The sequence below is a fragment of the Alosa alosa genome, chromosome 1 (assembly GCF_017589495.1).
Source record: "Alosa alosa isolate M-15738 ecotype Scorff River chromosome 1, AALO_Geno_1.1, whole genome shotgun sequence".
NCBI lineage: Eukaryota > Metazoa > Chordata > Actinopteri > Clupeiformes > Clupeidae > Alosa > Alosa alosa.
In genome coordinates, this window is record NC_063189.1 from 21833650 (window position 1) to 21905738 (window position 72089).

Sequence of the window (72089 nt, forward strand, 5' to 3'; positions counted from 1 at the left end):
CGTGTGTGTGATGGATGGATATGACGGACAGATCTAAACCAGGCCACACACTCTCCCGCTCACCGCCCAAATGTGCCATTTGTCATGCGAGCTGACAGGCCTGACGAGGCGGCGTCCCCAAAAAGTCCATCCGTCACGCCACACTCAGCTCTCCTCACCAAACAACACTAATGTCGTTTAGATGCCCAGCGGAAGAGTGTTACCCCGGGCCACATCCATCTCGCCCAATCAGCACCTGGGCGAGGCGCGCACCCGTGCTGAATTAAGACCTGCTAAGTGGCTTTACCGGAGCAGTTAGCAGGTAATGAACTGCTGCAGGCTGCAGCGCAACAGCAGGAGGCCACACTGGACCACTCAGTGGACTTATGAGACGTCTCTCAGGGCACAGCCGGACCAGTGGGCTGCTCATGGGGTGGTAAATACAACGCTCTGGATTAAGGCTGCCCAAAGAGATCTATGTATTAATACTACAACAGTTTGGGATGAAACTCCACATGTATAGTAGGTACTGCATTGAAGATGCTACGCAGCAGCCACATTGGATTCGTATTAACTGCGACCTCTCGAAACACACTGGCAAGTTTCAGGAATAGGTTATATTTCACTGACTGTGGTTTTGATGTGGAGCTGGAATATGATTTGGCCAGCATTAGTAGTTGGATGACAGGTTTACAGTCTTATCTTGGAATCCTTTGTATACATCGCCTTGTTTTCGAGTTTGAGATGGAGAATTCCAAAACTTCACAGATGCTTGTGAAAAAATCTTCTGGAAATAGCCCCAAACATTTTTTGCTTTGTTCTTACTATAACTATAGGCTACTATATAAATAAGACATAATGTTAACTTAATGTCAAGCTTACATGTATCTATAGAAATAAAAAATACCCCAAAATGGGCCGCACTTGTTCCCATTCAGTTCTATATCTGACACGGGCCTGTTAATAATGATGGTTAATTAGCTCTAGTGTCTTCAATCATGGAGCATGGGACATTTCATTTTCTCTTTAATGTCTTTTTAAGTCCCCTCTCCAGTAACATTGACATTGCCTGTATCTATAACATCCTAATGTTCCCTGTCATACCTACCACACGTTCACAAATGATACAAATGATGGTGCTTTAAGCCATGAGAGAACTGTGCGCCGACTTCTTTTCTTAACTGGAGGTTAGAAAAATCACAAATCAGAGTCTGTCAAGTCTTTAGAGTCTGGGGAAAGGCTCTCTTAATCTTCCCCTGGGGGAGTTCTGGGCTCGGCACAAAGGTCTAATTTTTGAAGGATTTTAAAGTCTGACATACTTTTGTCATAAGGTCTGTGCAAATCCCACAGGGCCCTTTTCCAGCCCAGTCCCACTGATCTGCTGGAGAAAGTATGAGGGTCAGTGAAGGTGCAGCAAACACTCTCTCCCCCCTATTGACGCAGACCAACGCTCCGAAATTAAAACACCGGGAGGAAAAACAAGCAATGCTGCATTTTTAAAGCCAGCCCTACTCATATAAAGAGAATAAAAGGCACTGTATGAATGGCAATAAACTTGGGATAATGACCTCGAGATGCCAAAGCAATATTTTTTTCTCCCAACTTTTAATTGCGGTTGCATTTCGCCTCTCACCGTTTCATGTTATGGGGGCTGTGTTTAAGAGTCGGCACAGCTGCGAGGAGGGAAGGGACAGTATCCTCGGGCGCTTTCGTGGCCCAGCACGGGGGAGAGTGAGTCGCCGTGCCAACGCAGAGGACTTGGATTCATTAGGCGCTTTAGCAGCGCAAACATTACCTTACATGGCGACGCTGTGTTCTGGCTCGGACCCCCTGACGCCTTGCTTCAATTACCGGGGGAATCAAACATTGCAGGTATGCAATGCACAGCGTCTTTATTGAGGGAGACAAAGGGAGAGGGAGACAGACAGACAGAAAGAGAGAGAAAGATAGAGGGGTGGGGAGAGAGGGGGAGAAAAGGAACAATAAGCAGAGATGACGAAACTGAGAGAAGCAGGAGAGGCAGAGAATGAGAGAAGAGGAAAGAGTGGAAAAGAGAGATCGAATGAACAAGTGAAAGACCTTTTATGACAGGCCAAAGACTGTGACTATGCAATTCAGCCATTGTAAAACAAAAGAAAGTGACATTTTGGCAAATAATAGCATTCAGGGTAAATCATGTGGTTTTTACCAAGCGTTACGCACATTGTTCTTTTTTATAGAACGTTCCTGACTTTCATTTTATGTGACGTGTCAGTCTTGTTAAAATGTCAAGTAAGATTAGAGAGAATTGCATGTGTCACATTAGGGGGCTGGAACCCACTCCTGATTCAGCTACAGTAACAGTGATAGGTTCACAGGCCAACACTACAGTTAAAGACACAAATAAAGACAGCAGATAATGAGGATGGGGGGGGGGGCAATATACCCGCCACAGAGAGAGCATGAGAGAGCGCATGAGAGGTTGAGAGAATAAACACAGACGTGCAAAAGTAGCAGAAAATGAGCAGAAAAGGGAGGTGGTAAGCCACCTACCATTATAGACTTTCCTCTAAAATGGTGTCTTCTTGATGTCATATATCTCTTAGATGACACAGTGCTCAGATGACATAGTGAGTAGATTAAGTAATACTGCTGTGCGTTCAGTTCAGCTTGGCAGAAAATAGCAATAGCTGTACTAGTATAGATAGATAGATAGATAGATACTTTATTGATCCCCAAGGGGAAATTCAAGACTCCATGTATTATGCTCCATCACATAAAATAGCAATAGCTGTACTAGTATGCTACATGACATCACTGTTCTGTCTCATTCTTTTTTGCTATTTGCTCATATGCAGTCAAGAGCAGTGATGTCATAGCAAGCTAAGTCTTGTAATAAATACTAGTTAATTCAGTTTGCTTTTGTTTTGGGTATACTGTTTCAATGGAGAAATAATTAAATATTTTGTGTGTGTGTTCAACATTCTCACAGCAACAAGCCAAACACGCATGACATTGACAGCAACCCAACCGTGACAATGGTCACTTTTCCTGCTTGAGAAAAACAACTTATCTGCACAGCATAAATGAATTAAAAACAGCTGGAAGTTCTTCTTGTTCTTTATTATGACCTTCAGCAACAATACCAATGCTGAAGCATGTCCTAGGTGTTGGATTAATAATGAAATGAGATTTTGTCTTCCAAAAGTTATACCCATTGATCTTGTGCATTTTTGGAACCTAATTAATTCCATTCAATGTATTGACTTTTATTCTTCATTAAAAATGAGCCCATAAGGCATGTTTGCACAACTCAAACTATTATCTACATCGGGATCCATTTTACAGTATGTAAGTTGTATGCAAAAGTTTGTGCACTTCTGTGCAAATCACATCATATTTTATTTTTTTAACATCCTTTTTATAGACATAAACATCCATAAACATAAACATATTTTATATAAAAAGTTTTCTGGATGTTAATGTAATCTATTAATTAAAAAAAAATAGAATGCTTTAAAAGTAATTGTGTCCATGGGTGCCCAAACTGCATACAACAGTAGAATGGAAACAAGGCTCTGGGTCCTACAGGACGAAGGGCCGGAATCCGAGTGGCTCTGACATGATGTTTGAATACCATGTTAATGCTGCTGCCCCCGGTGCTGAGGTGAAGACTAGAGTGTGCCCATCTCCCCTGGACAGAACATCATCATAACCACACCACTCATGGACCGAGCGCTCAGTCCTCTGCACTCCTCACATAATATTCCACTGTGTTAATTTTATGCCTGCAAAGTGCAGCTTTGACACAGTATTATAAAAGTTTATAGAGTGTCCCGTCAGCTCTTTAGCAACATCACTTATACCAGCCAGCATCCAAAATCAATACAATATTTTTCTCCCAATAAATAATGTAGGCCTGAAAAGGGTCCAAATGTGCGCATCGACAGTTGGCTGCAATTAGGCCTGTGGCCGGTAACAGATGACAGTCCCCCCCTCTCTTACAGATCAGCAGAAAATGAAGACGTGGAAGACCACTTTGTCACCGGCCGAGGGAGGACCTGGAAATGGCTCCTAATGGAAAAAGGGCCTCGGCGTGTGCTTGCTCCAGCACTTTCTGAGAGAAAGACAGCCAGGAGCTGCCCAGTGTGAATGGGGCTCACCATCACCACCACCACCACCACCCCACCCCCCCTTTAATATCCTTTGGGCAGCCATGGACGGAGGGGGGAGAGGGGAGGGCAGCACACCACAGATTGGAGGCAGTAGAAAATTGTATTGATCCTGGATGAGTTTTGAGGAAGTGATAAAGGCATGGTTGTGATGTGAACACTAAACCGAAGGAAAAAAAAAAACAAAAACAAAAAAAACCAGACTAAAGTCTGTCCATGCCGTAATAGACACAATGGGGCCTGCTGTCCCATTAGGGGTCTGGGATTTCAACCCACACCAGGTCTTAATACCCGGACCCAGCCGAAGAGTTCTCATAAGAAGCCACATATGCGCTGAGCAGACAAGCCCATACCAAATCATTCTTCATTACTTGCTCCAAGAGTCTTTGCATTATGTCATTGGCTATATGCTAGAACAACATTAATGCCTGTAAACAAGCACTTGTTGGCACCGGCAAATGCTGGGCGGTGGGGTGATGTCGGTCCTTAGCTGGGCAGTTGTCAGGAGCACATGATGGAGCGGACTGGGGGAAGCATTTATATCGCAGATTCACTGTATCGACCTACCCCAGAGGGTGTCAGGGGAAGAAGAGTGGCTCTCTTAACGTTCCTGTGCACAGACACACACACACACAATCACACACACATACACAAACACACACACACACACACACACACACACACACAACCACACAGGCACACAAACTGGCATGGTGTGTATTGGTCAAGAGTCTGGGTTCTTTATGATGATTGTTTTATCAGCAGCCCTGTTCCTGTGCAGCTGTCTCTCCTACATCCCCGCGGGGGTTAGTCTACGAGGATGACCCTCATTTTCCCAAAGCAAAGTGTTCAGTATTGATCAGGTGCAATGGGCAGCTCGTGACATGGGTTAATTTACTGGACCTGGGAAGGTTCATTATTTCCTGTCACTCTTGAACTCATCGCAGTGACCTTTCCAGCCTGTCTGGCCCTACTCAAAATGTTTCCAACCACAGCATGTGAATTATCAAACACGCTCGGGCTAGACAGCAATGCCGTTCGAAATGTTGCTGTCCTCAACTGTTTAGAGTGTTCCAGTTACGCCATTGTTAGTGTTGGTAGGGAGCCATGAAGTGCAATACACAATGTGATTACATGGAACCGTGCGCGTTGGATCCCATTCTGCACTGAGGGCTTTGCTGACATCTCATACATACGGCACTCGGCAGCCGCTAACAGACTGATGGCCTCACAGTCATTCGATACAATGGAGACCTTATCATAACAAAGACAGATTCAGCCTGGTGTCACTAGGCGCTCCGTCAGAGCTGCGGATGATTGAATGGAACTCAATATCTGCTCTCCGTCTGAACAGGATGAGATCAATGCTGAGCCGGTCACCTGTGCGCCGACTGGTGAAGATGACAAGGTCAGAGGTGTACGTCTGCGGGTGAAAGGCCAGTACACTGAACAGCGAAAGGTCAAAGCCATCATGGGCAACATTTGTGAGGTTCAATTATCGGACTTTAGTCAGGGCACACAGGCCAGCTCAGCTCAAGTCCCTGTTTATGCTCCAGTTATGGAGAGCACCATTTATAACGCACAAAACAAACACAATAAAAGTGAAACTTAATCCTAGAGGGAAAATGTGCATTCATAAATCATTTGATAGAGAGAGCAAGCAAAGAACTCACATCATTTCACATATTTGGCAAACTTCAGAACAAAGCCGAGGTGTTGTTAATCTCAATTTTGGCAAGTGTTGTTACATGACTTTGTGTCCCTCTGGTATTTTCAGGTTGTTTCCCTCCCCAACAATGTCTTTTATTTTATTTGTTTTCTTTCATGTTTTCCCCTTCTCTTTTTTCACCATTCCTGCTGCAGCTGAGCAGGAAGGCTCGGCCGGCGGATTCAGAGGTAATAAATCTGTGAGGTGTCATCTCTGCCTCTCCTCCCCTCTCTCTCGTGGCTGGCATCGTGAGCTACGCCACTTCTGATTAGCGCTACCCGCCCCGCACCCAGAACCAGTAGACAGGAACAAACTGATTACTGCCGATCTTCAGGGGATTGAAGACACCAAACAGGAGGATTAGATTAATATATTAACTGTTCCCCTCACTCGCATCCCTCCCGCTATCAATTGCATGTACCAAGACTCTGTCTTTTTTTCAGGAATGGGTGGTGGGCTGAGAGAAGGAGGTGGTAAGGAATGAGTGTGGCATATTTTATCTTCAGATAAAGTGAAATAAATAAATAAAGGATCTATGCCCCCCTCCGCTCCTCATGTCTCTCCCAAGGTGCGGGATCTGTCACTGATGATAGGTGCGGAGAAGATGGGGAACCCTTTGAAGTTTTTCGACATAAAAGCGCAAATAACGCAAACGGATCCCTTTCAGCCTCTCATATGAAATTAGGACTCGGGCGCAGGAGAAAGGGGGAAGGAAGTTGGCCTCCGCAGCCACACCTAATCACTCTGACGGCAGCAAAGGATTCGGTGTCGGCTCCACTGGGAGAGCAAGGATTAAGAGGGGTGGGCCACAACTTCATTCCACACACACACACACACACACACACACACACACACACACACACACACACACAAAATAGAAAACAAAAACACTTTTTGAAAATAAAACAACAAGAAAAGTTTGCCATGCTCAAATCAATGCAACAGCAGTGTACTGTACACTCATCCCAAGTAAGGATGCAGAAACGTGGCTTGACACGCAACAGTGGTCAGAATTTTGTCTTATAAAAATCAACAGATGACAGCCAGAAATCAATTCCTCTGACCACATGAACTGGCCCTCATATACATCTGCTCTGCTGGCAGGTCGGAGGCGCACACTGATAGCCAACACAAGCAGGAGCCTCCTCAGCACCCCAGTCTTGACTGAAGCTCTACTTCTCACTATCCGTGTTAACTGCCAGCTAGGATAAAGGGATTTAGGGATTCAAAAGAAGCAAGGTTTAAAAATTAATGAATGACATGACATGAGCTGTCTTTATGTTGAACAAGATCCGAAACCCTGACTTATTAGGTGTTCAAGACGCGTCTAATCACATTTTAAAGCAAATCAAGGAGAGACTGTGATGAAAGGAGTGAGAAAACAGTGTTAATGTTTCATGATGGCCACAGTCTCACAAACAAATCGATATGATAATGCAGCGAAGCTGAGGTGGCATTTGACTGTGTGGCAAATCTGGTCTGGGGAGGGAGAGTGGGGCATGTGTGTGTGTGTGTGTGTGTGGAGGGGGTGGTCGGCACGCAGCCGTCCTGTCTCGGCAGGTCAGGTACACTCTGACATTTGTGAAGGTTAGGGATTGTAACTGTCTGTCCGTGTCAATCACTCCGTTCAAAGGTCATATGCAGCCCCTTTTTTATTAATTAACCACTCAAATGTCTGCACTGAGTGTGTGTGTGTGTGTGTGTGTGTGTGTGTGTGTGTGTGTGTGTGTGTGTGTGTGTGTGTGTTGGGGGGCGGGGGTGTTTGTCTGGTGAGTGGGAGTGTGTCTGCTATGGGTGTATGAGTTTATCTGAATGCCACCATGGCAGAAGCAGCTGATTCTGTCCTGAGAGTAAAAAGTACACTCATCAAATCTCAGCACTGCACTGATGCAGACATCCATTTGCTTTACCCCCTCAACGCCACAGAGGAGCAGAAAGATTGCTCATGGAACACTCCCAACATGAGTTGTTTGTTGTCATTTTGAAGGTACACACCTTGAGAAACCATGTCAGGTAAATGATTTATCTCTCCTCTTTGTTGTTACAATAGCCCCAACGGCGACCTGTGACCTAAGTGTGTTTATTTTTTTTATTTCCCTGTGCACTCCCTGAGCCTCAGAGTGTCCAAAAAAACAACAGCAGCACGCTCTCTTCCTCCGCTGGGAGCAGCAACAATGGCCCTGAAAGGAACAATGCGGCTGCACTCAGCGCACCTCTTAAGCACTCCCTGGGCCAAGGGCGGCTGTGCGCAGGGCCACCGAGGCCTCTGAGTGAGCGCTGGCCTCCTCGGCCGCCATGAAATAATAATGAGCCTCCACTTCCTCCTTCACAGGCAGAGGAGCGCAGAACCCTCTCATGGCCTCTCCATCTCCCATTGTCGCCAAGCACAGGAGAGATGCTGCTAGACCCTGAGAGTTTAATGGGGGTCGGCACAATAGGCTCGGGCCTAAAAAGGCTGCGGCATGAAAATTTAATCGACTTTTTGTCTTCCCTCCTTCGTTTCCCCCACCCCTCTTTGCGACGGTGAGCGCGCTAAATGACAAGAGGGACAGGTGCTCTCTCAACACCCCCCCGCCTCATCCTGGTCCCTCTGGCCGGGTTCATCTCTCTCTCTCTCTCTCTCTCTATTTCCGGATCTTAGGGAGCGAGTCCTCCAGGTGTGTCACAGAATCGCTTCGCAGGCTGTGGGCACTCAAATTGGATTACCAGCCGAAGACCCAAAGTCCTGTGCACTTAACAAAGAGAGATGCACTTAAGGGAGCCCACAGGCTGATTCAGGCCCAGGCAGAGAATGGGAATGGGAAAGACTGGCCAAGACCACAGGGGCGGTGTAAGATGTCGTATACCGGAAGAGCCATCAGCCCAAGTTAGCGTACTGGAAGAGGCGTGAACTCAGAGAGCTCTGCAGTGTTTTTTTGAAGTGTCGTGAAGTGCTCGGTCTACCCTCTGTGGCTGCCAGGGAAAATGGCTTTAGCAGCAGACTGGTGGAGCTTTTAGCGTATGTGGTCATCGATAAACAACCCCCACCACCACCCACCTACACACACACACACATACACACACACACAAGAATCTTTGTGGCATTTAGACATTACACTTAACAGGGTTTGCACACAGGTCAGGAATAATGGTGACACTACAAGCAGTTTAGAGAAACATGTTTCTGTCTGGGAACAGACATTTTCTATTGCTGCAACTTATCTGTGCCACAAAGTGACGGTTCATATTAGAATGAGGTTAAAGTAGGGTCTTGACCCCAATATAGCCCTCATAAATTCTATAATTATGAAGCTGTATGCCTATACAGTTCAGATGCAGTGAAGGTCATTATGGAAGGGTGTGTGTGTGTGTGTGTGTGTGTGTGTGTGTATTTTCTTTTATGCAAATACTTCAGTAACACGTTATGCAAACAAATAATGTTTCCTGAGTCTTTACTCTGAAAAGATCAAAAGCCATCACATAAAGGTGGGTGAAAGTTTCCTACAGTCCGAAAGGTCCTTCTCTAACAGAGAGCCATTCTCTGCGCTGCATAATGCTGTAATAATTGGGCTCTACTGTATTTGCTAAGTGTAACATTTTGAACTTGCCCTTCTGCTCTTTTCCTTCTTTTTATGAAGCTTTTACTGCCCTGTTACTCGCTATTTCACAGGACTTTATAACTACCCATAAACCAAGCTATACCATTTTCATCTAGTGACATTTTATTGTAGCGTTTTAATGACATCACATCAGTTATTTAAGTGTATTTTTCCTTTGTTCAAGCTTCTTTAGAACAATATTGTGAATTCACCGGAATAACCCTTTGTTTCACAGTTTACCACTTCATTCTTGTGCAATAATAAATTAGCATTTCTGTGGCCTGAATATAGAAAATGAAATCTGGTGAACAACAAGGAAAATGCAGACACCGAATTTGAAGCAATGCTCGTGCCAGCACAGAAATGGTTCACAAGGGTGTTGCAACAGAAATTCCACAAATGACACAAGAGGCGAATGTGGAGCTTCTCTACATAGAGAGCGCACACTGGAGCAGGAGGGGGCGGACGGCAGCGGCTATCTCCAGTCGGCTGTCAGACAGGGGGCCACACTGAGAGCAGGCCTGGGAGACAGTGCTCCCAGAAGCCTCCTTTCTGACGGTCTGGGGTGGAAGCACACTGTTCCATAGGAATGGGTTTATGGAAATGGGGGTTAACCGGAGCCCCGGCAAGCCTCTGATAGGGAATCTGCGATGCGCTGACACATGCTGCCCCAAACCCGTGTTACATGAGAGGGAGGTCACCGCCCGGCCTAATCACAGCCGTGACATGACACGCTGTAGGTTACCCCCTCCATGTTAAATATTTATGTCAGCTCCACTGCGTGGCTCTGTGAGTGCTGTCAGGCCCACTTTTGACACCTTTCCTTTCTCTCTCTCTCTCTCTGTCTCTCTCTCTCTCTCTCTCTCTCTCTGTCTGTCTTTCTCCCCACACAAATGCTGATTTAATTTGCGTCTAAAGTGAGCGTCATGAAAATTCATCAAAAAGGGTCATTTTTGACACCACAATTAATAGTGGACATTCATTCAAGACTTAATGTTTAGGACGAAATATTTTCTGCAGGCTTTATTTTTTTTTATGTTTGCATCTGTTGAGATCAAAGTCAAATATATTGTCTGATATATTGCCCTATAGTGTTCTGCAGTGTCAGAAATTACTAGTTTATCTGTTTGACACCTTGTTGACCAACATTTTACCTTATTCACAGGATCATGTTCAGATTCCATCAATGATTCTGATGAAATTGGCCAAACTGCATAATAGAAGATATACAGTATTCATCTGAAAAATATCTAATGGCAGCATCATAAAAAAAAGTCAATTCCTGCACACCCACTTAGACTAAATCAATCACATTAATACAACTTAGCACTTAAATCTACATCAAATGACCAGTCAGATCTGAGCCCACCATCTTTACACCCAGTACACAGAGAGAGGAGAGGGGCAATCACCATGACTAGCGGAACGACGGGTGTCAGGGTATTCTAATGAGCACACGAATACATGTCTTAAGGCACGAGCCACTGGACTGGTCCCTGCCGCACATCTGCCCAAACCGGGACCGACCTCAACTCCCCCCCCCCCACACCACCACACCACCCTCGCCCCCTCGCCCTGTCTCTGCCATGTACAAAGGGTTAAGAAGATTAATCAATGTCAATGTCTGCAGCTTTGAAGCCAATAAGGTGCAGACAGCCAGGGCCATGCCCAACAGAACACCACTTTGTTCAGTCACAGGGCTGGCCCTGGGCCCCCACGTCTGTCAAGCCTGGCTTGCCGGAGCCTGTCTGCCCTTCCCCAGCCAGCTCACCGCTCCTCCCTGCTTGACCTATTATTTGATATTTGACCACTCGGTTGCAAGACACTTGCTCTTTGGAGCTGAAATGTCACTGGGGCATCTTGTCAGCGTGGAGACACCTCGGCCTGACAAGCGGTTTTACTTTGGTGTGCTACAAGGCAGAAAATGCACAGGGCCATGGCTGCGGCGCTCGGTGGAGAAGGAGGCAGCAGGGGCAGCCATCGCCTGGGCGCTGCTGGAGACCAGAGGCTGCGACTCACTGCCCTGCTGGGGGCATGAGAGCGGCGTCTGACCGCACCTCACCTGAGACGCCGCACTACAACGGCCAGTCGCTTGATGGCATCATAAAAACCCTCCCCTGCTCATCTGTATGCAAGAGTAGAAATGAGATGGTAGGAGGAACTTAAGAAGTCAACAAGCAAAAAGCTATGAGCCAACACAGTAGAGGACAGTAAAGGAAATAGACTGCGCCACACACACAGCATCCAAACAAAGCAGAAGCGCGGAGCTTGATTTGGTGAACCAGGTCACCAATCCTTTCCTCCAGGATGTCTCCGAGCCTCCCCCACTAACAGGGTGACTTAAACAGTAAATGACTGAAGTCTCATCTGTGTGGGAGTGATAGGAGTCCCTAGAGTCTTGTTCGACTCCATGTGACATCGCAGTGTGCCAGGGGAGGCTGTGGAAGAGGTGGGGGGAATGGGTTGGGGCTATTATAGAGGTGTGTGTGGATGTTTTGTGTGTGTGTGTGTGTGTGTGTGTGTGTGTGTGTGTGTGTGTGTGTGTGTGTGTGTGTGTGTGTGTGTGTGTGTGTGCAGGCGCGTGCATGGGGAGGGGGTAAAGTAGCAGTCACATCATTTCTGGTTTGCGCAACCTGCTCAAAGTTTGCAACTAAATGCTTGTCTTCCGTCGGGCTGACAAGGGAGAAGTGGGCGCTCACTGAACCATGGCCTGGCTGCCATGAAATGACAGGAATCATTGGCATACATTTCAAACAGCTCACACGATCCTATTAAAGTGCCACATCCAGCGCTTTAAAACAGACAAGGAGGAATCCACTTTGATAGATAGAGACTAAAATGGCTTATTGATTTTTTTTTTCCCCCTTAACCTCTTCCTTTGTTAAGAACTTTGGGAAATTACACCAAACTTAAGCCCAAGGTTTTTAAAACTGTTATAGCAGTTATGAAATGTAAATTGCTGCAAGTCATCAAATCCATCGTCCGTCATTTTTTCAAAAAATATGATTCCTGGCGTAGTCTGTATAAGAATTCACCCCGGCGGTGGCAATGTCAAGCAGAGCCAAGCAGTTATTTTTATATCCTTCAGGAAAAAAAGGAAAACCTACATTCCTTCAAGTAAGAATGTAAATAAACAATGTTTCACTGTTTCTGAAACTAATTACTGCCTATAGTGCTGTACAGTAATTGGGTGTAGGTCAAGCTGGAGTGCAAAGAACATATTGACAGTTCCACATATCGACAGTATGCTTCCTTAATGATCTAATGCAGTAGCTGCAGCTCCTTTTCCATAAACATGACCCTCCGTGAACCATGCCATTATTCTAAGAAAAATATTACAGTAAAGAGTTATGCCATTCTTTTCCAAACAAGTGTCCTCCTGATTGCTTCCTCAAAATAGGAAATACATACCCTTGCCTTCCACCTATACAGGATGTGAGGTAATGGCTTCATAAGCGGGTTACAGAGTTATTATTGCTCAGGAGGAACGGCTGTAGAAAGGCTGGGCAGGAAGCATTTGGACAATGTGAGAAATGCATTCTGGAAGATCTGATATCCTTCTGAGCGGGGCTAACTGGATTAAAGTAAGAGAGGAGATGTGATGATGATGATGATGAGGGGGCGTTTGAGAGTGGCCGTAAGACGCTGGCCACAGGTATGCAGCCCTTCTCGGTCAAGCCCTCAGCTTCAAGCCCTCATTAGTTAGTCAGACACAGAACTCTTTGAGAAAACGCAGATAATTATTTACCCAATCCATACATGCATAACATAGTGAAGCATTGGGTTTTCTGTATCCTGAGCCTTATTTTCTGGAGACAATCTCAATGTCCAAAACACTTCCTGTGAACACTTAAAAAAGACATAAAAAAGAACCATGAAATAAATGGAAACTGTGATGTAAAAGCAACAAGGTCTTAATAATCTTGTCAAAAGACTATGGATGCACATAGGACTGAGCTGAATAGAGACCATGTTCTGGCCCATCAGTTTCATGGAGCCTCTTCCATACAGGTCTGAGGGTGGGAGAGCTCCAGCTAGTGTTTGTGCTGGGCTGGAGGCACTGGAGACCAGAGACAAATGTGCATTAAAACACAATGATGCTCTCGAGCGCGTGTCCTCTCATCTATCATACGCTCCCCTTTAATTAGGCACAGGAGGGAGGGAGCCCTGAATATCAGTCCTCAACACTGAATGCTACTACAGCAATTGTCTCATTTCCATCTGACACAATGATGGAAATTGAATGTGAGCTTTAGGAAGATAAATGGGCTCACACACCGTCTCTCTCTCTCTGTCTCTCTCTCTCTCTCACACACACACACACACACACACACACACACACACACACACACACACACACACACAATCTTTTAAGGCACAATAGACATCACTCTTGGGAATTATGGCAGGTCACAAGGGAACTCTTGGTTCAAATAAATACCTTTTCTTTTATTCTGTGTGAGAGCGGGGGCATTACTAAAACAAACCAGTTTTACTATAATACTGAAACATAAAACAGGAGCCTAAACAACCTCATGAAGTGGCTTTTAATGAGGTTTGTTTTACTTTATTATGTTTGCATACTTGCCCAAACCCTGATAGAGTATATAGAATACTTTAAGTTCAGCTTTGTAAGAGGCAATACATACCTATTCACATTAATCGTGTCAACATCTCTCAAGAATTCAATTCTTCCCTGTTGTATTCTAAGAAAAATACAACAGGAAATTATTACTAGAACTAGCAATGCCGATCATTGTAAGTACATGTCTGCCGTTAAGCATAACAACAAAAAAAAAAACAGAATCTTGGGATATCTGTTTCAACAATCCCATCTCAGCATTTAGAAACATATTCATATGAAAATGACAATTAAGAAAATAACAAAACAGTCAAGACGATCATTGTAAGTACATGTCTGCCGTTAAGCATAACAAAAAAAAAAACAGAATCTTGGGATATCTGTTTCAACAATCCCATCTCAGCATTTAGAAACATATTCATATGAAAATGACAATTAAGAAAATAACAAAACAGTCAAGAAACCAAAAATATATTTATTTATTTTTTGGGGGGGGGGGGGAGCATTTTCAGCATAAAGCTGTCGATGATTAGCTTTTTACATAGCTAGTTATATTTAGACTGTGTAAGTACTTTTTTAAGCAGGTGCTGGTGAGTGAATTAGCAGACTCTGACACTTCATATGAGTGCATATTAATGCTTCATTAAGGACCTACTGAGTGTCTGTCAAGTGCTGTAGGCGCCTGCTCTGCAACAGTGACATCGTTAAACTGGCGAACACGTGATTTTCTTCTTCCTCTATTTTTTTTATTTTCATTTCTCCAATTTCAGATGGGCTGGTACAGGGGCTGAAGTAATATGTTTGTGGATACTCTCTCTCTCTCTCTCTCTCCCTCTCTCTCTCTCCCTCTCTCTCTCTCTCTCTCTCTCTCTCTCTCTCCCTCTCTCTCTCTCCCTCTCTCTCTCTCTCTCCCTCTCTCTCTCTCCCTCTCTCTCTCCCTCTCTCTCTCTCTCTCTCTCTCTCTCTCTCTAACAGCTCAGAGGCCCACTCGGGCCCAGTGACAGGGTTCTGTCTCTCAGCCACACTTGACTGGGTCCTGCTGACACTCAACTGTCAAGCCGGCAAGCATCAAACCACGGCCCTAACATGCTCTACAGCTTCACCCAATTAACTTGCTTTCACTTGACACCACGGCAAAGAGCTTCATAATAGGTGGTCAAGGTGCAGCGTGTCTGCTTCGCCCCTCCGACGGCTCACACAAGGCCAGCGGGCTTAACGACCTCTCTCCTCTCTGCTCCTCTCCGCTTCCTGTCTCCCTCTCACCCATGTCTCGGAGGGCCTGGCCATTCCCCCCTCTTCCCTCTGTGACATGGACTGAGCAGGTTGCTGAGGAACAGGCTGTGTGCACTGCCGAGCCATCAACCATAAACTGGAATGTACTTCAGGATTATGTCCACTGATGCTTTTTCCATGTAGTTGTACATGGGTGTTTGAGAATATATCTTAGTCTGCCTCAGATAAGTCTGTATAGGGGAGGTCTACATTGCCATCTGTGTGTATATCAGTATATAAACCACATTGTGTGTGTAAGTCTATGCATCTATGTGTTTGTGTAGTATAGTATCCTTCTTCCTCTCTCTCCTTTGCTCTCTCCCTCTCTCTTTCTCTCTCTCTCTCTCCCTCTCTCTCTATCTCTCTCTTTCTCTCTCTCCAGCTCTCTTTCTCTCTCTCTATTACTGATTCAGTAAGTCGGAGACAAACACTGGCGGGGAGAGGAGAATGCCTGACCCCCGACAGCGCGGCCGGGGAGGAGTGTCTTGAAGCGTGTCAGGAGCGCTTCAGAGACCAGGCTCCACTTCCTCTCACTGTGTCCTTCCTATTTTTTCCCCAGTGCCCAGCCCAAACTTTGAAAACATCCACCTTAATAGGGCCGCTTCCATAGGCGCGGCTCTCCCAGCTATCAAACTGTGATCCGAGGTGTCAACCTCAGCGGCTGACAGAATGTCTCCAAACGTATAACAGAATCCGCCTGCCTGCTAGGCTCGCCATTACAGTGTGGCGTTGTGCTGGCTACTTTATTCCAGTCCACAGAGCACGTTGATCCTAGTTGTGATGGACAAGACAGATAGATTAATTGTCAAGGTTTTTTTTGCTATTATTCTCCCTCTCAAAATTGATCTGGAAGCTTTCATCAAATAATTTCCCTACCAAGTGCAGCTGTTGGTTGAGCTGGATACCGCGGGATATCTTATTTCAAGGGTGAATGTAATTAACTGCAATCAGAGCAGGGGGTCACGCCAAATCAAACGAAATATCTCTGACCATAAAACAGCCTTAAATGCAGTAAAAAGAAAAGCGCTATTGATGCAGCCGATATGGAACTGCGTGATGGAACACACACACACACACACACACACAAACACACACATGCAGTAGCCCGGGGGTGGGTTGACCCCCACCCGCCATCCTCCTACAGCGTCTGATATAAAAACACAGAAATAAACAGAAACTCCCCAGTCCCAGCGCTCTCCCCCATCCCCACCCATACACCCCGCAATCTGACAAAAAGTAATATCATTCCTAGCTGTCAGGCCCTGTGGCATCTGCAAACTTCCAGCAGTATTGATTGGGCTTGGTATTGACCATTCACCAGATGTAGGCCAGTTGCATTGTAGTTACAGAGCATTTCATAAGCAATATTGTGCTAAGGAGAAATTAAACCTGCCCTACTGAGACATCAAGATGATGTCCATCCTTTATGATGTTCATAACAGAGTGTAGAGGTAAGGAGAGAGAGAGAGAGACCCGCGGAAAACACAACAGCTGAGTTCTTCCCCCATTAGACCCCCTGCTCTCACTAGGCTGCAGAGAGAAAGAGAGAAAGAGAGAGAGAGAGAGAACAGCAGAGCACAACAGAAAGGTGAGAGTGTAGCAGTGTAACTAGTGGTGTGTGCTGCAGGTACAGTACGGCACATTTCTTCTCCACCCAGGGAGGGTTTTTCACGATGGATATGGACTAAATGGTAGCACGTTACTTAAGAAGTCGTTGCTATGTGGTGTAGGCTTAAACAGAAGAGACGCAGTACAGTGAAGCAGACCTCCCACAAGACACACAGTAAGAGCTTCTTGGAAATGTCCAGGAGCAAGGAATCCACGTCGGAGTGACCAGACACACAGGGCTTTGTATTACTTCTCTGTTTTGATTTCTTCGTCTTGTAGCACTACACCGTTTTTATTTATTAATACTGCACCCGGGCTGGATAACACAGGCTTAAAGAAAACATGCCTGCTCTCCAAAGGCCAGCCAGGGCTGGGACTTTGTCAGATAAATTCACAGCAACAGAGTCGGCAACAGACGCAGGGCTCAACACCGCACAGAACCCTTTTTTTTTCAAGGGGAGGACAAGTCTTAGGCCATGGCCCCAGTCAGGGGACGCTTTGGTCCTTGGTGATGTTTTGCTGGAGAACACCAGCATAGTAGCCGCTGGTGGTCCAGCCCTCGTGTTTTTTCATGCTCCCTCTCTCTCTCTCTCTCTCTCTCTCTCTCCCTCCCAATTCCCTCTCTCCCTGAGCCTCTGTCTCTCTGGTTGCAGTCGGACCAGAGCCAGAAGAGAGAGGGAGACGGGGGCCTCACGCACAACACGGTTTGTCATTGAAATTGCATGAAACTCTGGCAGATTACGGGGTTCAGGGCACGCATTCTTTTTCAGATTCACTGCCCTGAAGCTACGCATTGCAAACTCCAAAAGCACCAGTTGAGAGTTCTTTTTTTCTGAACTCTCTTTCTCTTTCCCAGACTGCAGAGTGGTGATGACTCCTCTTCTTGAGGCCCTCTAACCATTATTGAGTCAATACACCAAAATAGGGCCTGGATGCTGGAACGGTTCCCAGTGGCAAGGCTGACTACTGCCACTGCCTCTCATTTTCGCACCCTCTCTCTCTCTCTCTCACACACACACACACACACACACACACACACACACACACACACACACACACACACACACACACACTTACACCATCCTCACACCATCTTACACAAGGACACTTGGGTGGTTTAACAGCTCTAGAAGTCGCCGTCAACCTCCGGCAGGGTGATGTTTCAATGTAACACTTACAGCACAACTTGTCCAGCCAGAGACAAGAACCCGTTGTCAAAATATTAATGTAACACCTCATAAGGCTCTTTAGGAGGAAGGCCGTCCTGGGGAAAGCATTAGGCACAGTTTAGAGGCTGCAAAATGTCAAAGTGCTGTCATCACAAACAGGAAAGGAAAGAGAGGACAAGTTTTCAATGCCATTCCTCAATGTGTATTTTGCATATTTATTTTGGACATCGTTAGACTGGACACACAAGGAGAAAGCAAAAAAATTAAATAACAAACACTTTCCAGACACCAACTATCTCAATGATTGAAGCAGAGTTGTCTGAACATGGAGAAGCCAAGGTCCACAATAAAGAGCGCCCAGGACTTTGATTTCAGCACAAGGCCAAGGACACAAATGTGGTTCTCATTCCTCGGCGGGCTTCCTTGTTCCAGAGTTGCCCTGTGTGCTTTCGCCAATCACTGAAATTCCTTGCCTTGCCTCGACTACTTCGAAAGCTATATTTCACATACACAGTCCTGTGATGGTGAAAACCACCTAACAGGCTTCCTGAGACTCCAACCAGGGAAAGAATTCGGAGACAGGGACTCCTTTCTGTAACTCTATACCATACCACGGGCTAAAGGGAAAAGTCCTATTATTTATCTCAAGAGTTTGTGGCTTTAAATACTGAGCGGAGAGCAGTGTGATGTGTGTGTGGTCCAAACTGTCCTCTGTGTTTAGAAGACCATTTATTCTGCAAATGCCAAGTGTTCTTTTACAAAGGCGAAATGTTCCTATGGACCAAGGTGACTCTTCTCTCCACAGTGTTCTTTCTCAAATACATCACCGGTTAAAAGTAAGCATGATGAATTACTCCACAAAATATAAGTCCATCGGTCTTTGGACCCGGTGCTACTGCAACTGAGATGGTGAACCAGAGGAGCAGTGTGAAACGCGAAGGAGAAAATGAAATACAACAAATCAGTATTTTAATGCTGCTTGTCACCATGTAATGTCCTCCATTGGACAAAACGCTGACCCTGAAGAAACTGTAGAAGACTTCCAGAAATCCCCTACCACCACCGTGTGCTCCACGGCGAGTCCAAACGAAACACTTATAAATCTAGTGTGTCCACATCCATGGCGCAGCGCTGAAGGCCTCCCAGCCCCGGACAAGCACTGGGGCCAGGGTGTGGAGGGTAGGATGTATTTGGGAACACACACACACAGACACACACAGACACACACACATCCCAGGCAAGGAACGATCGACTTATAGAATTTTTTAAAAGCTGCCGCAGAGGCCTCTGCCTTGTTTTGTGAATTTCATGAAATTTTACTCTCTGTTATGTGATCAAAATTTCAATACACTGCATCTTGGGAAAGGTTATAGCATACAGTTTTGATTTAATATATCCAATTTTTCAACAACAAAAAAAAAAAAAAAAAAACATGTACACCCACATCTACAAGATGAAAAATGACCACTCGCTGCTAGAGCCTACCATATTATAAGTGTTGAACATGAAGTGACAGGACTTGTACATTGGCCCTCTGCCACAACCAGCCATTCCTTTCTTCCTCATCTCATTTGTTTGTCTGTTTGCTTGTTTGTTTGTTTAGGTGTACCACAAACATGAAGACCCAAGTGAGGCAGGGGGATTTATGTAAACATGTGCGTAGCACTGGGGCTGACACAGACAGAGGACAAGTCCTAAAGGTTAGGCAAACGCGGGGCTCAGGGGTGAGCCAACTGCCGACGGAGGGCCACAAACACTGTCCCTGTTTTCCCAGCCGCTGCTCGGTGAGGACAGGACTCCAGCGCTGGCTCGGAGGCTGAGGCGGCGTGGCGCAGCACGGCACAGCGGGGGAGGAGGCGGGGGAGGGGGCGGCCAGGGAGCTGCAGAGGCAGGAAATAACTCTGCCTCACTGTCAAAGGCCAGCCTGTTTCTCAGAGCGACTGCGCTCTCGCCACCACCTCTGGGACATATTACCATCCTCTCCGCTCTCCAACCACCACCAGCCCCAGCCACCTACACTCCTCCAACCAGCACCCCCCTCTCTCTCTCTCTCTCCCTCACTCCTGCGCACTTTTTTTCTATGGGATCTGGCCTCTTGAGCCCGCCGTGGTTGCTGGGTCGAAGCTGTCCCCGCGTTGTGTTGCTGGGTTTGGGCCTGGGCCCAGTTTTGATTAAATCAAGCTGGATATTTTCCTTTTTTCCCCAACTCTGTGAGGGTGGGAGACAGAAACACACTCTCAGAATGTATTAGTGCCAGAGCTACACTATGGCAGCGACACACTGTTCCAGTCTAGTCACACACACACAACTCACCCATCCAACCTCCCCCCTCCCCTCACACATACACACACAAAAACACAATATTTCTCTTTTCCTCTCTCACACTCACTCTCCCTCCCTCATCATGCTTTTTTTCAAAGGAAATAAAAGATCATGTGTAGAGTGAGGAGAGGCATAAGTAGAGGCTGGAGAAAAACATATAAATCTAAATTAGGACGGAGTATGTGAGGAGAGGACTTCGGGGTCTTAACACATTCGTGCTCACCTAAGTCAATAAAACCCCAGGGGTCAATGAAAGAAAATCCAATCCGCTGGCCACAGGTACTATATACCATCAAGCCTTTTGATTTCTTCTGCAATTAAAACTCTTCAACCCACCATGACTATCAAACAGAAGATGCTATGACACATTGACTGTACTATCTGGGCGAACCCTATAACCCCGCTCCATTAGCTACTAAACACTACTTATGAATGCATTTGACAGGCCTGTTGTATAAATCTGTGGCGTCTGTGTGACCCAGCTGGTTACATATTTGTTCATGACGGCCTCATCCTGCTTGACACTGCATTGAGATGTCCAGGTCAATCCTGACAACAAAGCATTTTTTAATTGGACACTAATTCCTTTTAATTACTGTGTGCACACAGATAAGGGCAGTGTGTAGTCTATTACAGGGGAAGGGGAGGGTTGAGGGTAAAATAGTGGTTAGCCCGGTCTTATTCAGACAGCAACACATGTGGAGCCTGCACCCCATTTGGGAGTCCCTAGATGATGACATCATGACACGGTGAGTGGGAGGTAAAGCAGAGAACAATAATAATTCATTCTCATCAGCCCATTACAAAGCCCATTGATCTTCCTCTCCACCTACTGACAGGCGAATTCGGAAATAAACAACTGAGTCTAACACACACACACACACACACACACACACACACACACACACACACACACACACACACACACACAGATGTACATGGATACACGCACGCACACACACACATCCGCACACACTGACATGAACAAGCCATGACAGATTCAACTGCCCACACATGCATGCATACAACTGACATGCTGTACAAACATAAAGATACACACACACACACACACACACACACACACACACACACACACACACACACACACACACACACACACACACACACACAAACACACACACACACAAATGTACACACTGAGACCAATAAAAATGGCTAGTAAAGAGTCATACAAACTCAACACAATAAGAGGTTTTGTACTCAGCATCACCCCCGGCCCCTGCACATACATGTAAACGCTTCCGGCCATGGTTAAGAGTGAAGGTACACATGTTAAATGCGTGTGAGCTGGAAGATAAGCTACACTGGGAAAGCTGCCCCATTGTCCGTCCCCTTGCTCAAGAGGCCTTAAACCAATTTGCACACCAATTCCTTCCACCTCTTCACTGCCATGATGTTTAAATTAGAGAGGGAGGAGATTGGAGCAGAGCGAGAGAGAGAGAGAGAGAGAGAGAGAGATAGAGAGAGAGAGAGATGAAGAGAGAGGAGGAGAGAGTGAGAGCAAGAGAAAGAGAGAGAGAAAAAAAAAATGTTTCCTGAACATAGTAGAAAATTATTTTCTCTGGACAGTTTTAAGAGTCTACATCCTGTGCTGGAGTTCTCTAATCATCACCAGCGCAATTTACAATCAGAACACACAGCGAGCCGATGGAGGCCAGCTCATCTGTTGACTTTGGCCGCGGCTCCCCGTTTCGCTGTGTGCAGCTGCCATTCGAGACTGGGTGACTCGGCACAGGGCCTGACACGGGTGGGGTGCAGCTCTGGGCCCGGAGCAACCGCATGCACTCTCATACACACGCACACACACACACACACACACACACACACACACACACACACACACACAGAGAGAGAGAGAGAGAGAGAGAGGAAAACATAACTAGCAAACACAAAGTGAATGCAAACCGAACAAGATATACATGGTTGTGCTTCCATGTGTGTGTAGTTATGTGTGTTGCCCACATCCCCAGAGTATATCTACATGTGAGAAGGCATACACGCCCAATCACAGAGGAAGGAAAAATATGGAAGACATACAGTACTCAAGCCCCAATTTTATACAGTGCACTACATTAAGGGAACATGTGCACATACACACACACTCACATGTGGCTACTACCTCTAAGGCTTTGTGGTCCTTCAGTGTGGCCTCCAGTTTCAGACATCCAGTCAGCACTTTGGTCTCCCTCTCTCTCGCTTTCTTTCTTTCTTTCTCTCTCTCTCTCTCTGTGTGTCTGTGTGTGGGTGAGAGCCCCTCTCTCTCTCTCTCTCTCTCTCTCTCTCTCTCTCTCTCTCTCTCTCTCTCTCTCTCTCTCTCTCTGAGACATGCTCTCTCTCCCCCATGGCTCCCTGCAGGGCTGGGATGAACAGTGCTCAGGGCTCAGCGTGTGTCTGCCCAGACTGTTCTGTCCCCACCAATGTGCTTCTGATTAGGTGGCTTAATTGCAGCTGTAAAAACAATGTTGATATAAGCCTCCAAATTGCACAGTGTGTCAGATACTATTAGCCAACCTTGGACGCCAGCCATTGTTATCCAACTCTTCCCAAAGACTCGCCCCCCCCCTCCAGCCTCCACCTCCTCCTCCGCCATATTTTCATTCCCCTCAAGTCGCAAAGCTGCTGGACACATTTATTTTAAGAGGCCGAGTACCCCACAAATAAACAGCACTGGCACGCACACTTTCCACAGGCAGGACGGACAGTGTTTCTCTCTCTCTCTCTCTCTCTCTCTCTCTCTCTCTCTCTTTCATTCTCTCTCTATTTCTCTCGCTCCTACCCACAGACAGGAAAGGGGCAAAGGAGAGGAAACATGGTGGAATGTTCACACATTGCTCTTACACACACCCACATACACACACACACACATATACACACACACATACACACACACACACACACACACACACACACACACACACACACACACACACACACACACACACACACACACATCTAGTTTAAAATTCGTCTCTTGAAAGGAGCAGGTGTGAATTTCAGTTCATAAGCTAGGCAGCTCTTTTTAAAACACCAACATCAACGCAACATACTCTCCAGTGGATGCACAGACGACATCCACGGGAGACAAAAACACACACAGCCAGTGACAAGTTGGTGTGACTCAGTACCCTGCATTGGCAGGTGAGCAGACAGCATCTGATTCCAGTCAGGGGGCGGAAAGGTCAGATGTGTGTGGTACGGTATGGAGTGGGGCAGACTGGGTGGTCCAGCTGAAGTGGCAGCTCTAGGGCCGTCCAAGTCCTCTCTCCTTCTCTCTCTCTTTCCTTCTCTCTCCCTCTTCTCTCTCTCTCTCTCTCTCTCTCTGTCTTTTTTTCTCTCCTACTGGCTGGGAGAGTGTCGAGGCGTCGTGGGTGAGAGCGGGGGGGGGGGCATTCATCAAGCTCACTTACAGCTCATCAGCCACGCAGAACAGCCACGAGACAAAGTTTCACTCTGGATGTGGGGAGAGACGCGCAGGCACCGCGCCAGGCTCCGCAGCTAAATGGCCTCTAATAGCCCGCGCAGACGCCTCCACCGAGGCCCTCGCGCCGCTCCCACCGCCCTAATAACACACCTCCCCCACACAGACCCAGAGCAGCGCGCCTGGAGCGAGGGGACCGCCATGGAACACGGCACCTCTTGCGGCTCGCCGCCTCGCTATATCGATTCCAGAGGGCCGCGTGCCACCACCCCATCCCCTCGGCCTGAAAGCGTGTGCGCGCGTGTCACTAGGTGAATGTAATCTGCTATCAGCCTTAATAATTCATGCCTTTATTCAAAGCAATCAGGTCCTCACAAGACAATGCACTCCCTCTGGTCTGAGAGCTTGGCCTCTTTTTTGTCCCAGTGCCTTAAAGGTACTGATAAAAGCTTTTAAAGAGCAGGAGAGGCCCAGGCCACTGGAAGTGCTCGCGCTCCCCGTGGACTCACACGTCTCCCGTTGCAACCGGGCCAATCAAAATGGCATCCCAGTCAGTATGCTGGGGGAACACATTTGAAGTGCACCAAGAGAGAGAAAGAAAAAGGAAAAGAAAGAAGAGAGACAGACAAAAGAGAGAGGGAGAGAGAGGGAGAAAGAGAGAGAGAGAGAGAGAGAATGTTCTGGAATCCAAGAGCCTTTGTCCAAACAGGAAAGGAGTAGAGTTAATAGCATCACCACCCTTTTCCCTTTGTGGCTCGAGCAGGAGCAGCCTGCAGCCGGCCAACTCCACATGACACACCGCACGCACCCTCTCCACACCAGCTAACTGCAGGGGGAAATTAAAAAGCAGCAATCGGCTCCTAGAGTCTCGTTCCGACAGTACACGCGCCCTGAGAGGTGGTTACATGGCAGCCTATTGTCACTCCATTATCAACGTCAGGCCTGCTAAAAGCGTCCCCAGCAGCCCTCCTGTTGGCTGGGTTGCTTTGGCCCTGTCACACTGGCAAATCAGACGGCTCATAGTCAGAGAGGGCAATTTTACTGCAGTGTACCTTGGGCAAGCTTCCTCTCTTATCTGTGTGCTGTAAAAGCAGTTAGCAGTTAGTGCACTCCAGCCCAAACCCCCTGGTTGTTGCCTTTGTGAGTCAAGCGGGGTGGTGGAGGCTATGGAGCTCAGGTCTCTCTCAGATGGGAGGCTGAGGCAGACAGTCTGTGGTATCAGCATGGGACAGAGAGAAAAAGAAACAGAAAGAGAGAGAAGGTGTGTGTGGCTCTAGAGACAAGGTGTGTGTGTGTGTGTGTGTGTGTGTGTGTGTGTGTGTGTGTGTGTGTGTGTGTTTGTGTGTGGGTTATGTGTGTGTGTGTGTGTGTTTGTTTATGTGTGTGTGAAGGTGAGTGTGTGAGGGGGGGAAAAGGGGCAAGTGGGCAGGGTGAGAACAATGTGACACATGGCCGCCTTGTTATCACATTTTCCTCCCTCCAGGGGAAGGCCTGCTGCTACGGTGCACTCTGTGTCCCGCAGCCTCCCACGCCTGTTCAACAAAGAGGCTACAGCAGAGTAAACCCTCCGCAGCGCTGCACTGTCATAGCCCATGGAATCACCTTGACACAAAACTAGCAAACTAAATATCTTTGCCATGTGGACAAAACAAGGCAATTGAGGACATTATCTTTGGCATTAAGAACTATTGTTCACTATTTCCCCGTATTCAGAATTCAGAACTATTGTTCACTATTTCCCCGTATTTGTATAGATCAAACAACTAATCGATTAATCAAGAAAATAATTCGATAGATTAATCGACTAGACGATCGATTAATCTAAACTAATCGATTAATCGATGACTTCTAGCAGTCAGGATACAAGACTTATGGGACATGAGGCACAACAAGATTAAGACCTAGAAGTCCATCTTTTTTGTTCTTTTCTTAATGAGGTGCCCAAACCATTTATTTTTCTCTTGATTTAGACCCTGTACCAGCTGTTTTGACATTGCTAACTGGTTTTGTCGGCAGGGGAGCCCTTGATTATAAATACCAGTCCAAATGCATTGAGAAACATTCCACACACAAAAATGCTTGTTGAAAAGCATGGGCTGATTTGAATATCAAAGGCTACTAAACATATTCCACTAATTTGCATCATAGTAGGAGTATGCTGTCTCCTGAAGAGATTATCTGGCAGTTTATACAAAAACATAATGGACACCAACATATTCTATATACTCATGTGAAGTACAAGCAAGCATCATAGATTTTGCTTCACTTGATTTCATAAAACATATTTGGTCCTTCTTACATAGAGGATGTGGGAAGGCTGAAAAGTCAAGACTCCACTTCGTCTTCTCCGCCATGTCTGAGGGAAACATACCTCACAACTTAAATAGAGAAATGCTAATGAAGTCAATGTTTTGACCTTAAGATGACAAAACTGTTTATTTACCACGTTTCCCGCATCTCTGCGTCAGGAGCTTGCATATTCATGGTCCGCTCCAGCCGAGGGCATGTCACTGAGACTGCTATCCCATGCCGACTGGGCCGGGGGGGGGGGGGGGCAGCATCTCTACTCCAGTCATCACCCAGACAACTGACAAAACAGCCAGAACATCAGGACACACCGAGGTGCGCACTCAGAGGTTACGCTCACCTTTACTTTCTCTCTCTCACACACACACACACACACACACACACACACACACACACACACACACACACACACACACGTCCACAAATACACAATCACCATCACATACACACAGTCACACACTTGCTCAAACACTGAGAGTTTCAGCAGGTTAACTTCTTAATAACCCCAATGCTGTTCTTTTGACCTTCACACAACAGGCAATAGCAGGAGAGGTGAGCCCTGGCACACTGCTCTAAGCCATACAGACACCTTATGGATTCATGAGCAAATGCTCAGTAGTTAAAAGGTCGCTTAATAGGAAAGGCCATGTTTTCCCATTTGCATAGAAGTAGTTTTGGCTTTCGTAAAACCACTACAGAGCATTCCTCAACAGCAGCACCTTATCCCAGGTACAAATCGAACTGTGGAGGGCAACGCTGAGGTCATGACCTCCAGACGCACCTGCATGTGCTTACTGCCTACTGAGTGATGCTGGGCAGAACATATCCACCTGCCCCTCCACTCCTCCTATACAGCACAACATACAGCTCATTCAGCTCCTTCAGCAAGTCCTCAGAGTCCACATGGAATCTTTTCTCAGGTAAAGGAAAGGGACTCCATGATAGACAATACGTAAAATACAAATAACTGTGGGAGATCACAGAGTGATTTATCATCACTTTGTCGTCTGGAAACATTTCAAAGCAAAAAGTTGACTTGAAAAGCTACCTGAAATGCTATTGATGCTAGAATAAAGATTTATACTAGGATTGCCCTTCTCTATTTTTGTTAAGAACCCGATTCTTTTGTTTCTGTTCAGCTCACCTCAGTCGCAGCTTCTGTTGCAGTACACTGACTCCATTTTCAACAGCATATTGTTTGCCATTACAAAGACAAAGATGTAGTGCTCATTAAATTGTTCTGAGGAGATATACCTACATCCACCCTTGTTCACTTATCTTGTTCACATTGTTTTATAAATGTGGTAACATGGCTTACTGTAAATGACAGAAACATGACTCTGTGTATAACTCCTATTTAGCTGTCATGTGCCTGTATTGTGCTGTATAAACACAAGATGTGGATGGAATAAAGCTTTGTTTTACATTTTGAAGCAGTTGAAAGACTGCCTCTGGCCACAAGGACACCTGAAATTCCACTGCTAATTGAGGAGATGTGTATAGACCCTTTCAACAATAAAAACAAAAACAATGCTTGAACGTTCTATTTGGGCCCCAATCTACTTCCTCTGCATTAAGATAACATATGGAATGTTAAAAAGGAAGTCTTGTGGGGCCAACTATGATGCTGATAATGGAACTCTCTTGAAAGGGTCCATACTCTACTGTGTCTGTGTTCTCTGTGTCTCTGTAATGTCTCTTACATCACACATAAATATTCAGGAGAGTAATTTTACCTGATTTTAATTGAGCCATTGACAAGGTGCACCAAACTCTTTCAAATAAATACTGTTTCTTGGATAATGAGATCTTAAAATGACTGAAATGTAAACAAACTAGAGAATGAGTCTTACTCTAACTGAAGAGACCCTAAGGATATTGTTCACAGATGCCAATGAAAACACTTCTCCACAACAAAGCCTTCTCAACAACAAAGATTCTCAACATCCAAGTACCAAGAATAAATACTGCAAAATTATCAATGATTTTACTAGCCATTCAGTTGGTTTATTATGGCCCGACCTTATTTAAAAAATATAAGACTAAAGTAAAACTAAAAATAAGACTAAATAAGAGACTGATGTCACATTCATTATTTTGTTAGTACTATAGGAGTACATATGAAGCAGACTGCATTTATTACCATTTGTTCTCGCAGTTAGATGGCCATGTGCACTAGACACTGGAATAAAAGAATCAGATGGAAAAAAACATCTCATTTAGTTTGTTGGTTTAAACTTTTCCCCCGCAGGTCGCAGTATTTATACGGAAACGCTTATCATTTACTCTCTGTAGCGGATCAAGATGTCAAGCTCCGCAGAGAGTCTAAGCATAGCTATTAGGGGCTAAAGAGCATTTTCAGAGCCTCAGGATCTGAGCGTGGAAAGAGATGATTTGCAAATGTCGAAATATCTTTAATTGACCTGGATATATAGCCTAAGTGCTGTAACCATTTGAAATCAATACTCATGCTGTTTACTGTATGTGTCTTAAAAAAACAAACACATTCACACACACACTTGCATAAACAGTCACACCACTGCATACATTACAAATATCAACAAGAGAGAAGAAAGTGGACTGCTGAAAATATGAAGGAAGATCCTTCACTCAAAGCCCTTGAGCCATGCAACAGCTGTAGAAGCTCAGTGGTGATTATTTGAGTTACATATACATTTGTTTTTTTAGTTTTTAATTGCATGTTTGCTTGTTTTTAAGGCAGCTTACCTGCCACACATATGAAAATATTTTTGGTATATCGCATCAAGTCAAACCGGTAACCTTTACACGTTTGACAATTATAGCTCTCAGCACTGGTCAATTGTTCTCTGTGGAATCCTCCCATGGCATTTCAGCTGCCGCGTGTTCTGTATCATACGCATCCCTGTGATGTGCACTTGTATCCCCTCTGGTTAAAATGGATTTAGAAGGGCTAAAGCAGACCTGTTTTAATAATGACTCCAGGCTAACCTGACACTCCACCACCTCTGGCCGTCCCAGCGGTCCTCGTCATGTCCAAGTGCCTTGTGGGTAATGGTGAGGTGAGGCCCTCCCTGGTGGCGGTAGGCCATGACAGCTCGACGCGCTCTTTGACCTAAAGGAAGAGAAAACAACATCAATGGTAATTCCCCTTCAAACACATTAAGTGGGATGAACCCGGTCCCAGGGAGCCCTACTGAGTGGACTTGCATTGATCGCCAGACCCAGAAATCCATGAATAAATTTAGCACTAATTGATTTTTTTTCCACAGCAAATAAATCTCTAATTCTGTGTGGAGGCAATGAATGTCTGAGATGGAAAAATGCTTTCCTTCATTTGAAATTAAGGGGAAATAGTATTTTAAAACAAAAAACAAAAAGCGTCAAAAAGTATTCTTCACATTGTCTGTGTCACCTGTCTGTATTTGGCAACTCTGCCATTTCCACAGAACCACAGAAGCTTCATCATATTGAGACCCGACAAGAGTCAATAGAGTCCAGCTCCAGCTCTGTTGCGAAGCAAACAAACAAAGAGAAGTCATTGTATTGGGCTGCTGAGCAACAAGCCCAGAAATTAACCCATTAGATCCTAAGGATTTCAGCTACCTTTTAATTGCTTTCAATGGGGATTGAAGTAATGGTTGGAGAGAAATGGTGTCACATCTGCATTACAAGAGCTTTCCCTTTTCCTTGGCCTCTGTTTTGGAGGAATGATATTGTCAATATTGGTGGGAATAAAATATGTTATATTTTGTGTATGCCATATCATCCAGCAACCAGTTTCAAAAGGATAAAATTGATTAAATGGATGAATGAAAAAAATCAAATGAAAAATATATACAGTATATCTCATATTTTCTTTTCAATTGATATTAGATGTTTCAACATTTTTACACAATAACTTGTATTTTTATGGGAACTGTCATTAATGGATATGTTCTAGACATTCTTGGTTTTACTTTTATTGTTTGTGACTGTTACGTTTTTATTTGCCTCATGTAAACTATGATTTGATTACAAAAATGAAAGAGGAAATGATAATTACTTAAAATAAAACACCAACCGTCAACATAAAAAAAAACACAAAAAAAAAAAAAGAATTAAGCAATTTGTTTACATTTCAGTCACTGTCAACAGATTTTAGTTTTAATTTGTTTAATCTTGTTTCAAAATTGAAAGATGTAAGGCACTTGTTTATTTGTGCATGTTTATAGATTCATAGGCTATGGACACTGCCTAAAGGCTACAGTCTTCCCCAAGTCTTCTAAAAAGAATCTTAGGATCTCCGGCAGCTGAGCCATTGCACGAAGGGATTTAAGTATCTTACTGCCACCTATCGGCGGAAAGCATTCACAACAATGTACTACTGTGACAGAATGTTTAAAGTTGGTTAGAGTCAGCTTCATGGGCATTTGAACCTATGATTTGAACACATGAGCTGCACTAGTCCAGTATCAGTAGGCCAATGGACTAACATGAACATCATTCAGGTAATGATTTAGAGAAAGCGAGAAAGCTAGTTCTCTGAGCAGTCTATTTTTTACCTAATACTTAGGTAAGTTTTTTTTTTTTTTTGTCTGTTTGTTGTTAGAACTATTGCCCTATTTGACATAAAAGGATTGACTGACAGGCAGGCTAGGCTAGTCAAAAACATGTCATAGAACGTACATGTAAATGCTAAGGTCACCTCCATATTGGTGTGATTTAGACGCCATGAAGTTTTGACAAAAACTACTAGGACTTAGCCTAGACTCCTTCTCCTCAGTCTCCCTGCTGACTTTAACGTTGTCTGTTATTTGAAGTAGCCTAGATGAAGTACAAAATGAAGAGCTAATAAAAAATAAAATAAAATATAAAATGAGCTAGTTACGAACAAGGGATTAATGATAACCAACTGCTCATGCTTAGCAACAACAGCTACATTTTCAAAATATTTCTTAAACACGCATGTGATGGATAGGCAGAGTAGTAGAATATGCTTACATGTCGTTGGTGATTTGTTTTATCAAATCATATTGGAGGAATTTATAAACTGTCTGGTCACGCTTAATAAAAATAAAAAATAGCTGTAATTGAGAGGACATAACGAGTCAGACAGCTGTCTCAATCACCTGCATAGAGCTCCTTCACAGTGTAGGCTATTGACTGCTTGTGAAGGAATGCATTGCCATTCTCCAGAATTACAGCATGCCGCCATTTTTTGAGTAGGCCTAAACCTAATGGCCTACCACATAGCAGACAAAAATATTTGGGGCACATTTAGTAATTGCAAACTTCTGCATTTCTTTTATGAATTTTATGCCTTGATACTACTGCTACTACTAGCCTACCACTACTACAAAAAATAGTAATAATAATAATGATGATAATAAGGACAATAATTGACTGTGTTTTTTTTTGTAACAATATTTTAACACACAATGTGTGTGCGTGCGTGCATGGTGTGAAGTCAACTTCTTCCCTGCAAGCCAGTTTCTAGAAAGCAGTTGTTTCTTTTATAAATGAATTATAACAAAATGTCACCATGGACGGAGCATAATCAACAGTAAATTTAACTAGATAGTGTGTGTACACAGTTTCAGCATTTTGACTGTATAAGTATGATTCATGCTCTTAAACACGCTTCAGATGGCTTTGTTTGTAATATAGAGAGAACTGTTGACTTTCATTGTGTTTGCCATCTCTAAGTGCCCTGTGTTTGCCCCTTGTCTTTTGCAGCTGGTGCAGGGGGAGAGAGTCACGTCACTTGGCTGAAGTAACCATACAAGAAAAAGGAAGATGACGGCATTGTCATCATCATTATCATCATCACCATCATCCCACAAGCATTTGCATGGCAAAAGCCATTTGATGCAGGCCAGCTTGAGAAGAGAGAGGTGGGTGAGTGGGTGGGTTGGGGGAGAGTCTGTATTCAGGCAGATGTGCCTCAGTGTCACTCCACATCCCGAAACGAATGAATCACACAACAGATGTTTAACGTCAGAGCCAGGCTGTCACGCCAGCCAAACGCACCCGCGTGCGGCGCATACAGCTATTTATTACCTCTGAACACATGAGGGAGATGGGTTCTGTGAGGGGTCAGGACCGAGCGCTTCACCTCAACGTGACTTTGACAACAGAAATGGACAGAGTAATTTTCACCCAGCCAGAAATGCCAAAGACAAGCTGGGATACGGTTTCTGAGACACTGCATTTTCAGAAGGTGGAGTCTGCAGCAGGAGACAGAAAGTGAAATAGAGAAGACACTTGTGTGGGTTATCAAATTTGCCTTCACAACGTCAGCACCATCATATAATGAAAATGAATGAAAGTTGTCGAGATGGGTTTTTTGTTTCATTTTGTTGTTTTTTTATTCCTTTTTGTTTGCTTGTTTGTTTGTTTGGGCTTTGCACATCATCTTTTTGACCAAACAAGCCGTCCAAAAGATGTTAGGCCCTTTGATAGCCACCACACTCTTTGTAATGTTGTGACTTTCTTGGTGTTCCTCATAATGTTTTCTTTTTATTGTGAGTTGTTTCATGTCAGTGTAATGATATTTTGTCAAAACGTACCGGAGTATGGCCAGCCGGCTTCTATTGGTCCTTTTGTGATGTAATTTTTATCACCCGGCTAGTGTGTGCTGGTCTTTTTCTTTCTATTTTTTGTGGAGAGAATTGCATCAGTATTGGCCAGCGCAGTACAATTAAGAAAGTATACTTTTTGGAAAGATGGCTTTAAACTGTGCGGCAGAGGTATGCTCTTTAACAGAGTTGGTGGATGTCTGAGAATATTCTTGAGGCCTTTTTCCCCCTTTTGGAGAGACCCAAGAAGATAAAAGGAAACACTCGGGTGGATTAAAGTACTCAGAATGTATCAACATCAAACCACTAGAGTTTTTGCCCTCTACATTTTTCAACCACAGTCAATAGATCTAAATATTTTACTGTGCCCTGGCCGATTTATTGTTTGATGTTTAAAAACTTGCGTGGAATGAAAGAAAATTCATTAAAGTGGAGCCCCCGAATGAGGTGCGATCAGCTTTGAAAGTCGAGTTTAACTGGGATATTGATCATTCTCTTTCTTCTGTGACAAAGGCCACCAGGGAGGCCGCTGGTGTCGGAGTAGAAAGGCATGCTGCCAATAACCCCAGACAACAATGCACGTACGTGAGGCAGGGAATAGCATCCCTCCTCTGACACCTCCGCTGCTCGCTCGCCAGCCAATAATGGCCCAGGGAGTGCGGCCAGAGACACCCTGCAAGCACCCAGCCCTTTGTTGTTTGTCCGAATGAAGTGCTGTTAAGTGTATTACCCTGACTAAATTAAATGGCACCTGGGGTTAGTGTCTAAAGCAAACCTGTACACGAGGAAGGAGTTCTGGTTGATATCTCAGGCATATATTGATCTGCTCGGTGAAAACCTTGGTTTGGTTTTGATGAGCGCACTGCACTGCAGCTGGATCCACATAAATGACAGCGAGAAGGTCTGCAGGAAAGTGCATGGCATGTAAAGTCTCATCACAGTTATATTCATAGAATGTCACCAGTGTTTTTCACCTTATCACAATTTATTGTTTTGTTAGTACATTTACCATTTGTTTTTCAAACAGCCCATAAGAGATCTTCATTTTTGAGTATAAATGGAACTAAAAGTGAAATGAAGTCTTAAATCTCTACTTTTCAGATTGGCCTATACTTATAAAGTTTCTCCTATTTTGTCTCAAATCATGCTCAGTTTTTTACTAGATTTTTAGACATCTCAATATATTATTTCCTCTGTTTCTCTCCCCAGACAATCATGATGTTTGGAAGTGGGACACATATTTTCACAATAAAGTACATTTAACCAGAGTATGAAGAGAAGAACTCCTGGGGACAGGGATAGCTAGGAGGCAATAAAATGCCTTATCTCATGTGCCTCACATCAAACTGCTTCTCTTATAGAAAGTTTTGGAAATACCTGAGAAATAAATTGATACATAAATGAAACAGTAATGAGTCCCATCCAAGCTCCCGGAGCTATCGAAAATTTTACTAGGAAGTAATTACAGTTTTGTGTGTGTGTGTGTGTGTGGGGGGTTCTGTACACTGAAATATTTGCCATGAATCAGAAATATTAGTCAGAGAACTGTAATGTTGGAAAATAAACAGAACCAGTTAAAATTGTACAATATATATACATATATTTCAGATTTTCTTTTCCTTTTTGCAAATTACAGAAAGTTGTGTTGCACTGCTCTACAGATTGTCAAAACATAAGAAATGTGTTATTAATTCTTGCGTCTAACTCCACTGGCGTAGTAATGGCTGTGCTCTCCTGCCAGGGATCAACATCAACAACAATTTTATGGCCATTTTGTATTTATTTCCAGAAACAGACCTGGGGAGATGTGTTTTGCATGAGAAAAGACTGTGTGAACTTTATTCCCCAGGTGGCTTTCTTTCTCTGTTATTGTTTGGCTTTGTTTGGCTGTGAATCCATGTCAACTCTTCAACAACGGAAAACTCATTTTGAATACAGTTAATGTCAAAATACTGTGTTGCATTCTGTTCTCATTTTTTTCCTTTTTTCCTTTTCCAGTGAAGTTCATATTAGGCAAAAATACTGTACATGTTATACCAATATAAATTAGACAGCAAACACATGGCCATTTTGTTCTACTAAGCAAACATGTAATATTATGTTATAAAGATAAATAAGAACCTTGCATTTAATGATACTATTTCATTATGGCAATAATCAATCATAAAGAATGTTATGGCAGTTTAGAGATTTTGTTATAGTGGGTGTATCATGTTTTTTTGTCGACAGCAAGAAAGACATTTTCTGCTTTTATGTGTGTTGCAATATTTATTATGTGTGTCATTCTGCTTTTATGTGTATAGTTGGACTATTTTCTGCTTTTAATTTAATTTGTGTTCTTTTCACATTTCCTACTTTTAATGCGAGTAGTTGTAATATTTTCTACATTTAATGTATGTACTTTTCATATTTTCTGCCTCTATATTTTGTGTAGTGTTCCTATTTTGTGCATATACTTTGTGTAGTGTTCATATTTTGTGCGTATATTTTGTGTATTGTTCATATTTTGTGCTTTTTGTGTAGTGTTCCTATTTTGTTCGTATATTTTGTGTAGCGTTCCTATTTTGTGCGTATATTTTGTGTATTGTTCATATTTTGTGCTTTTTGTGTAGTGTTCCTATTTTGTGCGTATATTTTGTGTAGTGTTCATGTTATTCATCTCTTCACAGTTGTGCTCCTGTTGCTCCTATTTGCTTCAATTCTGAAGCTTTCCCTCAACTGCAACAAAAAGTGTTTACTGACAAAGCCATGACTGGAAGAGCCTTGCTGGGCTGTGCTGTCGTGTCTATGTTGGACTGCCTGCCTGTTTGTGTTGCGTGTCTGGTCGTTGGTCAGGTGTCTGAGTGTCTTCTGCTCTCTGCCCCACTGACCGTGCCGTTCTCCTGATAGCCCGACCTCTCCAGCTCCTGTCCTCAGACCAACAGAGCCTGTCTCCCTCTCTCTCTCTCTCTCTCTCTCTCTCTTTCTCTCTGTCCTTCCTCCTCAGCTCCTCTTTCTTTTCTCTGTGTTGTGGAGAGGGAGAGTAACCAACCAGGAGCTGTGACTGCTGGGTTGTGGTGGGCAGAGAGGTGCGGTGTGCAGCAGGGGTGAAAGACGCCGGCCCACCACCACCACCACCACCAGCTCCTGCTGACCCAATAAGAGCTCTCAAAGTGGAGCAGCAGCATCCGCTCTCCTGCCCTTCCAGCTCATGCCCCCCGACACACACACACACACACACACTCCCTCTCTAGCCTTCTGTCTTCTCCTCCTCAGTTTTGTCTTTGTGTTCCTCTCCTCATATGCTTTGTGTTCCTCTCCTCCACTCTTTTCCCATCTTCTGTCCCTTTTTCTTTTCCCCTCCTGTCTCTCCCATATCTGCATGTCGTTTGCTTCCTCCGCCTGGTACTCTGATCAAAATGGCAGGTCCAGAGACTGTCAGAGGAGAGGACTTATTCTGCACTTGGCAGAATGTCATTCACGCCTCTCCAAAAGGAGGGCTTTGCTAACTGCATGTACAGAGCCATTCTGCGGTGTCAGATTCAAAATGCGGGTCAACCATCAAGGGATCCACGCTTGTAATATGGGCTGGAATGTTGTCAGGACTGGATCAATGTCATAAACCAAAACAGAAATGTGCAGATGTACTTGGCAATGCAGGGTTGTGTAGAAATTGTGGTGCGATTGATGCAATGCGTGCTATCGAACATGTGAATGTCATTATGTTTTTTTTTTTGCAGAGGACCATATGTTTTTCATGCCTTTGTTATTGGTGCAGAACTACAATGTTGCTCTAAGCTGTCAGCCATATTGTTAAAGTTACTCAGTTCCATGAACAATCAAAGAATGTGCAGTTTTGGGGTCATTTAGAATACCGCCCAGTATGTTCTCAGCAAATTGCAGAATATTACATTAAAATGAGCAAAGGACATGCAGCCTTGCAAATTGAATCCACTGTTGTCAATGAGGCATTAATTCACTAGTAATTCAGCATGAATTTCACCTTCTGTCCCCTATGACCCCATTGAAATGGATGACACACACTGCACATTGCTATTGTGGGTTTATGCTTCTATTGTGAGCGTGATCTCTACAAATATGTCTATACTTTACTCTCTGTCCAATGGCTATTCTCTGGTCAACATGCCAGGCAGGAGCCCCTGACAGCAAGCTGTCGCAGGCGCAGCATGGGGGACCACAGCAGAGGGGGTGCAGCCGAGGGCACAGCCAGGGTGTGTCCTTGCCTCTGAATGACAGGATTGATGGGAGCCTAGGTCTTTAGCCACAGTGGGGGTGGTGCCCATCAGTGTGTGTGTGTGAGATTTTGTGTATGTGTAGTTTGATAGTTTGGGGAAGGAAGAGTGGCTGGAGCCCTTCATATATATGCAGCGTGTGGCTTTGCCCTCGTAGCCCTGTCAAGGTCTCTCCCTCCCCATGCTGCTAGGAGGGGCCCGTGACGGGTCATAGATGACACAGACGTGACAGCACAGCTGGCCACCTAATGACAGAGGCTCCAACACCTGCCCGTCGTCCCCGGCAACACGACTTGAGCAGGAACAGACACGCCGGGCCGCCGAGGTGGGCAGATGTTGCGGAGGAGCCGCGCAGGCAGCCTGCCGCGCTACAGGGACCCCTCTGCGTCTTCTCTGCTCTCCTCTCCCCTAATTGAAAACCGTGTAAAAGGTCACCCGTGTAAGCTGTCCCCCCTCTCACACTCGCAAAAGCCAAAGCGCGCATTCAGAGCAGCGCAGACCAGACTCCGCAAAAAGCCTCTTCATTTAGCCATTGAGCCGGTAATGAACGGCTGTGTATTGGTGCTTTGTCCGTGTAGAGACCCTCCAAATCAAATATGGACATGTGTCTGAGCGCGCTAATGAGCGGGGGGCTCATCTGGCCGGTTCCTGAGGCCCAGCTCCCACAGGGCGGGCCGATCATGGGAAACATTATGGAGACGATGTTATGACATTGAGGGGGTGACGGCCAGGAGAGACACTAATAATGTGAGACACGCAGAACGACACGGCCAGAGGAGCGCCGAGCGGTGCGGTGTGGGCGCAGCACAGCCCAGAGCTGGGGCCTTTACGGGAAGACAATCACGTCGCCCTCAGCTCAGGGTCTACTGGTGTGATGGTTGGAGCCTCTCGATCCAATTCCCCAAGGCCATTTCTGTTTGCGGTTATCGTAAAACAGAACCAGATCTCCTCCTGTCACACCCTATCATCTCGCCACAGCACAGCCCATAAGTCTGGACACCGACACAGGGAGCAGGCCAATTCTAGTGCCTCAAATCAGAAAGACAGACACAATAGGCTTCAAATATGATAGACGTGGCTTGTGATCTCTTTGGAATATTGGATCTTTGGCAGTGGATTCCACCACAATATGACGGTGTCTTCCTCTGTTCTTGTAGGTGGATCAGTGAATAAATGTTTTGGGTTTTTTTTGCCTGAGCTACAGGTTCAAAAGGCTAGCTTAAAATGTGCTGTATGTTGTTGAAAAATGGATTTGGAAAACCAAGTGTGCTCCGTTTCCCAGTATCCAGTGTTCCAAAGTAAAAAAGGTAAATGTGAATCAAGTGAACGCACCAACAGGAAGGAAACATTACACTCCCCAAACTCTCCAAATGAGTGTGTTATCAATACCATTTGTGTCTGTGGGGGAATCGTAGAGCAGATTTTCACGGTGTGTGTTTTGAGTTGAGGACTGTGGTCGTGGCCAATAACAATGTAAGCCACAATCACCATCCAAACCACACACCCTTGGCTCGCATACAGCCACAAATTACAGTATGCTATGGTTCTGATAGTATGCAACCGCTCTGCATTTTACTCTGTCTGTAATGCATTCTTTCTGTGAACAAATCAATGATGGTCTCTGGAAGAAGAAAAACAGGCATAGGATCTAAACACATAATCTGCTACTTATGTTGAGAAAGTCTTGGTTGACAGACCTTCGTTAAGATATAGATATGATAAAATAGAATTAAGATCTATGTTGAATTTATTGATGAAATATGCACATATTTGGACATAAAGCCCTTTTGGAAGCACTGCTTGTTTCCCACATCTATGCAATGCAGCATGTGGTTATGTCTGTGCCTATATCTCACAAATGTTTCTGAGCCAGATTGAACATTTCAAATGCGAGACAACTCCTAGCCATGCTGAACTCAGGCTTGTTATCAGGCTTTGGAGAAAGATGGAGAGAATTGATCTTGTGTCTGTTGGAGGAGAGTCCCCCAGGGCCAGGCGGCTCTTTCTCAGTTCACTATCCCAGCTGCTGTTCTCCCTCTCTCTCTCGCCATCTCCCAAGCTATCAATCCATCCATCTATCTATCCCTTCTATTTGGTACATTCTTCATCTGATAGAAATATAGGAATTTGTCTGCTGTTGCTGTCTTAAATTTTAATCTCTTTAGTCCTCTCATTATCTTTTCAGTCACTCTGGCTTTTTCTATTTCTCTCTCCTTTTCTATCCATACATGTAGCTTATTCCTATCTTATCTGTCTGGACTTGTCATTCTTTGTTCATTCAAATATCACAATATTTGCACTCTTTTAATTTATAGATACCTCCATCTCTCATGAAGCCTCTTATGGTTACTGTAAGAAAGACTTGAGGAAATCTTTGCCTCATAACTAGTGGGTTAAAGTTGAAGAAAACACAAGTCATATCATTTAGACAATATATCAGTTTCCACAAAGCCTATGCTTTTTTATGCTATTGCTGACTGCAAACTTAAGGACTTTCTCGGTTGCTTTGGTACCCATATCATCTTTAGCATTTATAAAACAGTGAGCGTGTTTCTCATAACAAGTACAAACAGCAACACACTATGGATTACCTGCAAAAGTGTACCTAAAGATAACCTACTATGACATAGTTATTTACTTTTGAGATCAATGTTACTGGCCAACAAAATGTAAAGTTCTTTTCTCATTGACTAGAACCAAGACAGTGAAAATGTTTAGTCATGATATAAAATATAAATTGAATATCAATATAAAATTGAATACTTAAACTGTATTTTTTCCCAATTTGTGTTTGTACTATCTCCCTGAGGTCTCTCCCACAGTAATTCATCACCATTCCAGATTATTGCAAGTCTCTGACAAACTGTAACTATTTTGTTGCTAGATGAATGCTATTCATGTCAATGGCAATGATTTCAACTCAGTTAGGTATCAAATGGTATGGAGGAATGTAGTAGCAATAACTTGAAAGACTAGAACACCAGAAACTATAACCTATTGAGAAATTATTGGATAATCTTGCATGCCACATTACAGTAACTCTTTAATGTTATCTAATCATGATGATCATAAACATGTTCAGCCTCACATAACCCATACAGAAGCCATTTGATGAAGGACAAAATAATACTGATGAAGCAGTAATCAGCATCCTTTTGAGGCCTACTGTTGATGTTTACTTTCATCCAATTGACTACATACTTCCAATTTGGCATACTGCCTCTTATAACCTCCCTCTCAATCTTGTGATTGAGATCTTAAGCTTGAGATTGATGGTTCAGAGAAAGGAAACATTTTTGCATATTGACACATGACTGTGCAAAATGATGAATTGCTGTTATGATGGGAACACATGACTATATTATGTGGAGACTGAACAAACAGTTAATTCTGATCTGGGAAATGTACCAAAGCATCTGTGGGAAACTGTGATATAAATTGAATCATATTTTTTAAACATTTTTCCATGTCCAAACCCCCTGTCCTTGATTTTTGATATAAAAACGTTACTAACTACAAAGGCCCTCAGACCGTGCAGACCTCCACCAAGGACAAATGCCTCATCTCAAAATGTTAACGGAAGTGAAACATAAAAGGTGGATCCATCTTGTAATTCAAACATTGGGTTCTCCCTTGGTCCATGCTGCACCAAATTTTATAAAAATCTGCCTGGTACTTTTTATTTGTGAAATCTTGCTGACAAATTTGTCTCACAATACACTATGAAAACACAGTCTCCATGGTAAAGGAAGTAATAATAATATTATTTTATTATTATTCATTATTATAAAAAACAAATATTTATCTTTTTTTATTTCTATGAACAAGAAAGGTAATTGCAACATGACTCAAAAGTGTACGGACTGGAGGAATTCTGCTCACATAGTATTAACATTGAGCCGGCTACACTCTCATTCAGCTGTATGGTTGTCTACATCAAGCAACTTTTTATTGGTTTTCTGCAGTCAACCTCATTTGTTATGACAGAGCTGGAATAAACACAGCAGGAAGAGGGTGAAAGTGGAGAATCATAAATAATGCTGGAGCTCTGACTGAGGGCTGGTGCAGCCTCCTGTCCTGACCACTTTGACTGGCTGAGTATTCTGTTACTTTGGGTGTGATTTCCCCTTTCTTTGATTCAAAACCGTGTCCATATTTTTACATATGATTAATGACACTGCACGAGAACCACCCAGCCGATTTTGACATGGCGTGCCTCCCGCCTCAAAGCAGGCGGCTGACTTTTTTTTTCTGCGCCTTCGGGTCTATCTGTCATTACAGTTTCCCAACTCCACAAGATTTCCTTCCCCCACCAAAAATAAATAAAAAATCTAATTCTGGACATCTTCCAACTTCCATGAATTATGAGCCCCAGTGAGCGCATCATACAACTGAGAATCTCTCAGCATTCATAAAAACACACAGAACATCAAATAGAGCTGCATGTTTCTGCATGGGGAGGGGAAGACTGTGTTAATGATGTCACCCAATCTATGGAAGTTATGCCTATCGAAGCACGCCAGAGTTTAGAAACAACAACGACCTTTGAGTCAAAGCTCACAAACAGACACATGTGTGCACTGTGGGCCAGACAGGAGGAGCTGCGAGGGGGAAATATAAGACTGGACGGGGAGAACTGAGACAGAACAGAATCCTGCAGGTGCTGTAGCATCCAGTGAAATAGATGTAGTGTTATGGCAATGAATTAATGGTCCCCACTTAATAATCCTTGAAATAGGTGCCACGCACCTCCTCCTAATCGTCTTAGCTGTGCGGTGGGAGGCCCTGTGATTGGTGACAGGTATCTGCTCAGGATTTGCTGACAGGCTGTGAGTTGTGTGAAGGGCTGTAATTAGCAGGCTGGTGCCAAGGCTCAGCACCGTCCTCCTGGGGATGGAATAAGGGCATGTTAGCACAGTTTACCAACACTGATAAGGTCCCCTCTACACAGCAGTCTACTGCCACGGCCCTCTAGTTTTTAATATTCAGAACCATGTATTTGCAATGAGGATGACACACATACTGCTGTTGATTGAAATACATTAATTGTAATAATGCTTACAGTCACTGCAGCTTTTAAAAGAAGCAATTTCTAGGTGGATATATGATGATACATCGCTCAAATTACCATTTATTTTGCAAGGTATGATGAAATTAAAAAAAAAAAATATTTGTATTTTGACACACCCTGCGAACTTGGTTTGATTAATTTCTCTGCTTTATTTGTCAGGGAAAGAGACACCAGTGCCTGTCTAACAAGAGGCAAAATGTAAGAAAATCATTGTCTCACAGTGTCTTTTGGATTAAATTATCATAGTTTTTTATTTCTGAAAATACATTTTTTTTTATTATTATTATTATTTTTCTTTTACCAAATCAGCATGTTGCTCCCTTACTGATTCAGGAGTCCAGTTGAGTCCAGCCATTCAGTGATGGCACAACATGAACAACAGGCGGAATCAATTTTAATAACAAAGACTACTGATTGGACACCTCGTCTCACCTCCTCTCCCTCTCATTCTTTCTACTGAACTCTAATTACGCAGAGAGCTCTCTGCACTGTCACCTGATATTAAGTTGTCGGAATGTGGGAGTAGGCTAATCAATAAACACTTACTTACGGTGGCGAGCGAGCGAGCGTGTGAGCAGGGGAGAGGAAGACAGAGAGACAGCAGTGGAGGGCTGGGCTGGGCGCGGGGCTCCACACTGCCAGGGAGAGTGGGAACGGCAAGCACCCAAAGCCCCTTCAGCATGAGAGAGCTCCGGGGGGACAAAACCCAGTGATTGCTGAGGCAGTAATCCGGAGCCTGTCTTGCTGGCGAGAGCCCCTCACCCCTCACCACCACCACCCCCCACCCAGGAGGCCCCAGGGGGCCCCCCCATGCTGCAGCGCCTGAGAGGGAAAGGTGAACACGGTCACCCTAATTACGGGGGCCCCACTCTCCCACACTTCAGCCAGAAGTAAAGACAGGCCAATTAGGACGGGTGGGAGATAAGGGGAGTTTATTTGTATACTAATTAAACCCCTGATGAAATTCAAACGTGGGGCAGGCAGGAAGGGGAGGCCTGTGGCTAGGTAATTGTGTGCCTGAGAAAAGGTCGCTGTAGGTGCAGTTATCGGAGAAGCGCAGCCTTGAGATAGTTGCCCTTAATCCTGCACAGAGCCCCCCGTGCTGCACCGCAAGGTCTCTCATAATTTGATCGGGCTCTTATGAAATTTCAGGTCTTGACAGTGGGATCATCGACTGTGTTTATTGTCTATTTGGTCCTTGTTAGTGTGAAATGGGAAGGTTGGGGATCAGCAGAGATGCTCTGTTGTCTTTGTCTGTTGTGTGAAGGTAAAGAATCTCTCTAGTGCTGCCTTCATCACAAAGAGGCTCATGAGTGCAGTGAACTCAAATTAGATAAAGTTAATAAGCTGACGGTGCCGTGCATGACAGAATATGTTGCTCAATGACAGAAGTGTTCTTCATCATTGTTCTGTGCTATTGGTGCCATTATCATGTTTACTGAAGAAGGGTGTTTTGATATTATTTGTCTTACATATCAGCGTATGTTTGGCCCTTATGCTTTTACCAAAAGACTCTGTGGTACATACAGTTCAAACTGCAGAAAGTCAACAGTTTAATATGACAAACTCTTCAATCTCCGAGAGGAAACTATGATTCATAGTTAAACTCACAGGACAGCTTTGGATCACAAGAAGTAGCAGAATTTATGCATCTTATTTTCTGAGTCACTTCATCTTCTGCGCACAACTCCTCCTCTCTCTCTCTCTCTCTCTCTCTCTCTCTCAACTTAAGAGCTTTTTTTAAAGATCAACCTGGTGCTCTAATGCTCCTCTGTACGCGTTTCATCCCTGATTAGAGATTAGCTTCACAGAGACCCCCTGCGAGGCGTTGTCACAGTAAGCCATGTTGCCGGGGAATCAAAGAGGATGCCCCACCGTGCGTCGGTAAAGCTCCACTTTATCTCATGAGTAAAGCAGAACCGCATGTGGCAGGATCTTCAAAAAAAGCAAGTAATCTGGACGATTTGACAGCTCACCGTGGGGGTCCTTGTTTCTCGACTCTGAGAAGAGTCGAACGCGATTGCGGTCCCCTCGCTTCAAATTGAATTTGCCGGCGAGACGAAAATATTAATGATGTAATAATGCGTCCACTCTAAACCCAGGCGAGTAGCACATCAGAAGTGCCGGCTCTCAGAAACTGATAAAGAGAATTCGGCAGAAGTTTCTTCATCACTTCATGTCAGCAGTTATTTCTGGCCTGGGCCTGGCCAACACACACACACACACACACACACACACACACACACATACCACCAAAAACAAGTTTTACAACCTTTCAATATAACACATCCCATTTTGTTGTGACAATGATTTTGTTTCTATGGTTTCTCTCATAATGCTTCTCAGATTTTTGATGATTTGACTCGGAAAATGCACAACAATCCTTGGATTTTGTTGAGCACGAAGTTTCAAATCCTGGCATACACTTTCACATTTTGGGGCAGTCAAAGTGTCTAAGCATTTACATACTTTTTGATTAACACAGCAAATCAGAGTAGCCATGCTACTGCAAATTGATGGGGCAGGCTGAGATACACACGTAATAGAGTGAAAGACGGACCCAAACCACAGTCATCTAGTGCACACTCCATCTGATGAACCACTGGAATGAGGAGAGGCATTAGTGAGGGCTTTAAATAATTTATTGGCCAGAGGCTCATTAAGGCACTGACTCGGACACTCACTTCGGACTCTCTTTTGATGTTACAGAAAATGTATAATCTGGAATCAACTAGGCTCAACGGCTATGGCAAGGTGTCTTTTTCAGCCCTGAAGGGACAGGTCAACAGGACTTGAGTGTAATGCTTCTCTAGAAGCTGAGGGGGGTGGGAGGAGGATGGTTTACTTACTGGCTTTGCTTTTCCACCACATCTCTAGGCAATTTGACTGAAAAAGCTAGAAAGCTAGAAGCTGCCTCTATCAACCTGAACACTCGGTTTGAACCGGTCTGTGGATCCATGTGTTATGGTTGATCAATGGGGCGGACTTGTGAGCAGAATGCACTTTTTAAGATAGAACACTTGAACAGATGTGAAAAAGAAAATTACATTTTCATAAAATCATACAGTATGCAGTGAACCTGAACTGCATAAAATAAACGAGAATGACTAAAAGCAAATTCATATATAAGATCACCTATATAAAAGCACATCCATATACGATCACTTATTTTGCTTAACTTGATATCAAAGAGAAAGATTCTCTGGGTTTTGTGGATACAGTCATGAAATATAAGGCGGTGTTTGTTTACTGGTGTATGTTTCATCCACACATACGGGACACACACACACACACACACACACACACACACACACACACACACATACACACACACACAGGTCCAGAATGTAGTTGATTCATTTGGTATGTTTCAATTTTCACAGGATTCCTTGCAAATATTAAAAAAATGATGCAAGCCCCTGCAACTCCAAGGGTCAACAGATGGCTAGTGGGATCTTACAGAAATAAAAATCACCCAAACATCATTCTGTATTCCACAGTGTGCACACTATGAAAAGAAAAACAGTGTAGGTCATTTTTTTTCTGATTGCATGGTAATTCAACATATGTCACAGACTTTGCAACTTTTATCGTGGATCCCTTACAGGAATAACCATCCGTGAGTTTCATATCCAGTGGTAATTTCTGAACTACTGAAAGATTAGTAGGAACTGTTCAGTGCTGCACAACTGCTGAGTCTTGAGAGAAGCCAATTTGAGACACATTGTTTAATAATGACTTTGATTTGATTTGTATAACAGAGCTGTAAAGGTGTGTTTTTTAACGGTGACATTCCAAGGCACTAAGCTCAAAGTGGCAGATGAGGACGAGAAGTGAAGTACAGCACCCCCCTCTGACCTCCAAAGCGACTCTTGCGCTTGTTATTAGCCACAGGAGTCCACGGGGAGCGGTAGCGGGAGCGGGCGAGCTGGAGAGATGCCCACGCCAGCGACAGCCAGCTCAAAGAAAGTGCCGGAGCAGCACAATGAAGCCTAATTAGCGCCGAGACCATTCCGAGTCCCTGTGTCATTACCCTCCCTCTATACATACACACACACACACACATATACTGTATATATATATATATATATATATATATATATATATATATATATATATATATATATATATATATATATATATATATATATATATATATTATATACTGTATATATATATATGTGTATGTGTGTGTGTGTGTGTGTGTGTGTGTGTGTGCACGTTTGTGTATATATGTATACAGTGTATGGACTATGCCAGACACAACTACTGTTTCCAGGGTTAAAACCTCAAGCTACTGAATGGAGAAGGTTAAGGTAAGAGAGGGAATTTAAGTCTGTAAGTCTACACACACACACACACACACACACACACACACACACACACACATACTGCACACACGCACACACACACACACACACACACACACATTCCATCATTTCTTGATACACCAGTGTTGTGTCTGAAAACAAGACGTCGTAATTTAGAATGAATTTCAGAGCAATTAAAATTTCACAGGCACAATTACATTATGTCCCCACTGGGGCCTGCCACAGTCCTCCTCCAAGAGCTAAGGGTTTATGGCCTTGATGCAGCAAACATGTCCTGCCAGGTCCTCCTCAAGACTGCCGGTATTAATTGTGGCTGAAGTTGATAAATAAAAATGCTCTGTGCTCTTTAGACTAATTAGCACTTGAGATCAAATTTATGATTTCATAAGCGTACATTTCTCCCAGGCATACGTAGAGACATGCATGCCTCTGTGTGTGTGTGTGTGTGTGTGTGTGTATGCTGACTGTGTTGTCGTAGGCAGGCCCATGTGTGTAATACATCTGTGTGGGAGAGCGTAAGGGAGTGCGCTGAACCAGAGGTAGTAAATACTATACGCATTTAGCTGCTACTGAGGGACCCACAGTGCTTCCTGGTGATTTACTGACACACTCACTCACACTAGAACACACAGCCATGAAGAGAGCGCCCTGCAAAAGAACAGCATTCAACAGGGCAGTCACACGCAGACAGAATGGTGTAAGTGAAGCCTTAACATAAACATATAACACAAAAAACTGACAACAGTAATGTTTTCTGCCAAGACCTAAAAGTCATTATCTTTCTCTCTCTCTCTCTCTCTCTCTCTCTCTCTCTCTCTTTCAATTTACATGACAAGAATACGTTATCAAGGCTTATCACCCAGAGAGAAGAAAAACTCTTTTCTTATTGGCTGATAGGGTGGCTATTAATTCTGAATAACGGGACACCTATGAAGTAGATCTGGTAAAAAAAAAAGTTTAATCACCGTTCCATATCAATGCTCATTGAATGGTAACTATAACAACAACATTAAACGATGGTTACTGTAGGCCTGGAAGCAGGCTTTGCAAACAACGGAACAAGCTAAGCACTGTCAGGACCAAAGACAGTTATACAACAAACTGAACAAGTCGGATTCTTTTTTTTTAAAATGAACTGCATGACTATTGCCTATAATGGCAACTGGGTGATAAGCAGGATAACGGCCTTCGAGGAGTCCCGATATACAGAATTCGGCGGTCGTTAATAAGGACAATATTGGTATTACTATTAATAGTTGCTATTGTATGAAGTAAAAAATATATAAATAAAACAAACAAAAAAAGGGATATTGTTTTTTAGTAGTGACAGTACTAGATTAGTTTGGACAAAGAGCTTTTCTTACTCTGTGGGCTTGCAAGCTCTAATGTCTTGTTCATTTTAGAATATTCATCTAGTGACTGTAATTGAGGATGTCCTCAAAAAATTTAAGTTAAAGTTGTTCCTCTCTCTCTCTCTCTCTCTCTCTCTCTCTCCCTCCCTCTCCACTCTTCACCATACTATCTCACTGTTTGCATGTGAGTGCCAAGAGACCAGCTTCAAAATGGGGAAGAAAGGCCCTGTGCAGCGTTGTGCTCTCTCAGACCTTCTGCGTTAGCCACCGCCGCCACTGATTCCATGAGTCTGGCTATTGATCCAAGTCCCCGCATCAAGGTGAGGTGATGCTGGAGAGGCGCGTTGTGGGACTCTGCTGAAAGAGGCGCAGGGCCAGGAGCCTGAGGCCATGCCCAGAAGACTGATGATGGCTGAAAGCGTCCTTTGCCCTTTGCTCTCCACTCTTCAAAGCCAAGCAGAGCCTCTGGCTGTCCCTCTTTGCCTCCTGCTCCCTCCCTCTCTCCCTTCCCCTCCTTCTCTGGCTCTGGCTGTTCCTTTGCCTGTCTACCATTTTCCCTCCTAACTCTGAGAACATCATTACTAAGGTACATGGAAACTGTGTTCAATCCAAACAATCCATCTCACTGTTTGGTGAATCTATGGATGCCACGTTTACAAAAGAAGTAAAATACAAAAATAGCCATAGTGTCATAAGTGAATCAAAACAAGCACCTCAAAGTCTTCAGTTGTGTCCTTGGCTTAAAGTTGAAACAGCTAAAGAGGTCCAGAAGGGACACTACAGGAAACCATCTCTACAAATGGAAAAGCCCAAACTTGCTCCTTGGCAGCACTCATGACTGAGGGAAGGGAGGGGAGAATGAGCCAAAGAGCTCTTCCCACCGATGGGACCTCAGGTTTCACCCCCCTGGGCTGAGAAGCTTTCATTTGACCTCTCTTACACTTCTATTCCCACTTGGTCTGCCTCAACTCAAGATTGACTTTCTCATATTGGAGTTTTTGAGGGAAACTCTCAGCTTGTTTATCCACAAAAAGAATGATCACTGGTGAGGATGGGGGGAAAGCTTCATAATTCTTTTTCTCTCTGACTCTCTCACACACACACAGTCAGACACACACACACACACACACACACACACACACAAACACACACAAACTGCAGTTCCATTGATTTAATCAGAACTCATCAACACTCTGGATCTGGCCACTGGCAGCAGAGGACGGCATCTGGTGAGACGGTCAGGTCCCTCAGTACCCACACAGCCTGCCCAGTCTGACCATACTGGAACCTCCCAGCTCAGTCCAGCCAAGACAAAAGCACTGTGACATCATTCACCTTCAGCAAACATTGTGTGTTTGTGCTTTTTTCTATTAACCTCAGCACCGAGCCAAATCTTTCACCTGGTCCATGGTGAGACCTGCACAACTCCAGGTTTCAACCTTTGGCTTTGAAGCCATATTCATTTTTAATGAGGCAGCTGAACTCGTTAATCAATACAAACACACGTGAATTAAGTTCCTATTCAGTCCCCAGACAGGAGCAGAGATGTGAGGGAGAGGAATGCACCTGGCAGGAAGGGTTTGGCAGTTTGTGTGTGTGTGTGTGTGTGTGTGTGTGTGTATCTCTCTTTCTGTGTGTGTGTGTGTGTTTGTGTGTGTGTGCGTGTGTGCGTGTGTGCACGCGCGTGCACACTTGCTTGTTTGTGTGTATATGTGTAATAGGGAGAAAGTCAAAAGAGAGAGAAAGATCTCTCCACTGTAATCATTTCACCAAAGTGGACAGCACAAAGATCTCTCTGAAATGCACATTGTCAAGGACTAGCCATGGTCTTGTGAGAGGGAGAAAGACAGAGAGTGGGAGAGAAAGGAGGGGAGAGAGTGGAGACAGGGAGGAGGGGAAAGGGGATGTGCTTCTTGCTGGGCCCTGGTTGTGCGAGCAGCCTCAATTATTCATGGGGCGGTGCACATGTCAGAGGCCTACAGACAGGCACGCTGCTGAGGCCGCCCTCGAATCAAAAAGCGCCATACCCACAATGCACTAGAAGCGCCCCCTCTCGTCAGACTCACTCCCCCCTCCCCTCTCTCCCCTGTTGTTGCCTTCTGTGTGTGAGAGAACTGCAGCGGAGGCCTGCTACACGGCACATTCACACCTGCACCAGGAGCTCACACACTCCATTTTCCACCAGTGGACATTTTGACATGCCTCATTAACCTGCCCTCCAGTCAGTTCAGCTCTCCTCAGCTCATCCTCCATGTCACAACATGCAGGCCCTTTCACAACTCTCCAGAAAGTGAAAAGTGTTACATAATGTTCTACGTTATGTGTTACATAGTATGCATATGTATACCATATGTTATAACTGTTATATATGTCCACATAGTGTGGTCCAGAATGGCCTCTAAATGAGTTTCCAAGGCCGTGTTTAATTGATGTGAGGAATGTCATTTGCCCAGACAACCTTGGCTCTCCTCGTCATGTGCATATGAACCTGTGCTGTGCTGCCAGAGTGAACTGGGCTGGGTCACCGAACCTTTGGCCTCCACTCAGAGCACTCTGGGTATGTAGCCCACAGTTCCAGGATGACTGCTCACCCATGCCAGACGCTGTGCCAGAGGTGCATGTTAGCTTTGCCCACGAGTGTCCTTTGGTCTGGCTTTGACCCTCCACGCATGACTGAGTTGCCAGAGAGCTTTGCCTAGCAGCACACATGGTACCAGTGGTGGCCTCCAGCTGGACGAGTTCACTGTGGGTACAATCCTGAGTCTAAAGCGAAGCTGGCCAAACTTGGCCAGTGAAAGGAAATAGAGAGATAAAGTATGCCAAGAGTTCAACACTGGACTAGACAACTCTAACCCTCTACTTACTTACAGACAAAACTTTCTAGCAGTGTTTGCTTTTAATCTCCACCACGCTGTGCAACACCTCTATACCTTAAGCTAATCTATCCACAGATAGGAGCTAAATACAGTACAAACATTTTTTATGATTCTTTGTCACACACAACTCTCCAATTCTCAGCTGACATTTATTTAAAAAAAAAACTTGTACAGTCTTGTTCTTTCATTTTTTTTTCACTTACTTAAGCCTTCAGCCTTAACAGTTAAACCTCCAACTTAAACCTCCAAGAGCCTGGAGAACTGTAGTGACAGTTTTCATGAACACACTCTCAGAAATGGTGTGGTCTGTGTTTGTGGGCTGTTCAGCTCTGATTTAAGCCTATGTCACTGGGCATAACACATGAGAGCATGACATGACATGTCAAAAATATGGATGACAAAAATGTCAAACAAATGAACAAAACTTTCAACACTTTTTTTCTCTGAGAGGAGGAAATGTACTCTTTACAGAAGACATAAACAATCGAGACAGTGCCTTCCCTTCTCTTTCCCTGTGTCTGTAAGGGCAGTAATAACACTGTGCAGTGCTCTCCCCGGGTGTCGGAGTGGACAAGTGAGGACACACCGACTCTGCCACTCGTCGTCTGCTCTTTACCCAGGGATCAGTGAGCTTCCCATAGCCCCCTCCCCCCATATTGAAACTCTGCCACATATTTCCCATGAAACCCATCTGATCCTTAAAGGCACAAGAGAGCACAAGCAAAATTAATATTACAGCATGTTTACCCTCTACAGTTATCACTCTCAGAAGACATGCTGTTGATGTTTGGGCTTTCTTTTTGCCAACTCCATATGGAATCAGGTCAGAGGATGGCGATAAGTTTGCACTACTTAAGTCAAATAACTTGTATAAATGTCAATCATCCCTGAGCTTTTATAAATGATTCATCCTCCAGTGACTTTAACCACATACTTTCTGTGTGGAAATCGAATGGGGATAACACTGAGTTTTGGCAGCCGTGGTTTACTGGTTAGCGCTTCGGACTTGTAATCGGAGGGTTGCCGGTTCGAACCCCGACCAGTAGGCACGGCTGAAGTGCCCTTGAGCAAGGCACCTAACCCCTCACTGCTCCCCGAGCGCCGCTGTTGTTGCAGGCAGCTCACTGCGCCGGGATTAGTGTGTGCTTCACCTCACTGTGTGTTCACTGTGTGTTGAGTGTGTTTCACTAATTCACGGATTGGGATAAATGCAGAGACCAAATTTCCCTCACGGGATCAAAAGAGTATACTTATACTGTTTGCTGGGATGCGCTCAGTGATGTCACCCTGTGAGCCTGCGGTCAAATTGTATTGACAGAGGAACAGACGAGGGATGTGAAGCTGCTACACAGCTACAGAAAACAACAACAAAACAGAGAAACAGGAACAAAGCCTTGGCTTGTGCCCAGAGAGGGAACTAGCTGTAGTCCTTTGGTTAATTAGCGATCGCTTGTTGCTCTATGAACCTGAAGTTAATTGCACACCCAGTGTGGTGGCACACGCTACAATTCCCACACATCCACAACCCCACAGGCCTGTCAAGGAGGAAAGCGCATACACACACACACACACACACATATTAGCTGGCCTATTGTGTGGCCAGAGAGCCACACACTGCGTGGTAGCTGTGGCGCTTTGCCCTGCGATGGCTCCTCTGACTGCTTCATCAACAGTGCTGTAATTTATGTTGTGTTAATTAGGTCCCATGGTGGCCGTGGGGGTGGGGGCTGTGATGGGCAGCCAGGCCAGGGCAGAAGCTAATGGCACGAAGAGTGGCTGCTGGCTCCTCACTGATACCAGTCGCCGGTACATGCCGTCAGCAATGGCATCAAACTGAGCCATGGACAAGTTATAATTACTGCTGCTGAATTATTCATGTGGGTCTATATGCACTCCTGAGAAAGCATGTGTGTGTGTGTGTGTGTGTATGTGTGTGTATGTGTACAGTATGTGTGTGTGTGTGTGTGTGTGTGAGAGAGAGGTAGTGATAGAGAAAGAGACAGAGGCGTGGGGAGAGACAAGTGGACTTTCTCTTTCCTTCGTCTGTATTGTGAGTGCACTCCGTGGAAAGCCCTGCTGATGAGGACGAATGTCATTGCCTGGAACCTGCACAGCACAGCTGCTCTGGCCCTCCATGCCAGCCAAACCTGCTCATTAGCCCAGGCTGGGGTCAAAGGTCACGGCACCCGGAGCACGGCGGCGGGAGAAGCACAGCGGCAGCGCTATCCCAGCAGGCCCTGGGGTTGTGTTATTAGCACACAGTTGGCTGCCAGAAGCCAGTTCAGGTTGTGAAAAAAGGTCTGCCCTCCTCAGAGAATCCCCCCACCCCCCAACACACACACATACATACACAGAAACTCAAGAGCAAACACAAAGACTCAGGCAGCCTCTCAGCATGTCCACTCAAGCACACATCATTAACACACAAACCCTTATAGCCTCAGAATATTTATGAAGAGTATAATACACAACCTACATGGAGAAGCAGAGCGCAGACTGGACAGGCGACTCTGAAGTTCACATCAGGTTATGTGTAAGAATACTGCATCCTCTTATTATTTTCACAGAAGGGTGCGGTTGCATTTCACATATTCCAAATATTATCTACATACATTGCTAGAGGAGATGGGTTGCCATGCCCAGCCAAAAAACTGACGATCAATCAAAAATGAGACCATAGGCAGAAGGATTTGATGTGAGAGCCACCTTAAGATCATACACTCTCTTAATTAGACTAGTGTTGGGCGGGAGAGGGGGCTCACATCACAGTGTTTGTCTAATTCCCTTGTAATAAATTAAGGCCATATAGCCATAAAGCACTGAGACCGTTCTACTCTTAACAAAATACATAAATACATTATTTATTCACAGGATAACCCCTGAAACTAAATAACCCTTTTTAGAGAAAATTACACTCAACCGGCTGACAAGGAGACATTTTAACAGGGACACACACACACACACACACACACACACACACACACACGTGCATAAAGCCATAAACTACCCTGAAGACATTTAAATTGCTAATCACTGGGTATCACCAACGTCACACAGAAAATGAATTATTTACACACATGTCCAGATACCATAATTATTTCAGTTTAATCAATTTATTCTTTTTTCTAATCTCTCCAACCTTGATCATTAATCACTTTAAGCCGACCATGTTTTACAAGAAATCATAATTACCATGGCCATGCTCGTTATTGTAACAAGATCAAGGACATCAGAGGCAGGAGGGAGATGTGCCGTTTGGAGGTTGTTATGGTGGGAGCGAGTGAGGGTCGGTGGGTGGTTGGGGAGTGGAGGCCATAGCTTCACGCTGTGGAAACTAGGCCAAAGCCAACCCAGGGAGCTCACAGCAGAAGTGTACTGTGGCCACAGAGGGGTCCCAGGTCCCCAGCGTGCACCAGCAGGACTGCATTACACTCACAACACAAACAGCTTTAGATTCCTCACAGGGGTATTTATAGCTTGCAGATATTGATATTGGTGTGATCATACTGAGACTATGATCGATGCTGATACGTGAGGTTTATTTGTTGCCTCTTTTGACTGATGTAAATTAGAGAGCCTTGTGGCCTTGTGGCGAATCTGGTGTGAGTCTGCACACTTTGGAGTGAGGGCTCACAGAGACTGGAAGAGTCCTGGAAGTTCCATTGGATTTGTAGTTGTTGAATTTCCCCTGGGGATCAATAAAGTATCTATCTATCTATCTATCTATCTATCTATCTATCTATCTATCTATTTAGTTATTTGTCTGCCAGAGTAACATGTATGTGACTGTTAATGATGGAGTTTGTGTGTGTGTACATGTGTATGTGTATGTGTGTGAATATATGACATTAGTCTGTGGCAATAAAGTGAATGTGAGTGAGTGAGTGCATGCGTGTAGTGGGTGGCTGTGTTTCTCTGTGCTGTATGTGTGCATATGAATGAGGGGAGAGGGTTGGAGAGAGCAGGAGGGGGGGGGCCTCTCAGACGGGGGGCCGGTCAGATGTGCTTTCGTCCCTCCAGTCTCAGCCGCAACCCTCATCGCCTCTGTGAGCCATGCCACTGTCAGCGCCTCTGACCCAGCAGCACTCAGTTCAGAAGGCACCACAGTTCACAACCACAGAGGCGGGGGAAACATTGGGAAAACAGGGTTCGCCAGAGCAAATGAAAGATGGAAAAACAGGGAGGGAAAACCCATAGGCGTCCCAAAAAAAAATCAAGAAAATCAGCAGCAGCGGGAAAGTCAATGTTTGCTCAAAGGAGCGTTTAAATATACATTTATTCAGAGACCAGCGAGTTCAAACAGCAAAATTGATTGGCTCCATTCATCCTCATGCTAACTGCCATGCATAGCGGCCACCTGTGTGCGAGAAGAGGGATAGTTACCGAGGCGACAACCTGTGTTACCAGACTATGTACATCAAAAATGAAAACATATTAATTTAAACATAACACACAGACATATAGATATTGGTGTTACATTTATGTCATTTTTCGTTATTTTGTTATTAGTTTAGTTATAAGTGCCTGCTTTTTAATGGAATATTACTATTCCATTCCAAACATTTTTCATTTTTCAGATTCATTTTTACAAAAGAAACATATGGACCATCAATGGTCTTACTTAATTTTACAACCTCAGAAAACCACTTGTCCACTCAAAATGCCAAAAAAGATGTTTGGTGAGGTGACAGAAAGAAGTCAGTCCCAACAGAAACCTGGCACCTGTGCAGCAGCTCCAGTAAGTGTCAGTCAGTTGCCATCCCACTGGCATTTCATCCATCACGTCACACCCAACCTGTCACGCATGACAGATATGACTGGGCTTCAAAGTTCCCTGCAATCCATGATGCTCAGGTTACTGTTTATCAGAGACAGTAATTGTTCTGGTATAAAATCAGTGTTATTACTCTTCAAGACCTTAATGATTCTAACATCTTATTCACTTGATACACTGCATGTTTTCCTGTAATGATTTGTGTACATATTACTATAATTTCAAGAGTAAATATGTTATATCTTATATGCTTATCATTCTGATCAGCTCTGATCTAGTTCTTCATCAGTACACTCCTTAAACATTGGCAGTTTGTTTTCCATACTGTAAATTTTTGTCTTTGGTCTTTCATTTGAATATATGAGAAAGGCCATCTTTGGTGCCTCCATGTTGGACAAATAGTGTCACCAGAGCAAGTGTCCATTTGGCACTCTAAATGCTCATGACAGAGGACACAGTTTGCAGGGTCATTCACAGTATACAGCCAGTGTCTGGCCACAGAGCTGGAAGTTAGACTAACAGTTCCGAGGTCAGTCAGATATCATGCCTCTCAGGGTTCCCTACACAAGTAACCAGCGAGATACAGGCTCTGGGTCAGTGGCTCACTATTCTTTTTAGGGCTCTCAGGCAGGATGACCGGCATGACACAGACCTGGGGTCAGCCAGTTGCTGTCCTTACCAAGCATCCCTGTAGTGGGTCATTGGCGGCCAGCCCCTACTCTCGTTATTTATCTCCATCTGACAGTCCATTCCTCTTCCTGTCAACACATCCGAAACGGCCCCTCCACAATATTTGGCACAGCTCCTTCCCCAAGCCCCTGCGCCAGGACCCTGCAGAGTCCACCAACCTCTTTTCCTGCCCACCCGCCGCTAGGCATCGTGGGATGTTTGGCTGTTGGACGTGCCAGAGGGGTGGTGCTTCATAGTCTCTCCCTACTGGTGTGGCGTAAAAAGACAAAAAAAAACAACAAAAAACAAACAGAAGTGGATCCTGTGTTGTCCAGGCCAGTGCAAAGGGTCCCCCTCACCTCTGGCTTTCCGGAGGGGTAATTACATAGTGGGCTAGCAGGCTTCGCCTGGCCTCCTCTGGCTCCCCCCATCTCCCACCGGAGTGGACAGGACGTGGCCCCTTTCATTAGCGCAGCGGCTAGCGCGGCAAGAGCACTGGCCGTCGGCTTGATGAATGGCCCGGCCTCGTCGAGCGCAGGAGCGTGACATGCAGAGGACACAGTGGGAGGAAAAGTCACAAATAAAGTGAGCTGAATTACCAGATAAAAATACCTGACAGACAGGGAGGTGTGCAAGGTGCTAGCAGCCTCACAGCTGCCGGCCTGCCCCCCTTTTATTGAGACAAGATTCTGGGTTATCAGCCAGAGACCGGTCACCTACTTCAAGGACAGGGCACGGAAGTCTGAGAGAGTGGTCAGTGCTAAATTTCAGCCATTCAGAGAGAAAGTGGCCATTTTCAGAGACGTTTTTCAGGTTATTCCTTTGCTACTTTTGTGAACTTACCTCACACATGGCTCACAGACGAGTTTAAAGTGACACTGAGAGGCATAGAAGGCGCAATTAGCAGTGGCTACATGTGGGAAACCTGCTTTGATTTATAATTCAGCATGGCTCCTGGTACTGTAGGATGAAAAAAAAACATTCCTCAGAATTAGACCTGCGACTGGTCTGTCTAGTGAGAGAGGGCAATTTGTGAGGGCTTTTGAGGTGCTTTAAGGGTGCATGTGAAGTAGAAAGGAAAGAGGTTGAGGGGAAAGTCACGACAGAGACGGAACGTGACCTCCATGCTGGGTGAATCTTCATGGGTGGTGGAGGAGGGGATGTAAAAATGAAGGGTCTTACCTTCCACACCGTTTCAGAGTTCATGACCATCAAATTCTCCAATGGGAACAGCAACCTGGTCCCATAGCGATCATATTTAGGCTTTATACATATTTATTTATTATACATATTTATGGCATGTACATCAGTGACTTTCATTGCCACTGCCCTGTGTGATCAATGGACATGTACTCTGATAGATTATAAATTAAGTTGAACAGCGTTGAAGTGAATTCATCTGAGGGGCCGTCCTGGTGTCTTCTCTGACAGTTTAAGCAGCCGCAGCCAGAGCGGCTCTTCCCACTGATGAGCCTCTCCCTGGCATCGGCTCAGCGCCCTGGGAGGATAATGATCTGATCGTCTTCTATTCCGAGGGCCTTCTAAAGCTAATGTGCTTATTTGACACTTTCGCACGGCATGATCCCTCACACGATAAATCCCCTCTGTTCCTGCCGATGGGTGCATTCACACCCGAATGAGAATCATGAGGCCCCTTTGATCACCGAGTCCCCTGTTAAGGTTTTAAATGTCTCAATTCCCGGCTATGTTTGTGCCGTAGCGCTTTCTCGCTCATTTCCTGTGGCCCCCACCGCCCCTGAGCGAAGGAGTCAACTCTTCCTCCTCTCTTCCCAGCACCACAAAAAGTCTTTCAAGTTCTCCTCGGGACCGCGTAACAGCCATAAGCCCCTAGATTTTGTTTCCCCCCGTCTTTGTCAAACCCGTTGCCAAATCTAAAAAGGGCCAATAAGCTGGGTCTTCTCCGCCAGCTCTTCTGGTAATCCCCTGCTCCTTCACTTTCAAAAGGAATCAATGCGGAGGTTGTTAACGGGTGAGCTGCACTTCGCTCATTTGTTTAGGAAGTTACTAAAAGTGGGGTGACAATCTTCCCATATCTCTCAATTTGCACCTGTGGGAATGGCTTTTCTCAAGGCTATGTCATGCAGTCCTTCACATACAATCATAGAACATATAACACCACCAGTATACACCAATATATCAAGCGCATACATGCAAGCCTCATCAGTATGACAAAAACATCCTACTGTACTTTAAGAACACTCAGTCTGTAGAGAAATGGTGTGGGAGCCCTCCCTAATTTTACTGTGAAAAAATGTATTATAGAGCAGGTTGCAGGATCTGCCAACCACCTTGGCTAATGTCAACCGAGCGAAGCTTGAAGCAGTGGGGTGGTATGTTCCACTACAACCCTCCAGCCCTGGGTCTGGCTCCATAATTAATATGTTGTTGTATCAAAGTTGATGCGCTCGCCTCTCGAAATGTCCCCCACGCCGCCCACCTTATTGAAGGCCTGACCTCCAAGCAGCTGAAGGTTGCTACGGAAATTTGGCTCGCCCCGAGCGAAAACATCTGCTCCCCTTGCGGGGCGGGACGCACGGACCCCGCGGCTCAGCTGGGGCCACAGCCCAGTGCGAGAGCCCTTCCCCTGTCCTCGCACGCTGACCCCAGCATTTATAACCAGCCCAGCAGCAGAGGCAGGGGCGAGGCAAGGCGGTGCTATAGGCCCCACCACGCAGCTCCATCACTGGGCCCCCTCCTCCACCCCCAGCCTGGTCACTCCATGCGCTGGGAGGACCACGCCTGTCTTGTCATCCTCAGTGCCGCCTGTCGAGAGCAGAGAGGCGATGGGGGATAGGCAGAGGAGGAAGAGGAGGAGGTGGAGGAGGAGGAAGGCATCTGCGGTGCTCCCACAAAGTGGCGACTGTTGGAGAGCTGACAGAAGCATCTGTCATCCACCCTAAGCCTTCATACACTCACCTGCTGTCCGAGGCCCTGACTGCCTCACTCTCTCGATCTCTCTCACTCTCTCGCTCTCTCTCACTCTTCCTCTCCCTCCCTTCCTCTCCCTCTCCTCCCTCCCTCTCAGCATGCATGCCTCTCTCTCTCCTCCTCCTCCTCCTCCTCCTCCTCTCCTCTGCTCCCTCCCCCCCCACCACAGCCGCGGATCTGAAGCTCTCCTGCGCCTCCCTGAGAAAAGCTCCTGTATCTCCACCCCGCACGAGCACAACATCCAGCCATGAGTGCCAGTCAATCAAATTCACTTTCTGCGGCGAGCTGAAAACATACAGAATATCCCTGCTTCACAACATAGCTCTACATTTAACACACTCACTCAATTTCTGTTCCGTTCTGAGTCAGTTTTTTTCAGTGTCTGTTTTGATCTGCATTTGGAATTACATTAAATTACTAACCCAAATTGACAAGGATTGAAGCACGATTCTTGAAGTATAGACTGATACACCATCAAATAAAACAATCTAATGTTTGTGAAATGTCAGCAGCGATATTGTAACATTACAGCACTGCCTGACAGAAAGAAAAGCAAGTAAACATGTTGGGGCTTCTAATGGAGGCGTTGACCTGCCTGGCGACCACTTTATCATTCTCCAATGGCACCCCCACCCCCTAACGGGCAGTAGGGTTGCCAGCAACAGAGGGGAAGGATGCCAATCGACACAAACACACCGACGGCCCAAGGACACCATCGCTCACTCAACTTTGGGAAGGTGCCCTTGAGAGGACAAGATGGGGGATCCTGTACCGACACACCTCTGAGACCTCCTGGACACAGGGTGCATGTACATGTGTCAGCTGGGGAAGGTGTGTGTGTGTGTGTGTGTGTGTGTGTGTGTGTGTGTGTGTGTGTGTGTGTGTTTACTTAGGTCAGCATCTTTATTTTAAACAAATAAAATGCATTACATTAATCTTCAATCATATGTGAACTACATACAATCACTGTTGTCTACGGATATTCAAGTGCAGGGGTACTTCTGAAATGTTCATGAAAATATAAGTCATAGGTGCAAAAAAATGCATTTCATGAAGGTTACATTCAACAAGTTTGTTTCAACAGTTTCCTTCTTTTGAATTTGTACTAGAATGATATCACAATGTACCTACTGACCTCCAGCTGTGGAGGGTCTGAGTAATTCTCTTTATTTGATTCTGTATAGAACTTGGGTGCGTTTCCCAAAACCATAGCTGCTAACTAAGTTAGCTAACAGGTTAGCAACTATGGTTTTGGGAAACGCACTCCTGGGTGCTTATATCCATCAAATCTGAGCCCAGTGAGCCCAGTGCACACAGTAAACGAGGCGCACTGACAGTTAGGTATTTTTTTATACAAGCTCTAAACTTCTTCTTTCAAACATTCTATTTTTCTGTGACCAGGTTTTTCCACATTAGGGTATAACACCTTCCGTGACAAAAATATAGTCCCCTCATACACAACTTGGGGCTATTCAGTGTCCACAAGGAAAGGACTGAGGTGCCAGGATGCCTACGTAAGCACATCAATCAAACAGCGCCTCCGTCTGTTCCCAGGCCCTAACTGCAGTGATACATCACAGAGGCTGGGCCATTGGAAGGACCCACAGCAGATGTGTCTCATACTTTGAAAGCAAGTCAGGAGAGAAACAAACTCGAGAGAGAGAGAGAGAGAGAGAGAGAGAGAGAGAGAGAGAGTACAAAAATGAGAGAGAGAAAGAGAGACAATGTGAAAGAGGACAGGAGAGGAAAAAGAAGACAGATGCCGCATGGACACCTAGGCCCCCAGTTAGAGTGACTGTGAATGAGGTACTGTGCCAACAACTCATCTGTCGAGGTGAAGGGTAGAGGCCTGATTACCACCCCTAGTCATCCGCCTGAGCAAGACCCCCATCGTGCTGGCCGCTGTCCAACAAAGGGGTCTCACCCCACAGGCTGGGAAGGGAGTCCTCCCTGGGCCAGGCCGCTCTCAGCCCTTTCAATCCCCCCGCCAGGGACCCTCACGGCTGACATGGCCTGTCCTTCACACCAATCACATGCCCCTATTGTGTTACCCTGCTCTGAGACCAGAGCATCTTCTTGTAGGTGATATTCTCTCACCCTCTCTCTCTCTCTCTCTCTCTCTCTCACACACACCACACACACACACACACACACACACACACACACACACATGGTATATATGGCTGCTATTGTTAATTATTTCATCCAGTTGTTATTCAGAGATCATTGTATTTGAAACCCAGATCCAAACACTTCACAGACACAACTAGGCTATGTGCACGAATACAACATACAGAGAGACCGACAGACAGACATTTTTGTTATAAAATATTGTAACCTAGTAGTCGTTTGCATTCACATGACAAGAATTTAATACCACCACTAGAGAGCGCTAAATTCAAGCTTCAGCACATTTTATGAGCATAGCATTTTCTCCCACCAGATGGCATCATTGTAAAAACGTGTAATATGCTTGTAACAGAGAACTCTGCTTGAACCCTTCCTGTTTCAGAAATATATGAAGTTACATGTAACTTTCAATTGTTAAATTGTTTTGTTGTCAGTTTTAAGGGCCACGCCTAACTTTCTGATGTTTTAAGTTTCCATTCATACGACCATATCAAATTATGATTTGTGGTGTGAAAGACACGTAGGCTTACTTATGCAATTTAAAATATATATATATATTCAAATTGTGTTTCAATACTTACATATGAGATGGTTTAAAGCGAACAAAATATGCATCAATGCATTGTGAACGAGGCTAGTTCTAACCATTGATGTTGGTAAGCTAATGAATGTCTAGGATGCTTAAAGTATGTAAAACCGATAATCTTGTTTGTTTAGACAATTTGACGAAATTAGTCGCCTGCTTCCCTCCACCGTCCCGTTATGTACGTGTTTATGTAGATTTATTAATTCAACAATCTATCTACATTAAATCTGCCAAACTAAGGAGTATGTTTTGATCCTATTTTCTCCCCCTATTTCAAATCTCGATTGGTACCGTCGGTGTTCCGCTGCGCGGGAGTAGAGGCTGCTGCTTGTCGAAGGTACGCTGACTGTGTGCTGCTAGTGCTAATTCCGGTAAGCATGGTGTCTATTAATCATTTTAAAAGGTGACTGTAGTAAAGGCACACTTACATCAGATTATTAGCTTTATTGCTAATTTCACTCAGCGGGCCAAGTAGTGCCATCGCAATTTGACAGCAAAGGTCATAGTTAAAGCTCACCAGCAGCACTCTGCTGAAATTGCATACCGAGCTAACTACTGAAACCGAATGTATCCATAGAAATGCATGGGCAGTTCGAACTTGCTTGATGGAGCTGCCACCACGTGAACGCAACTAGAGTATTGTGAAACCATGTACTGCCTGGTTTCTTTTAAAATAATAAAAAACAATTATTGGGTGGATGCACGCTTTATTTGTTTGCATTGCTTGGGGGAGGGGTCACTGGACACTACTGACCCATCCACACCCTAAAAGCTTGACTTTACCTCACGCGCCGAGTGTTTTGTTTCTGTGCTGATGTCATTTATTGTTTTCAAAGTTACGTTGTTGCTGCAGTTCGTTTAATTTGAAGCAGTTTTATTGGCATAACTTGTTTTGTACTTTCATGAGATAATGATATTGCAAGCTTATAATACTTCAATGGTGTGTCTCATTCAAGGTCTACGCATCAGAAAACATGGCTCGGGATTTCAGACCTGGAGACTTGATCTTTGCCAAGATGAAGGGTTATCCCCATTGGCCAGCCAGGGTACGCATGGCACATTAGACTTCCCTCATGAGGACCACTGAGTAGACTTGATGTTGAACAATCAGTGTTAGTATAAATAAATTATGCCCTCCAGTGACTGAAGTGTGACAAGTCTTACCTTTGTATTCTATTTCTTTGGAAGATTGATGAAGTTCCAGATGGGGCTGTTAAACCGTCCAATGTCAAGTTCCCTATCTTCTTCTTCGGCACTCATGAAACGTGAGTTCACCTTTGCCTCACCCTCCTGCAGAATAAAGTGGGCTGCTCCACTGGAGTTTGTCTAGCTGCATATGATGCATTATATAATTCAGTTGACTGTAGAACGGGAAGATCTTCAGTAAAAGAATTTATCCCATCAGCTTCAGCCAGCTAAGTTAATTCATATGACTTGGCTAAGACCACAAATATTATTGTCAATGTATCTAATGGCTTTCTCCTTTTTATTTAATTTGTTTGATACAGGGCATTTCTTGGACCAAAAGACATATTCCCATACTTGGCTAATAAAGACAAGTATGGAAAACCTAACAAGAGAAAAGGTTTCAATGAAGGCCTGTGGGAAATTGAGAACAATCCAAAGGTGGAGCTAGGTGGAGAGAAGGTAGGGTTACGTGTTTAGTCTTTGTATAATTTAGGGATGCACACCCCTGCATCGCCCATGCCCCACAGCTCTCTATGGTTCCCACCTCTAGTCACACCTTGCTACACTCAGGAGTGCCACTCTTGATTCGCTGAGAGAGCACCAAAGTTGTTGAAAAGTTAAATGCTTTCGAAAAATGTAAATAATTCATGTATTTCTTTTGGATGAGTATGATCTTTACTGTAAAGATTCTTTATGACCTCAGCAGATGATGTCGGCTGAGTCAGCGGAAGACAAAGACTCGGACAGCAGCCCTGAGGGAGAGGAGGAAGGCGAGGATGGGGAGAGGGGGAGGAAGTCCACGGTGGGTTCCTGCTGACTTTGCACATGAAGTTGTGGTGTTTCTGTGATCCTGATCTCTTTACCCACCCTGAAAACTTCTCTCAAACCCCAAGGTCAGGTGCCCCTCAGTGCAGGCCTCCGGGCAGGGTCACCCCGTCGCAGACACCCCTACCCCTGAGCCTGCTGGTGGAGCAGCAGTGTGCTGCTGGGTCCCCCTTAGCGAGCTAGGCCCTGTGTTTAACACCTGCACCGTGGGGCCCTTTGTGTTTGGTGTCTTTGGCCCAGGTGTCTGGCAGTGAAGCGGGTGAGGAAGAGGAGGAGGAGGAAGGGGAGATGGAGGTATCAGGGCAGGGGCCCCTGTTGGAGGAAGTACGTACTGTCCACTGCATGAGGGGGAGCGGTGGCCGCTGGAAAGATTTCATTCTGGTTTTAAGTTTTGCTGGGGGTGAAGGGGACTGGGGATTGCATGCGGTGTACTATGTTTGGAAGTATAGCTGCTTTTGGATGCCTCATTTCCTTTATGGTTTCCATTACTGTGGCAAAGCTAGCAGGACGTGGCAGTGTGGATGGTGACGGTGAAGAGAGGGTTTTAAGCCTTTGGTTCTTTCACTCCTCTGTTGCTGTTCCCAGCCATCTGAGAGGCTGTATGCTTGGAGCACTCCCACCTCTCTGCAGTAGGGAGACTGGTCAGGGCTTGCCTCTTCTCTCTCATGCGGAGCAGTCTCTTAACACAGAGATACAGCGCATAGTGCTTGATATGGCCACACATTCCCATGAGCCATATGATCAGTGGAATGAGTATGCTACCTCATTGTCACCAAAATATCAAGTTCAACATCAGATGATGTCTCTTCTCCCTACACTGGTTTGTGACGTTATGTCATTACACTATTTTATGCTATTCCAGGTGTATTATTAAAGAGAAGGCCAGTCATCTGTATAGTTAGTGTTTATTTTGGACTTCAACTGCTTCCAGGAAGAGGCTTATGACACCTTCCCTCAGCAGGAGAAATCTCCAGACTGCATGCATCTTCCTTTGTAGAACCATTTCCCACATCCATCGAGTTCAAAATGTAAAAACGTTTAATAGCTGGTATTTGTGAATCTGATTAATTATTGTTATTCTTTTCTTTTTAAGGAATCGACAGACACATCTAAGCCAAAAAGGGGGCGAAAGAAAAAGGTAGCACTGCTCATCAGGTGTGAGGTGATTAAAAATGGAAGTACCTACCCAGTACCTACTTAACAGTCTCCTGTGTCTTTATCAGAGTGAACCAGAGCAAGACTCAGAGAAAGATGAGGCTGCCACCAGTCCTACTTCAAGTCCAGCTGGTAAGGCCAAAGCACCTTTGCAGTTGTCATGTTAGACCAATGCCATTCTATGGTGGTGATTTATATGTGCGTGTGCAGGTGGAGACACACCTGTGCCTAAGCGGCGTGGCAGGAAGCCCAAAGCAGAGAAGTTGCTCCTCCTGCAGCAGCAGTCATCACATGACCCCCACGGATCAGGCAGTGACATGTAACCACCTTTCTCTCATCATCAGTGCCACATAATACCTGTGTGTGTGTGTGTTTGTGTGTTTGCTTGCTAAAGAGTGTTTTGTTGCGGTTTTATGTTTATCCAACAGTAGTGTTGTTGATTAAGTGGTTTGTGTGATGTGTATCTGCATTCTTTTTAAGCTTTATTGATTTGTGTGGTGTCTACATAACAGGGAGACTACTGCAGATTCTGAACGAAAAAGGAAGCGTGGATCAGATGACAAGAGCAAACATCAGGAGGAAGACGAGAGGAGGGCAGATGGCAGGAAGAGAAAGGACGAGGCGAAGAAGGAGCCAGAGGCCAAGAGGAAGAGAAACGCCAAAGATGGGAGCTCCTCTGACTCTGAGGATGAGGAGGTGAGCATAAACACTCCCTCTTTTAACAGTATGCTAGTGAATGCGTGTTAGTGTTGGTACATTGACCCTTTCTCATGGTCCTTCCAACCTCTACAGAAGAGCAGTGGACCAGGCAGGAAACGCAACCCGCTGAAAGCCCAGCAGAATACAGTAGAGCCTGACAAGGATGAGCGTCGCCGCAAGGGAGACGACACCAAAGAGTGAGTCCAGGCCTCCAGCCACTCTTAGTTCAGGGCAAGGGAAATTAACACACTGCTGAATACAAAGATCACAGTCAGAAATGACCGATCATGAGGGCAGCATTGCATATGCATAGTGTGAGGGATGGTTCAACGATTAAAGAAAGAAATACTTCATGACGAGGCTCATAATGCGCGACATTCGAAAACGGAAGAAGAATTTAAGTCATGCACTGACTGCACAAACAGTCCTTTATAAACCCTTTCTGTACACTTACAAAGTTAAAATGACACTAGTTTGTCTGTAGGGACCCTCTCCACAGTATCACAGAAGTGTAAAAATATTTTGAGCCTTGTCAGTAGCTTACTAAGTAAGTAGCGATTTACTTTGATGTAGCAAGCTGGCAACAAGGCTGTCGTTATATGCTACTTTGTTGTAAATACATTTTCCAGACTAACTAAAAACTCCGGTTTATACTCATTATTATTGAAAACAAATATACACCAAGTTGTTTTTGGACCATAGTTGTCCTTTAAGATTGGAATAGAGAACACCTGATTTTTTCAATTCCACATGATAAGAATGAGATTGAGTAGACCAATCATCCATTTAGAGTGTGGCATGATTGGGAGTAATGAGCACAAACATAACGACAAAACATAACTAGCTGTTTGCTTTTTAATATCATAGACCATAAAACTGTCCGGTCAAGATAACATCAAACATGTTTGATTGAATCTGGATTGCGTCAACAATGGAAAGAAATGCAAAAGATTCAAATCTGTCACGCAAACACACATAGCGATTCATGGACATCTCAAAATCGGGCTTAAACATCAGGTCTGCTCCCAGTATAGGTGTTCTGAGTGGAGGCCTTCCTGTTTCTGTTGCTTTGTGTGTGATGAGACTTTTACGCACGTTTCGTTTCTCCTGTAGATTAGGGAAAGAGGACGCAATGAAGGACGAGCGGAAAGGAGACCGAAGGAAAGGTGAACTTCAGAATGTTTTCTCTAGTTTTGAACTTGTCGATGCCCTTGTGCCTTTCTGAAAGAGTTTCACCTCAGGGGACCTTTTTAATGAAGAATGTTATATTCACTTTTGTGCATGACGTTCCTCCTCCATGCTTTAATTTGTGCCGATATGTTTTACACAATTCAGAAATGTCCACAGAGCACCGACTGCAGAGGTTGCATGGAGAAATCAAGATCTCTTTGAAGATAGACAACCCTGTGAGTCCTTGAGTCTGATCATCAAAAGAGCATTTTTTGAGTGAAGATGTTTAAAGATAGCCCTGCCCTTTCCTCTCACCAGTGCCAGGGGCTGCTCTGGTATTAATGAAACACTCTCTTTGTGCTTGCCTAGTCTTAGTGTGTGACTATGTAGACGTATGTGTGAGAGAGAGACAGACAATGTGTATGTTTGTGAAGTTTGCTCCTTTATTAACTGAAGTGATATTTGCTGAAGCGTTCAGTGCTTGTTTAATGCTTAATCCCAGGATGTGAAAAAATGCCTGGTTGCATTGGATGAGCTGGGCTCTCTACAAGTCAACACCCAGCACCTTCAAAAGCACAGTGACCTGATAGCCACCCTTAAAAAGGTACCGACTCACAACAACTTCTTTCCAGTGCCCTTCTTCGTTACTTTGACATGTTGGTCCAGTGACCAACTCCGTTACTCTCTCCAGGGCTGATGTATGCCCTGCCTCGAGCAAGTAACTTAATTATGAGATGCCATTTCTAACCTGGGGTTTCGTCTTGACTTCCCTCAGATCCGCAGGTTTAAGGCCAGCCAGGACATCATGGACAAGGCCACCATGTTGTATAACAAGTTCAAGACCATGTTCCTGGTGGGTGAGGGAGACTCTGTGCTGAGCCAAGTGCTCAACAAGTCTCTGGCTGAGCAGAGGCAGTATGAGGAGGCCAAGAAAGGAGCGCTGAAGAAAGCCGAGCAGGCCAAAGAGCAGAGCATGGGTGAGTCCACAAGGCACAGCAGCTCTGTCAGGGCCAGTACACTACTGTTATATTGACCGACCTTCTTCTCTCACCTGAGTCTCTCAGAGCATTTTGACCTGCTTTAATGATCTTTAATGGCATCCCTTTTAAGAAAGCATTTCAGTCCATGTAAATGTTTCAACTGTCACTGCTCAGGGTTAGGTATATGTGTTGATGATGTTTTTGGCGAACCACAGAGGGACAGGTTGCGAATGGAGGGTCAAGCCCAGAGGTGAAGCAGCAAGAGTCTGAGCAGAGCAAAGCTGCTGAAGAGAGCCACACTGTGGAGAACAGGTTGGATTTGTTTCCTCAGAGCAGAATTCTTTTCCTAGTTTTCTCCTCCCCTTAGCCCAATTGTGCTAGACTGTATTTCAGTCCAGCTGTTTTGTAGGGTATACAGACTGGTATCTCAAAAAAGCCTACTCCAGGAGATTTGCTTACTAATAATGAGCAGAGTTATCTGTAAGTGTGAGGATCTGTTCTGATAATAATCTACCTTCAGACTTTAGTCAGATCCGTCTCTGTTTTTGCCTTTAGTGTGCCAGTAGCCCAGCAGGAATCCGGTTGAAACAAAGGCCTCTTGTGATGAAGAGGAAGCACTGACCTCCAGGGGTCCTCCAGGCACCTGCCACGCTCCAGCACACGGTCTCCACTGGGATCACAGCACCTCTCCTCAGAGACTAGTCCAACAGGGTTTCATCCTCAGCAGCATCTGTTTGCACACCACTGAAGTTTCCAGACAAAAAAAAAGATTTGAGTATTGAGTTGTCGGACAGATTTGCCCCCATGTTTAAGGAACTGGACTTCCAACAGTGATGGTTCACCATTATGTTACACTGAAAGTGCTCAGAAGTTTAAAGCTCACTCAGAGGTTATGCACATATCTTTTCTTCTTTGTGCCTTTTTGTTTTATTGAAAAAATGGCAAAAACCATGCCAACCTTGCCATAGTAGTAGTCCAGTTTGGACCATTTGGCAGTTTTTGTAAGTTTTTAAGTAAAATGCATTGCTTTGCCTTTGCGGTCACTAGATATTTCGAATGTACTTCACTTACCGTGATGTCCAACCTGCTCTATGCAGACAGTTAGTTGTAAGTTGTTTAGTGAAGTAGTCAGATGGTGGTATCCCTCATCATGTACTATCTGCCTGTGGATCATCATAGTATTCATCCCTAGTGTAGGTGTATATATTTCTTGAAGTACTCTCAAAGCGAAGACAGTTTTGCCTCAGAAGTGCTACTAGATAGACATGCCAAAGTTCACCTTATCAAGGAACTGCTTATGTCTATTCAAATTGTCTGTTTTTAAAGCTTTCATTTTACTGGCGTTCATGTACTGTAAATAAGAGTATTTTTGTGCCCATCTTAACTTTAACTGTTTTGTTCTCACTAATAAAGCAGTGGTTACATCAAAAGCTTGCTTCTGATTTCTCCTTAGTGAATTATTGGTGTAGTAACATTGGATTTTCTCTGGAGCTTTACAAGACAAGTTTGTATGGTCTGAACATTTTGTTGTTTGTATTACATGACTGATTGGGTGGAATTTCTACTGTACTTTTGCCATGCCAGCAACACTCCCCCTTCTTTCAGTGCAGTCTCCACTAGGGCTTTGACTTTTGCCCAAAAATCATATTTGAAGTTCGTTTGTTTATTAATATTAAAATTCGAATATGTGTTCATATTTTAACCATTACATGTCTTCAGTAAGACCGATATTGGTATCAAACTTAAGTTCTATATGTTCTGTCCACCAGAGGGCAGTGTATCAGTTAATGTCAATAGACTACGTGCACTAAAGGCCGAGTATTTATGCGTGTGTTAAAATTGTTATTATTAAGCACAGGGCTGGGCGATAAAACGATAGCGATATGTATCGCAATAGACATGTAATCGTCTCGATATCAATAAAAAATACGTTCAATAGAACATTCATAATTAAAAGCAACACACACCTCCTGCCTTACTTTGTCCATAAATAAATAGACTATATATATTGCATTGTAGTATGTCAAACTCTACCAGAGTAGGCGATAGAAGTAGGCCTACTGTACCTCAACACAGACTCTCCTTGCCCCGTGCACTCTCTCTCTCTCCCTCTCAACAGGTGCATCCCTCCTCAGCATGGACATGTAATCCAAACATTAATCGTGCAAGATGACTGGCTAAATGGCTATTAAATCCGGTTAGCATCATTAGCACGCTGCACGAATTTGTTCAAAACTGTTGCATTCAAATTGACTGCTAAATTCTAATCATCTCAATCCCGATGCAAATGGGAAAGTATTTTCCAAGACTCAAACGGGCCTGTCCCAGGGAGAAAAAGTATTCATTTGAAACTTAAACACACGTGGGGAAACTGAACAGTCTAACCAGTAGACTATGATAAAATAGAAAATTAAGCTAACGTTAGGCTACTTTGTTTACAATATGTCCAGGCTTCAACCAGTGCTGCTTTTCATTCAGACTTATCTGCACATTTATTTATTTGAGTGTTTTTCATGATTGTGTTGACATTTCTTTTCCCTGTTTGCTTTGATTGATAACTGAGGTGATTAAAATCAGAGGAAGGTTAAGTTTAAAATAAAGTAATAAAGTGTCTATTTTGTCTGTGGGAGCTCACTAAGCGCGAACCAGCAAGGATGCTAACTTCACCTACAGGAGCCCAGATGACCAATAGCCTTGCTAATGAGTTCGCGATTTTACTTCACCAGGCGTGAAAAAAACCTCGGAATCTGAATTGAAAACAACGTTTACAACCCAACACATTTACAAAAAATTATTTCCATAGGCTACAGGTTCGAATATTAAGAGATCCCTACAATTCGTTCGAATATCTTTAATTTTTAAAATAATCGAATTATATTCGAATAACGAAGTTCGGAGTCAAAGCCCTAGTCTCCACTGACTCAACAAGTCTGCATGCAGGCTAAAATTGTGGATGGATAAGCAGATGTTTGTCCTGATTACAGATCCTAAGAGAATCGTTGTCAGGATATGATATACCAACAACAGCTGTGAGGGGGATAGGCAGTGTAGCTCTCCAAAGGTGTTAGAGCAAGATGCAAAATTAACTAATGTAGATGGGCAAAGTGCAGTCATTCAGTGAGCAAAGTCTGTCATGTATGATCTAAAGATATTGTATGTCCTTAGGCTGTTAGTATTAAAAAGATACCACGGCAATAGATTTTGCTTCGTTATTAAATTAGCTATAGAACTTATGCCCACTATTTTGATTAAGGCCCATACACTTTTAGCTGCCTCATTGAGTTGTCTGGAGAACTTAAACATCAATAACTATTTTGATGTGTGGTTATCACAGTACATCCATCAATCAATCCTTCCTTTCACTTATTTACAGATGTTTTCTGTCAGGAAAATGAGTAAGCAAGGCTATGCCTGCAAGTCCACAAAAAAAGTTACGCTCATTCACCATTCATGCCAAGAGGAACCTGACTGAGACAGGAATGTAAAGATTGAAGGCACTTTAATAAATAAAAAATATATACATCTTCATTTGTAATGGACAAAACAGGTAAATGTAATGTAAATAACAAATTGTTTAAATGAATAAAGTCAAAGAAAAGTGAGACTTAGTTGAAAACTCCAGGGTCCACATACGCATAAGCCTGGAAGTCATACAGCTTATTCCCTTGGTCATCATAATGAAGCATGCGAAAGCATTTATCGCAGAACAGGCAAGGATCCATGGGAGCAAGGCGGTCATTAGTGGTGATCCACCTGGAGAAATTAAGCAAGAGAGTCACAGACAACCAGTAAGCACACTGTAAAATGTCAAATCCACCAGTGACATTGAACACGTTGGGATGTGGGCCTCACCGGCTGATGTACAGGTGACACACGCAGCACTTCCGTGTGATGACTCTGTGCTTGTGGACGAGCAGTGGGTACAGTGTCCTGTCTCTGCAATCATCTGCATGGATCAACCTGACAAGTATGGATCGAAATCCAGTTAAACAGTTGTCCAGTATAAAACGGTATTTCCATGCCTGAGTCTCAGGCTTAGAAAACACAAGTTCAATTTGACTTTCACCTTTTTTCGTGACTGCTCATAGAATGTCAAGGACACCAGATTTAGCATCCCTACTTCAATTCACTCATGAAATCTGCAACACGTGGCACATATCTAGGAATGATTGTGACTGTATTAAAGTGCATACCTTATGTCAGTGAGGACCATCACATGCTCACAGTCTCCTTGGTGGCAGTAAAAGTAGGGGTAACCAATCTTCATCCTGAGGTCATAGAAGGTGGTGTCCTCCATCTTGGCGGTTTTAAACTCCGGGTAGTCACGGGTCTTTGCCCACTCGCGTGTGGTCCTGTGACATCAAGAACGCCCTATTAAAGACTGCTGTTCGACAGTAATATTTTTGAGCACAAAAACTTAACATTATGAAACCAAAATGGATGAAGGA

At 44.5% G+C, this 72089-nt stretch overlaps 2 protein-coding genes and 1 long non-coding RNA gene across 6 annotated transcripts in view; 2 read left to right on the forward strand and 1 right to left on the reverse strand.

The window, feature by feature from the left end:
* The first annotated feature begins 30500 nt into the window (after positions 1 to 30500).
* LOC125305599 lies at positions 30501 to 33922 on the forward strand. The gene is made up of 3 exons (XR_007195438.1): positions 30501 to 30584; positions 31813 to 31970; positions 33864 to 33922. It is a non-coding gene; the product is annotated as an uncharacterized LOC125305599 (long non-coding RNA).
* Positions 33923 to 61901: 27979 nt separating this feature from the next.
* On the forward strand, positions 61902 to 69071 carry psip1a (PC4 and SFRS1 interacting protein 1a). Of its 4 annotated transcripts, none has more exons than XM_048263723.1 (17): positions 61902 to 61995; positions 62581 to 62670; positions 62813 to 62889; positions 63133 to 63271; positions 63516 to 63614; positions 63878 to 63961; positions 64731 to 64775; positions 64861 to 64924; positions 65003 to 65111; positions 65305 to 65488; positions 65585 to 65688; positions 66605 to 66657; positions 66827 to 66897; positions 67164 to 67265; positions 67437 to 67638; positions 67857 to 67953; positions 68197 to 69071. In XM_048263723.1, the coding sequence occupies exons 2-17, from the start codon at positions 62599 to 62601 to the stop codon at positions 68225 to 68227; spliced, it is 1533 nt and encodes a 510-aa protein (XP_048119680.1). In that variant the 5' UTR covers positions 61902 to 61995; positions 62581 to 62598; the 3' UTR covers positions 68228 to 69071. The 4 variants fall into 4 exon arrangements, with proteins under 4 accessions (XP_048119680.1, XP_048119663.1, XP_048119657.1 ...); XM_048263706.1 differs by having other exon boundaries at positions 61943 to 61995; positions 66839 to 66897; XM_048263700.1 differs by having other exon boundaries at positions 61943 to 61995; positions 63519 to 63614.
* A 2052-nt stretch (positions 69072 to 71123) lies between these two features.
* The window catches only part of snapc3 (small nuclear RNA activating complex, polypeptide 3), a 3087-nt gene continuing 2121 nt past the window's right edge, over positions 71124 to 72089 (reverse strand). The window contains exons 7-9 of the mRNA XM_048250163.1: positions 71835 to 71993; positions 71494 to 71601; positions 71124 to 71394 (exon numbers count right to left, since the gene is read on the reverse strand). Of these exons, the coding sequence (XP_048106120.1) occupies positions 71247 to 71394; positions 71494 to 71601; positions 71835 to 71993 (415 nt within the window). The 3' untranslated portion in view covers positions 71124 to 71246. The remainder of the gene's footprint in view (positions 71395 to 71493; positions 71602 to 71834; positions 71994 to 72089) is intronic.

Excerpts from the sequence above, each read along its gene's own strand:
- psip1a (XM_048263723.1), top strand. The coding sequence starts at position 62,599 with ATGGCTCGGGATTTCAGACCTGGAGACTTGATCTTTGCCAAGATGAAG. Across the intron at positions 64,776-64,860 it reads AAAGGGGGCGAAAGAAAAAG|AGTGAACCAGAGCAAGACTC; the intron begins GTAGCACTGCTC and ends TGTCTTTATCAG. Across the intron at positions 65,112-65,304 it reads CACGGATCAGGCAGTGACAT|GGAGACTACTGCAGATTCTG; the intron begins GTAACCACCTTT and ends TCTACATAACAG.